This window comes from Medicago sativa, chromosome 4 (assembly GCF_051527215.1).
Source record: "Medicago sativa cultivar Bolivia chromosome 4, Bolivia_mono, whole genome shotgun sequence".
NCBI classification, from domain to species: domain Eukaryota; kingdom Viridiplantae; phylum Streptophyta; class Magnoliopsida; order Fabales; family Fabaceae; genus Medicago; species Medicago sativa.
In genome coordinates this window covers 54,295,320-54,367,408 of record NC_140752.1, presented here as the reverse complement: position 1 = coordinate 54,367,408, position 72,089 = coordinate 54,295,320, and the positions used below count along the sequence as shown (strand labels likewise).

Below are 72,089 nucleotides of genomic sequence, written 5' to 3'. Positions count from 1 at the left end.
TACCAGAAGCATCAGAGAGGATTCACGAAGATTTTCTTCGTCTTCTCACTTGAATCTCCAGGTAAACTCATCAAATCTTCTCGTCTTTTCGTTGTAAATCATCATCGAAGACTTGTGAACGTTAATAAACGGTGAATCGAAGCAAGAATTTTGAAAATATTCCAAAAAAATTCGAAACCGAAACCCTAAAAATGTAATTCATGAAGATTCACCGTTTATTTGCGAAATCTGAGTTCAAATCCATGATCAGTGAAGAAGATAGAGTAGATTAGGGTTTCGTTTCAAGAGATTCGAAAATGTTTTGAAAACCTAAGATCGAATAGTTCAATTGTAGATCTACTCCGATCTAAGCCTCTTTTCAAAAAAATAGTTTCGAAATCTTAAAGAGAAGAGAAAGAGCTTTAAAAACATGTAAGTGGCTTTTGAATCGGAGTAGGTTGAATCTCCGACACGGCGGCGCCACCACTGGCCACCACGTCGGAGAAAGGAAGAAGATGAAGATCATAAGGTGAGAGAAGAGAGCTTCTCTCTCTAAGGTTTAACCTAGAGAGAGAAACGAGTGAGGGAAGTGAAGAAAACCGGTGTGATGTGTTTTTATAGGCTGTGAACCAGACCGGTTCACATGAACCAGTCTGGTTCACCTTGGTTCAGTCTTCCCTGCGTTTTTGACCGTCTGATCTAGGGTTTTAAGATCCTGGATCAATCCAACGTCCCTGATACGTTTGGATAGTCCAGGATCCATATTCCCTTGGGCCTGGATTTCTTCTTTTCGTTTTCTTGTGTTTTTTGCTATGTGCACTGGTTTTCTTGCTATTGGAACCCCTGCCTTGCCTAAAATTCTTATAAAAATTCCATAATTTTTTCCACATGTGTTTGATATTTTTTCTTGACATTTTTGTGATGTTGTTATGTGTTAAATCTTGATTGAAAAATGTGTGTGGTATTTTCTTGTTAATTGCTTACTATTTTTGTTAAAATTTGTGAAGTTTTATATGTTCTTGAGTCTAAAAATCCCTTAAAATTTCTAAAATTTCTCATGTATATTTCTTGATAATTTTGTAGTATTTTTGTGATGATTTTTGCATGATAAAAATTGATAAAAAATAATGTGATGATTTTCTTGCTAATTTGTCATGTTTTGTATTAAAAAAACTTGTGAAAATTTGCTTGATTCTAGTTCCAATTCCTTGATGAATATTTGTGATCTATACCATAGGATTTTGTGAAGCTTTGACTACTGGTTGTATGAACTTTTGCTGCATGTGTGTGAATTTTGCTTAATTGCTTGGTTTGCAAGTTATGTTTGTAAATAAATAATGCAAATATGTCTAAATTCAATCTAAAAATGTCAAGTTCATCATGTTGTCTTGATCCTCATTCTAAAACCTGAATTTATGCCTTTAAAAAGAGTGTTGAATTGTGAGGATTATGAGTCATGTGGACCTTGCATTTTGTGGTATGATCTTGGCCATATTTTGCATCATTTTTGCTATGTTTTTGTGGTCATGTCTTTGCTTTTGTCATAGTAATTTTTACTTGCTTTTATTTCTTGACATTGTCATGTTCCACTAACCATTTCATATCATATTTCATGCATCCCATAAGCTCCTCTCATCTCATATTCATCTCTATTTTTTTTCTTGCAATTTAATTCTTGCCAAGATTTAGCATGTAAAAACTTAGGGACTTTGTAATTTCCTTTTATGCAATTTTTAATTTCTTGCAAGACCATAGAATGTATCTAGGCCAATGATGTAAAGGACAATGGACTCTAATGATGTACACCGACACAAGCACCGACACATGCACACACATCTCCTAGATATCTTTAGATATATGCTTAGGTTATGCATGTTTAGATGTATGTTTAGGATTGAATGTTTAGATGAATGCTTAGGATTTACACTTAGAAAAAATCATTTTCCAAATAAATATGAATAATATCACTCAAATCATTTTCTAAATAAATTTTGGGATCAAAATCCCATTGATTTTCCTTTTATTTTCTTAAACAATTTTTAAATGAACTTCAATCATACTTAGACCCTTTTGCAAAATAACTAATTCCTCCCCACTCTTTCCCAATCTTATGCCCTTGAGGCCTCTCTCTTATTCTTCAAAATCCCATTTTCAAACTTAAAATCAACCAACAAAAACAAAAAACATTTTTTGGAGGAGAACTACGGTGGATTTGATCCCTTAACCGGGTACGTAGGCAAGGAATCAAAATTCCTTCAATTCAAATAAAATAAAAATTCAAACACTTTCTTCTCCCTCCAATTCTTCATTTAGTAAACTCTTAGGTGTAAATATCACTTTTCAAATAGCATTTAAAAATAAAGCGCGCGCGTAGAAAGTAAAGACGGTTCCTATAGGTTACTATAGTCGTTATGGGTGCCTAACACCTTCCCGTAGCGAAAACAACTCCCGGACCTTGATTCTCAAGGGTTTTGCTTATTTTTTCCCTTCCCAAGAAAAAATGAGATATCACCGGTTAAAAAGGTTCAAACGTAATCAATGTTTGACACCCGAAAACCAAGATAAAACAATTGTTGATTGCCCTAATCTTCAGAAGGAGAAGTTAAAGGAGAAGTCAAAGAAATCAAGTTTCAACACAAGGAAATTCAGAAAGCAGATTAAGAAGAGTTTAATGGCAACCTGGGAAGATTTGGTAGCTATGGGTTTAGTGGCTACTGAGACTTCAGAAGCAAATCCTGATTGAGACTCTGAAGATGAAAATGAGGTATATTCTAAAATTACCATAGAAGAACTTATTGAGTCTCTTAAAGAACTCCTTACACATTTTGAACTGAGAACCAATGAGTTGAAAGATTTAAAAGAAAAATATGTTGAGTTAATGAAACAACAAGAATCAACTCTATTGGATCTGAAAGCTTCTGAAGAAGGACTTAGAGGCTTTGACTTCATTTGTAAAACTTATGAAGAGAAGCTCAAGTATCTTTGTCAGAAGCTGCAGGAAAAGTGTAATGGAAAGTCTTTAAGCAAACATGAAATTGCTCTTGAGGATTTTATTATATCTGTTATTGACAGAAGCAAAGTTGCTTCAATGATATACAACATTTACAGAAACAATGGCAAAGGGATAGGATTTTTAGGAGGGAAACCTAATGAAATCAGTCTTAAAGCATGTTGTGAATGCATCAAGGAAGGATTGAAAACCTTCTTTGTACCTGAAGTTGCTAAGATTGAAACTGATGTTCAATCAGAACCTGAAACTTCTAGCTCTAAGGCTAAGATTACCTCAAAGCCAAAGAACTCCAAGCCAAAGGCTATGGTTAACTCTGATTCTAAAACTTCAAAGATCAGGATTCTGAAGAGATCAGAACATGTTCCTCAGAGTCTGTTGAAGCATGAATCTGAGGTCCTGAAGTCTAAGTGTCAGAAGAACAAAGCAATTACTGCTCCTGGAGAATCAAAACCAAAGGTTGTCAAACCTAAGGTAATGATTAACCAAAAGCTACCAAACTTACAGCACAAGGTACAAGAAGTGAAGAGTAAAACTTCTAGTACTAACCTGAAAGGACCCATAAAACAATGGGTACCTAAATCTGAAATTGTCAATACTGCAGATATGTCTAAGAACAAAGGAAAAGCAAAAATCATGGTACCTAGACAGCGGTTGCTCAAGGCTTATGACAGGAGAGAAGTCTATGTTCCTCACCCTCACAATGAAAGAAGGAGGAAGTGTGAAGTTTGGAGGCAACCAGTCTGGCAAGATCATTGGTACAGGAACTATTGGTAACTCCTCTATCTCAATCAATAATGTGTGGTTGGTAAATGGTCTTGAATATAACCTATTGAGTATCAGTCAGTTTTGTGACAATGGTTATGATGTGATGTTTGAAAAGACCAACTGCACAATAATCAACAAAGAAAACAAATCCGTAGTATTCAAGGGAAAGAGGATGGAGAATGTCTATAAAATAAACTTCTCTGAACTGGTTGACCAGAAGGTGATTTGTCTTCTGTCAGTGAATGATAAGAAATTGATGTGTCATAGAAAGTTGGGACATGCTAACTGGAGATTAATCTCCAAGCTTAGTAAGTTACAACTTGTCAAAGGCCTACCAGACATTGACTATCATTCAGATGCACTTTGTGGTGCATGCCAGAAGGGGAAGATTGTGAAATCATCTTTTAAAACAAAAACATTGTCTCAACCTCCAGACCCTTAGAATTACTCCATATTGATTTGTTTGGACCAGTTAGCACTGCATCCTTATATGGAAGTAAATATGGATTAGTTATTGTTGATGATTGCAGCAGATGGACTTGGGTAAAATTCCTGAAAAGTAAGGACAATGTTTATGATGTATTCAGCAACTTCTGCACTCAAATACAATCTGAAAAAGAAATGAAGATTTTAAAAGTAAGAAGTGATCATGGTGCAGAATTTGAAAATGAGCTATTTGAAAACTTTTGTGAAAAACTTGGAATTATCCATGAAATCTCTTCTCCTAGAACTCCACAACAAAATGGGGTTGTAGAGAGAAAGAATAGAACTTTACAAGAAATGGCTAGAACCATGATTCATGAAAACAATTTGGCTAAACATTTCTGGGCAGAAATACAACATGTTATGTCCAAAATAGAATCTATATCGGACCTATCTTGGAGAAAACAACATATGAACTCTTTAAGGGAAGAGGACCCAATATCTCTTACTTTCATCAATTTGGATGCACATGTTACATTCTAAATAACAAGCTCTACCTAAAGAAATTTGATGCCAAGGCCCAAAGAAGAATCTTTTTAGGTTACCCTGAAAGGTCAAAGGCATACAGATGGTATAATTCAGAAACACTTTGTGTAGAAGAATCAATGCAGGTTAAATTTGATGACAAAGAGCTTGGAAGTAAAACTCCATAGCAAGATGAAAGTGTTGCAGAGATACAGGTTCTTGAAGATACTATAGAACCTGATCAGATAGCTGAATCTGAAGACAGTCCAGAAGCTGAACCTACCTCAGAAGCACAAGATGAAGTTGCTTCTGATGAAGCTCAAGATGGCTCTCAGCAAGCTACTCAATCCAAGAACTCATTCAAGTACAAGTCTTCACATCCTGAGGATCAAATCATTGGAAACAAAGAGAGTCCTAGAAGAACAAGATCATACTTCAGACAAGAAGAGTCAATGATAGGACTGTTATCAGTGATTGAACCTGCTACAGTTAATGAAGCACTTTCAGATGATGGATACTAGCTATGCAAGAAGAGCTTAATCAGTTTCAAAGAAATGATGTGTGGGATCTGGTACCCAAACCTCAGCATAAGAACATTATTCGAACAAAATGGGTATTCAGAAACAAGTTGAATGAACAAGGTGAAGTAGTCAGAAACAAAGCAAGACTTGTTGCACAAGGTTACAGTCAACAAGAAGGCATTGATTATATTGAAACATTTGCTCCAGTTGCAAGATTGGAAGCAATCAGGTTACTTCTTTCCTATGCAGTTAATCATGGCATAATATTATATCAAATGGATGTCAAGAGTGCATTTCTTAATGGAGTCATTAAAGAAGAAGTGTTTGTCAAGCAACCTCCTGGTTTTGAGGATCTTAAGCATCCTGATTATGTTTATAAACTTAAGAAATCACTATATGGCTTGAAACAAGCTCCCAGAGCTTGGTATGATAGACTAAGTAATTTCTTGATCAAAAATGATTTTAAAAGAGGCCAAGTTGACACAACACTCTTCAGAAGGACTCTTGAGAAAGACATTCTGGTCGTGCAGATATATGATGATGATATAATATTTGGTTCTACTAATGTATCTCTTTGCAAGGAATTTTCTAATTTAATGCAGGATGAATTTGAGATGAGCATGATGGGGGAGCTTAAATTCTTCCTTGGAATTCAAATCAATCAAAGCAAAGATGGAGTATATGTTCATCAAACAAAATACACTAAGGAGCTTCTGAAGAAGTTCAAGCTTGAAGATTGTAAAGTGATGAACACTCCAATGCATCCAACCTGCACCTTAAGCAAAGAAGATACTGGAACAAAAGTAGACCAGAAGCTGTACAGAGGTATGATTGGTTCTCTGTTATACCTCACTGCATCTAGGCCATATATTTTATTCAGTATGCTTGTGTGCAAGATTCCAATCAGATCCTAGAGAATCTCATTTAATTGCCATTAAGAGAATCTTCAGGTATCTGAAAGGAACAACTAATCTTGGACTTCTCTATAGGAAATCCTTAGATTATCAGTTGGTTGGATTTTGTGATGTTGATTACGCTGGTGATAGGATTGAAAGAAAGTCAACCAGTGGCAATTGTCAATTTCTGGGTGATAATCTGATATCCTGGGCTAGCAAAAGACAAGCAACTATTGCTATTGCTATTCTCATTTATTGTGATAATACTGCTGCTATTTGTTTGTCAAAGAATCCAATTCTACATTCAAGAGCCATGCATACTGAAATCAAACACCACTTTATCAGAGACTATGTTCAAAAAGGAATTTTAGATATACAATTCATTGATACTGAGCAATAATGGACTGATATATTTACCAAGCCTTTAACTGTGGAAAGATTTGATTTTATAAAGAAAAATTTGAACTTGCACTTTATGTCTGATTGAAATTTGCTTGCTCCTGAATAAGGAATTTAGGTCCTAAAGTCTATCCAGATGCTATGGTCCATCAGAAGCTTTTATTGAGGTTCTGAGGAAAACGTGCTTCTGAAGATGACGTCAGCATCTGAAGTCCAGAAGCTGGGTTTTGTGCTTCTGAATAGCAGAGTTAGTGGAAACGCTGGAAGTTACTTTTTAGTGATACCTGGCCCATTAACTTGGCAGTTACTCTTAGAACTTCTGACGTGGCTTATGTGTACGGTTGTATAACGTAAGAGGGCAATGATGATTTATAGCTTTGAAAATACTATCATGCGCCCCCTATGTCATTAATGCTTTGTTTGTTTGTCCCGTTTACTGAATTCCAAACGTTTTACTAAAAACACTTATACAAATTCACACACTACTTACTTCACAACAAACACTTTCCTTTCTCAATCTCTCTTTGCGAAGTAAACACACTCTCTGCAACTCAAAACCTAGAACCCTAAAATCTTCATCATCATTAATGGCATCATCAAGCTCTGTTCCTGAATCAAGCATGCAACAAGAAAATCCAGAATCAACTTCACAATATGCTCCTGCTTACGAAATTAAAGGAAGGACTATGTCCTTAGAAGAATGGGAGTTAAGGATTCAAACAGAGAATCGAGTTGACTTCAAATCTCTCGCTTATCATAGATGTGATGTCAGAGGTTACTACGAAGCACAAGGGCTAATGCCATATTTTGATATGTTGAATGGACCAACATACAAAACATTAGTAAGGCACTTCTGCTTTAGAGATTGAAGAAAAAAGAAGATTCTGCTTGACCCTACCTTGAAAGGGAAGACAAGAGAGGAAATGGGGCTGGAACTGTTCAGATGCACAGAGATTAGATCAAGCATAATAGGAATTCCAGTATTTATCTCAGAATGGGTTGTAACATCTGTTCTCAGAAGAGATGCATCTGGTAAATACTCAGGATTAGAGATACCTAATCCCAAGACAAGTCCTTAGAATGTCATTGTCAATATGTCCTTATTCAACTCCAAGATGCCAGGAAAGTATGCAGATTTGAGCATGGAAAAGAAATTGCTTCTGAAGATACAGAATGAGAATCTGCTACCAAAAGGTGGTGGCAGTGATCAAACTTCATTGGGACATAGAGTTTTCCTTCACCACTTCATCAACCAGGAAAAAGTCAATGTACCCAAGTACATATTCAAGCATATGATCAAGGAACTAAGGGAAAGTCAACTGAAAAGCAGGCGCTGGGTTCATTATGGGAGACTGATATCAGAAATCCTTCATCAGGGAGGGATTCTGAAAGCTCTCAGTGCTGTCAACTTCTTCACTGACAAGCAACTTGAAACTGAGACAAGGAAGGTAATCAATGGCAAGACTCTCAGGAACATGTCTTTGATTCCTAGGGATGCCTTCAAGAAGCTCAGTACTGACATCAGTGAATCTAGAGCTAAGTCAAATCTGATGGAAGATTTTCCTCCCATCTGCAAGAAGGACCCTATTGATGTTCAGATGCACTTCATCACAGACCATTTCAAAACATATGGTCAAGTCATCAGGCTGGAAGATGTGCCTAAAGAGATGTATGGTGGTGCTCTGCCTGTGGCTAAGAGCAGAAAGTCCAAGAGGAAGGAGACCTGCAAAGATGAGTCCCTGGAAGGTGAACAACCTTCAAAGAAGGCTAAGAAGGAGAAAGCCTCTGGTAAACTGAAGATTGGTGGTCCTAGCTTGCCAACTATTGAAGAAGAGGTTCAGGACTTGAACACTGATGTGGTCCTGAACAAAAGAACCAGAAGTGGCAAGGCTGCTGCTGCTTCAACTCAAGCTGCTCCTGAACAGCCTCTAGTTCAGAAAAAGAAAAGAAAGCAACCAATCAGTAAGTTGAAGGAGTCAACTGATGTGACTGAAGAGGAAGAATGTGTTGAAGCTGCTACTGGGTTGGTTACAAGAGAAATCAAGAAGAAGAAGGCTGAAGATGATGAAACTCTAGCCAAGATAAGGGAACTTGCTAAGGGTATTGAAGTTCCTGCTTCAAGCTTAGAAAGAGAAGATGCTGATGTTGTGGCACAACAAGTAATTGAAGCTACTGAAGATGTTCAAGCTTTAGTAACTTCAGAAGCTGGAAACTTGCTTATGATAGTGAAAGCTGGAGAAGGTGTCCAGGAGGACAGTACTGCTGGGCCAGATGCTGCTATTTTAGAAGCTAATACAGGTATTTCTGAGTCTTCACAATCTCATACTGTAATAGAAGTAGAATCTGACTCAACCCAATCATCATTCTCCCAATCCACCTCCTCATCATCATCTTCTGACATAGACAATGTACCTTTAGGCAAAATTTACCCATCCACTTTAAAAGGCCTTTCATCATCAACCAAAACCCACAAAAAGCCTGCTGACAACACACCTCATGAACCTGTTAGATCAGATATTGATGAAAGAATCATTGGCATGTCTCAAAGGAAAGCAGACTTCTATAATAGATTTCCTGTTAATAATCCATTAAAACCACCAATGATTCAACCTTTAAATGTTGTTCCTGCTGATGCATAGTTCACAGATGAACACATAGGTTCTGAGTCATCCAATCATCCTGCCTCATCATCATTTCACCCACAAATAATCAAACCACTCCATATAGTTGATCCTACTGTAACTATTGAGTCATCATCATCATCTCAATCTCCTTCAACCAACCAAACCCAAGAAACATCTGTCCTAGACAATCTGGTTAGTCACTACTCTGGTGAACTACCAGAAGTTAGGCAAAACTCAGAGAAAGCCTCTGAAGTAGTTTCTGTGGAAATTGCTCCAGAAAGCCCCCAACATCAAGCACCTAACCAAGATATGATCACAACAACTAGCCCTGAACAGGTATCTACAACTGTTCTTGAACAAATCATACCTGAATATATTGTTCCTGAACAAGTTGCTCCTGAACATACTGGTTCTGAGCAGATTGTTCCTGAACAAACAATTCCTGATCACACTTCATCATCTGCTATCCCATTACCTGAAACCATCAGTGAACCTGACTTCAAGATCACTGTAACACCCCGTTTTCCCAACATGTAAAATAATACATAATAATAATCAGAGTATTCAACTTAAAACAGGATGTCACATTTCTTTAAATCATAAATCAAATATAATTAGAGTCAAAATCTGCACTTTATTTAAAACAACTTCTGTCAATAACTTCAAATATGTCGTAGCGGAAAAATTCTTAAATGTTAAACAAATACTCGGCACTAAAGGCCTCAACATCTTAAACAACTTATTAAACATTCCATTTCAATGGTTCATCAACATAATTCATAAAGACACGTAATAAAAGGAAATAAAGCAAAAATCCCCATCCCGTTACGTATCAGAGCACCTAAAGACACAGTGAGAGATAGCCACTCACGACAGCAATCAACAGCTACTTATTCTCGATCACCTGCAAGTTACTCATACGAAGAGCAACATTTCTAAGCAGAAGGGGTGAGATTCACAAACAATAATGTTAAGCATATAATTCAACAATTATATTTAACAACATAAACATTATCAACATATCATAACAATGGTCATGTAGCATCATTATCATCATCATAATCAACTTCATAAATCAACTTAACAACTTGACTCGACAATGCAACTTAGCTCAACTATGAAACTCTATCATTTTACTCATGCATGTGGTACCATTCTAGGGCATAATCCCTCGTCGCTTTTGAGCATAAATATACTCCTAGGGCATGAGCCTTCGTCGCTATTGAGCAAAAGCTCCTAGGGCATGAGCCCTCGTCTTTAAATGAGTATGCATGGACTCAACAACAATACTTTGACGACCAACAACTTCAACGACATCGACAGACAACTTACAACGTAAACGTCATTGACAAACTACTTACAACTTTGAAGACATTGACGACAACTGTGGTAACGACAACGACATCGACTTCACATCATAATTTCATATTCATTAATCATAAAAAACGTCATATGACAACGTATTTAAGCATCAATAATTCATCATAAAACATCGTATTTAAACATCAACAATTCATCATATAGCATCGTATTCAAACATCAACAATTCATCATATAACATCTTTGTAAAAACATAATAAATTATACACAACAAATTTTCATGTCAAACCAAGGCTACTGGAAAGATATCACAATTATCAAGCAACTTTCATGTTTATACCAAAGTCCAATTCAAAACAGAAAACGTGTGAAACAGACGCAAAAACATGAAACAAAGAATGTTGTCACCGTACAATGTCGTTAAGACCTCCTTGGAGTATTTTCATCATAACTCAAAAACTAAAAATCATATTCAAGTCAAACCAAAGCCACTAGAAAGCTAACAAAATTATCTAAAACTTTCATGTTTACACCCAAGGCCAATTCTGTACCGATCAATACCAGTTTTCATTTCAATTTCGAAAAAGTTGTGCAGAAAGTCCATAAAAATTCACTGTGACCTACGTGCATTAATTTGACCATAACTCAAGTTCTATAAATCATTTTGACATCAGACCAACGACATTAGAAAACTAACATCCATTCCTACAACTTTCGTGTTTACACCTAAGACCAATTCTGTACCGATCAATACCATTTTCTATTTTAAAATTCGGGACAGAGATAAGAAAAATCAGGAAAAGCAACTTATATTATTCAAACTTCACATTTCAAAATCATCACAATCAACAACAACAACTCAACATAATTCATACCCAATTCATAATATGACATTAACAACAACAATCATCAACAACCACATATCAACAACAACATAACATAAATCATCAATTATTACTCTTAACCCTAATTCTCCAATTCTCAAAAACTAAACATACAACATGTCAGAATCATAGACTCAAGATTATTGAATGATAGTCCCACCCTTACCTTAGATTGATTGACAGCAAGGTTCTACAGACTTCTCCTTCTCTGACTCTTCTCTTCTCTAGGTTTCTCCTCTTTCTCCAAAACAGTTTTGCACGTAATATAATTTTCTAACTCTAGCTTTCCTTTTTATATAAACCTTAACCTATTTATTTTCTCTTAATTCCAATTCTGCCCCAAAACCTCATTAATCTAAATAATTATATTTCTCCACTAAATATATTTTTCCACTAAATATATTCTTCCACTAAATATATTCTTCCACTAAATATATTTCTCCCACTAAATATATTTCTCCACTAAATAATAAAATAGGGGCTACTAATAAATATCAACACACAACAAAAATATCACTTATCAAATATATTAATTAAATTATAAAAGAAAAGACTCTAAACTCAAACAAATAAATAAATAACGTTACAATCACATCAGATGCTCCCGATGTTGAGATTGATCAATCATCCTCAACTATGATTGAAAAGTCAGTTCCTGATCAACCCTTAACCAACAACACTCAAACACCAAACTCTACAAACAACCGACCTTCATCCTCTCATCTAGCCATTGTACCTGCTGCCCCTCCAAAACCTACAAAAATACCCTCACCACCAACCATTTTCCTAGATTCTACTCTGTTAACAGATGTGTGTGAGAAGATATTTCAGGAGTTGAACAAGCTTATTCAAGCTAGGAGTGACTTGGTTCATAAAGATAGCTATGAGAAGCAATGGTGCAGACTCAAGGAAAGAGTTGACTACATCTTGATAGCACTCCAAAGAACTTGCTCTGATGCTCAAGATCTAGCTCAACAAAAGCTTCAAGACTGGCTAAAGGGAGTAAATAGCAGTCTGCAGGAAGTAAAGATTTTGAAAACTTGGGTGTAGAATCCTCCAAGATTAAGAGGAAGAGAAGTCACTGACTTCATCCCTCCAAGGGAATTAGATCTGACCTTCTTGAACAATGTAGATCTGGGTCTGATACAGAGAAATGCAGTCTTGGAAAAGGAAGTTAAGAAGCTTCAGAAGGAACTATTAGAGCAGAAGCTACTCATGCTGGAATATAAGTCTTCTACTGAAGCTAAGCTTGAGGAAGCTAGAGTCAGAGAAGAGAATCTGATTAAGAGCAATGAGGAATTCAAGGCTGAAATGAAGCTACAACAAGAAACTATATAGAAGCAACAAGAGAAGACCAACTTGATGCTGCAACAGATGATGGAAATGCTAAACAAACAAGCCAACCCTTAGTTGCACACACCATTTAGCTTGTTTAGTCTTACTTAAAATTTTCTTGCTTAGCATCTTCTGGATTTTATTATGCTTCTGACTTAAGTTTTTGCTTCTAAACCAATTTCTTGCTTCTGATCAATATTTAGCTTCTGAGTTCAATTGTTTTACTCTGATTTACTCCTCGTATTTATGCTCTGATATATATATATATATATATATATATATATATATATATATATATATATATATATATGTATATATGTATTTGCATGTGTGCTATGATATAGTTATGTGTTTTATGCTCTGATTATAGAATATTTTCTCACAATCTTTTTATTACTTCTTTCTTTTTGTCTTTTGTTTTTAAACTTTTTGTTGATGACAAAAGGGGGAGTAGTATGTATAGTATTTATAGGCTCTGAGCCCCATTAATTTAATTTTTAATCATTTCAAATTAATAGGACCAACTTCTTATCTCTTAGTCTATTTAATGTGAGAATATTCTGATTGTTATTACGTTTTTAAATGATGAATTTAACTAACTTGGATAGAACTCAGGGGGAGCTTAAAAAACTCACCTTAAGTACTATTAGACTCAGGGGGAGCTTGCAAACCTCAAACCCTTAAAGTCAACTTGTTAATTGGATTAACAACAATTGCACATTTTAAATACTATTGTTTGTCATCATCAAAAAGGGGGAGATTGTTGGAACAAAATGTGTTTAACAATGAACCTTTGAGAGTTTTGATGATAACAAGGTATTAAAAATTGTCAATTGGACTAGCTAATATTTGTTCAAGTGTACAGGACCATAGACAAAAATTCTACATCTTAAATAGGTTCTGAATGGACAAAAGAGAGCTAAGAAATCAACAAAAAGGAAGCTTAAAGCATCTGAAGAGAAGTGCTCCTGAAGACAAAGTGCTCCTGAAGTGATGATATCAGAAGCAAGTTCATCAGAAGCATCTCATCAGAAGCTGAAGATCACCAGAAGCTGAAGTTCATCAGGAGATGCAAAATTTAAAGCTTCAAGGGCTGTTCAATGGATCTAAACTCGCCTAAGCATTGCAGAAGACTGGAAATGTAAAGCAACGATCATTTTGAGAGGATTTGATGGCATTGGATGCTTATCTTCAACAAGCGTTGACAAAGTACAATTGTACGAAGTGTACAACCACTACCTCCACTACCCTGTGTTTGTCTCTGCTACAAGACAAGAAAAACAGCTCTGCCTGCAACGATGTTCCTTCACAATGGGAATGGATTTGAAATTGATCCTTCATAAAACAACTACCATATCAGGCAAAAGATCATTGGTGATTGATCAAAGCTTCAAACTACTCTTTTTGATGTGCTGGAAATTTCACAACGTCTCTTTCACACCTCTATATAAAGGAGTGAAGACTTAGAGATTGGTATCAGACTCAACAACAATTTACAAGTGCCAAAACTCTGCTGAAATTGTTCTGCATTCAAAGTTCACTTAGAATTTCTGTTTCAAAGTTCATATCTTAGAAATTTTAGAGTCTTAAGAGTCTGTATCTGATTTGTATTGTGAACACCACTAATTGTATATCAAGTGTTCAACCTCAAACATTTTTCTTTGTAATTATGTTTGATTAGAAGTCTCTTACAGTTGTGCTTGAGCATTAGAAGTCTCTTGATTGGGTTCAGGAGCATAGGAAGTCTCTTGCAATTGTGCTTGAGCAATTTGAAGTCTCTTGCTAGTTGTAGCAGTGAACAGTTGTAATCAGATATTACATTATGGTGAACTCTCCTTGGAAGTGCAAGGGAGACAGGACTACTTCCGGTTTGTGGAAGGAACCTGTATAATTGCTTTGTGTCTTTCTTCTCTCTCTCTCTCTCTCTCTCTCTCTCTCTCTGTCTGTTTTTATCCGCTGCAAGTTAGTTCTTAACATCACTTCAGAAGCAGTACTCTATCTGCTTCTGACCAAGTGTTTTCAGCTTAGGAGAAAACGAAGAAAAAGTTAACACAATTCAACCCCCCTTCTTGTGTTTTTCTCACCTTTAGAAAAGAGTGTGTTAAAATATGTGTTGCTAGCAGTTTTCAAAATTTAAACTACTTATTGGTGAGAACCTCATTTATCTATCCAAAAATAGGGGAAAACTAGTTTCGAAATATAAAATCTGAAAATCCCGAAGGCCTATTTTGAAGAAAAAAACAGGGCGCACGAGGGGTGGGAATAGGCCAGGCCAGGCTTTTATAGGCCTGAGTCTGGCCTACGAAAAATTTGCCAAGCCTGAGCCTGGCATATGACCTTTCATAGGCCTATTTTTTTGGCATGGCCTAACCTATTTAAAAGTCTGGCCTAGCCTGAAAGCCTATTTACAGATCTACTTCAAATTAAAGTCATTAAATAATCCATTTTATATACTTCTAAATAGGCCAAATTGGCCTTAAAGCCTATTTCACGGTAAGGCTTGCCTATCACTATAAGGCCTCAAAAGCCTATTTCGCTATTAGGCTTTATAGCCTATTTAAAAAGTCTATTATTTGAGTTTTTTCTTGATTTTTATGTTTAATATAAATTATATTTAATATACATAAAAAATAAGTTTTAATAATATGCATAAATAGACCAGACTATCAGGTTTCGTAGGCTTCTTTGATATCCTAAACCTTACCTATTTACTTAAATAGGCAATTTTAAAAGCCTAACCTAGCCTTTTACATAAACAGGTCGTAGACCCCTATAGGCCGACCTGACCTATTTCCAACCCTACGTGCAAGAAATGAACAGGGTAAAAAAAAAAAAGACTATTTATTTTCTACTATTTCTCTGGGTTTCTTGTCAAATTTACAAAGAGCTTTCTCATGGCACTGCGTTTTTCTAGGTTAGGCTCAATGACATTGTCATACTCGATTAAAAACTTTGTTGCATTTAAAAAAAATAAAAATTCACTTATTAAAAAAGCCTCGCTATTAAAAGTATTGTTACAGTTTAAAAAAAAAACTTGAATCTAGAAGGAAAATAGTTTTAAATGAGAAACAACTAAGAGTAGTTTCTTGAAAAATAGATTCTATTTATAAGAGAGAAAAAAAATATGTGCAAAATCTAAAAATAATTTTATAATAAAAAAATTACTTTTATATAGTTGTATCAAACAAGTCAACAGTCCTCGTGAGCTTAGCTCAGCTAATATGGACAATGCATAATCATAATATATGCAAGGTTCAGGGTTCGAACCCCGACCACAAAAAAAACAAGCCAACAATGATTTATGTAGATTCTTCCTAAAAAAATCATTTATATAGATTCTTTCATACATATTAAAAGTATTGTTACAGTTTAAAAAAAAAATCTTGAATCTAGAAGAAAAATAGTTTTAAATGAGAAACAACTAAGAGTAGTTTCTTGAAAAATAGATTCTATTTATAAGAGAGAAAAAAAATATGTGCAAAATCTAAAAATAATTTTATAATAAAAAACTTACTTTTATATAGTTGTATCAAACAAGTCAACAGTCCTCGTGAGCTTAGCTCAGCTAATATGGACAATGCATAATCATAATATATGCAAGGTCCAGGGTTCGAACCCTGACCACAAAAAAAACAAGCCAACAATGATTTATGTAGATTCTTCCTAAAAAAAATCATTTATATAGATTCTTTCATACATATAAAAGAATACAATCACAAAACATATGTCCTACATCACTCAAATATGAACTCTAGTATCCACCATTGTTTGAAGTCATAACAAATGCTCTTAGATTATATTTGATTCAAAATACATCACTCAAATATGAACTCTAGTATCCACCATTGTTTGAAGTCATAACAAATGCTCTTAGATTATATTTGATTCAAAACTATGATAATAACTTAAGATTTTCAGCCAATCGATTAGAGTTAAATCCAATCGATTAGAGTTAAATTCTTGCTGTAATAAAATTTAGGTCAAATACGTCTTGTAGTCCTTTGAGTTATAAGTTTATAACGAGTTAGTCCCCTTTTTGCAATAAATTGGTCCTTTAAATTATAAAATATTTTCACTATTACCCTCTTTGTATCAAACTCGGTTAAAAAATGTTTATGTGGACATTTAATGCTATGTTAGTGGGTCCAAATTCACTGCTCTCAATACTAGAGTTCATAGTTGTATTATTCAGTCTTGGTTTGAAATGAATTCACTCGATTACTTGATTTATAATTTTGTTCATGAAACATTTATCTATAAAATTAGGTTTCAATTCATAAATAATAAAGAGAAAAATGTGTGTGAGTAATCACATTTGGTGTCGTAAACACTTTTTTGACTTGTTACCTCAATGTATTAGTAACTTAAGCACTTTTAACGAAGTTGGATTAAAAAAATGGTAACATTGTAAATATTGTATGACTTAAAGGACCAATTTATTGCAAACAAGAAAATTAATGACAAATTTGTTATAAAATAAAATTGTATGACTAATTTATTACAAACATCTAACTTAAAGGACAACGAGAGGTGGGAAGTATTTTGCCTAAAATATAGTACCTTAACTTCTATAAAAGTGAGCCCGATATTGTATTAATAAAAATAACCTATTAGCCATAGCATCACAACAACACATAACAATGTAAGCGGTTTGGAGAAACCGACGAAATCGAAAAATCCAAACCAAATCAAAAAAGTATTTGATCTTGTCTGGTTCAATTCAAAACCAAATTGAACTTGCCTAGTTTGGTTTGGTTCTCGATGTTTTTATTTTGAGATCCAAAAAACCAACAAACCAAACTGATACTGACCCCTCCTCTCATTTTCTAATATCATCCGTCCTCACACACACTCACTTAAGATTAGACGATAAATTAAAGCCCAACATAAAGTATTCTTAATCCATTCACTTTCCCCTCATCATCATCATAATCATCTCATATCATCACTCACACTCACTTCAAGTATTTCATCTCCCCCTAGGAAGACACCCTATCAACCAACCAAACTCAGCTTTATCTCCTCCGCTAAGATCAGTCCCAGTCGCCATCCTCACCTTCATTCCATCTTTATGGCTCAATTGTGGGGGTTAATGACGATGGATTGGCAGCATGATGTGATAAAAACCAGTCTAAGTTAAATTTAAATTGATATATTCAAATTGAAAATAAATTCAATCGTATACATTCTAACTATGTGTTAATTTAAATTTATTATAGGAGGTGAATTGGCTATCCAAGTTGGAAACGAATTGATATTTTAGTTTGGATGCTTTTCATAATTTGATGGTGAACTTAATTTCAGGATGGTTGTATTTGTATTTGATAGTGAACTCTCATTTTAAATATGTTGTATGAATTTGTTTAATTTCAGAATGGATGACTTTATATTTTGAGTGTGTTTTAATTTTAGTTTTTTTATGGATGTATTGATGAAGTTGTGTTTGATGAATGTACTTCAGGGTGGAGGTATATTTGAATTTTAGTTTGTTTGATAAAGTTGTTTTAATTTGAGCATGAAATACAAAGTTGTTTGAAAAATAAAATATGCAATACAAAGTTGTTTGAATTTGGCTCTGAGGAAGTTGTTTGAAAAATAGAGAGCATAAAAAATAGAATATGTAATGCAAAATTTTATAAAATATTTGAGTACGCATGAGATATAAAGTTGTCAGGATATGTTTTTTTAATTGTATTTTCAAACAAACTGATCAACCAAATCGAACCAATGCGATTAGTTTTGTTTTGTTCCATTTTTAAAAATAATTATAATTGAACCAAACCGAATTGGGGGAGACTTTGTCGGTTCAATTTTTTTTTTGACTAAAACCAATCCAAACAACGTATTTCACTCTTTCTTCAATTTTGTACTGTTCCATTTTCTTTCTTCAACAATAAAAAAAAATGGTAATTTTAATTTCATGAGTTTGCGAGGAAATAGAATCCTACATTTTAAATTCCTCAAAAAAAGAATCCTACATTTTAATGACGAGGGTAATGACTAGTGACACTAAGATATGACTTTTTTTTTCTTTCTTTCGCATCTCTTTTTTTCCCTCCAAACCCAACATATCAAACGATTCAACCCTATTTTTAGGATAGTCGGTTTTTATTACTTCACCGAATTGAATTAGATCCAAGCTGAACGGACCGATCCAGTTCAATTTTTTAAACATTGCAGTGAAGAATTGTGGGTAATTAATCAATCAAAATTAGCCACTTAAGTAAATTTGCATGTGGTACTCACAAACTAACTTCCACTTCACTTGCAAAATTCCTTATGTGGTTAATTCTGATTGGTTGAAGGATAAATTATCCACAATTTTTCAAAGGTAACCTAGAAAAGAAAACCTTAAAAAATCATTTAGAGCATGACATATAGGATTGTTAGGCTTAGAGCTGAGTGAGAGATTTGATATTAACTATGCTGCTTTAAGAAAACTACCAACAACATCCAAAATGAAGTTTTCCGTTTTGACTGTTTAAATAGATCCTACATGTGAATGTTCTTATTTAGTTTGGTGCTAAATAAATGAAGTATCTATCATTGTGAATGCTCTACTAAAATGTGTATAGATTAAAGTTGATAATTTCCGTAAGAATTGATGCTTTAGACTTGTTGTTATTAGCTTACATTTGAAACCGAAAGACAATATTTCGGTAATGTTGTGTGTTATGTGTTTTTTTTTTTTTAGAATTGTGTTTTATGTTTTAGATACTTTAAATAATCATACCACATGAACTTTAGTAAAAATAACAATATTTTGTATTTTCCTCTCAAAAAATAATATTTCTATTTTTGCTACTAAACACTCTTCAGTAAGGATATAACTAAAATCCCTTTAAAAAAAAACATACCATGTACCATCATGTAATGAGAAATTTCTTTGAAAATATAAGTAAAAACTTAACACAAAAAACACAATACTATAAACATCACCTTCAAACATTTTTTAAATGAATCATGCTAGCACGTTAATGTTCTAGTTTAAAATTAATTTAAATAATATAACGCTCTTCAAGAGGACCAAAAACTTGTGTTCTACCCCACTTGCTATGAATTCGGGTTGATTCCGGGCCATCTACCGGGTAGGATACGACCCGTTACAGCAAAACGGGTGAGGGAGATAACAATCTCCTAAAGCCACACGCACATAAAACTGTTGTCAAAGCCTACAGGCGCGTGGGAGTCCGTATGACAAAAATATTCATATATATATATATATATATATATATATATATATATATATATATGTGTTTTTTATGTGCCTGATAATTATAATGTAATTTTCTAATAATTTTGGCATAATTTTGACAATTATAAATATTTTCAGTCTTTCAAATTTGAGATTAATGTGTCATGAGGAATTTTAAATCCCCAATTAATTAGTAACTATTAAATTATTTTGGGATAAAAATATAATTTATCTTGTACCCAAAATATTCGAAAAATTTGATTTATTTTATACCCTTAAAATTTGGGATTTAAATTACTTTTGAGATCTCTAAATATTTGATGTATACTAATATGAGAATCTTATGTTCTTTTGAATCATGAATTCTTTAGATTTGAGTCTAAAATATAACACTTATGTATATTTATTCTTTTTAAAGTGTTATAATTGTGAAAAATTCTTATACTCAGACTTATATTTTTGCATCAAATATTCTATATTAATATATAGTTTGAGATTTGTTGATACCCTCAAAATTATTTGTCGTGTCAAGAATATCTTGACTATTATACTATTCTTGATTTATGGGTTTCAAAATTTTGTCAAATCTTAAAAGGATCGTTGAGAATAATTTCTCTTCAAATCATATATTCTCAATATTTGAGCCTAAACTATTTTGAAAATTCACTCTTACATTAGTAACACTAACTATTTAATCAATTGAAATGTTACTATTGTGAATTTCTAGAAGGTTCAATTTATTAATTCTAATGTCAAATATATTGAATATAATATATTCTTTAATTCATATTGTTTTAGCATAAAGATCCAAAATTTACTAATTGATAATTTTTTGGCGACATATTTAAACTAAGACACTTGTCTTTGATTCTTGTCACAAATTGTTTTGAAGGGTCCTCATAATATTTTGTTTTCAAAATGAGTATAGTGAGTTGTATATATATGTCATTTATATTAATTGAATATGATATTGACATATTTCCCTTTAATATACATTATGCTTTCTGCTATACTCTCTAATCTAGACCCGTAATTTATTACTCTAAATTTTGTGATAAATACTATTAGTGTGTCTTGTCGCAATTAAATATTTGGATCACAATTATGTTAAACTATTTATTTTTGTATATAGTAAATAATGCATTATTGCATTTTTTATGCTAAAATTATAATGATGAATTAAAATTTGTAAGCCTCTTTGTTGTTTATCTGTTAACTATTATCAAAACAACTTATTAAGAATGGAGGCAATTTTTGAAATATGTATCATCCTTACATCTGAATTCTTATATAAATCATATTGATTTATAATTAGAGTCTCACATATGCTTATTTATAATTGCTTATTCTCTATTGATGAATATTTTTGAGATGACTATATTATAAGATATTCTCGTTAAGTCATCAAAATTTAGTGACTCTAAGTATAAGGATGAATGTCACACTCTGCGAGGTAAGTTGTTATTTAATTATTTTATACTCTTGTGACTTATTGCTTATTATTGCACATATGAAGAAATTTAGTTCTTCTTCTCTTTTGTTGTGCAATTATGATATCCTATATAAAAGTGAAATCCTTTTTCGGAATATTCTAAACAGAACTCTGTTGTTATAATACTATTTTCTTACTATAATGCTCCATTTTGTATTTGTGTTTTTTCTAATTTATAGTGGGAGTATTGAAAAATTTTATTCTAAGAGTTCTTTTCTGGATAAATTAGAAAACTGTTTGACACACTTCTATTCCAAATAACAATTTTTGTTATTATACTACTTCATATAAAAGAAATTCTAAAGTCATATTTATGATGTGCTAATTTAAAATATTGTTAAGCACATTTTTCTATCATTTGAATATGACCGAAGTTGAGTAAATTTAAGTATAATTGTTTATGCATGATATTATTGTATCATATTCTCTTAAGCATAAACATTATTTATTTGTATAATTGTAATCTCACCCATCGTGGGTACAATTATGCAAATTTTGTTAAATAGATTAGCATTATATTGGTAACAGTCATACCCTATCGGTGTGTTGTTATTAATATAATTGTTATTATTCAATGTACCTAAAATGTTTATACTTATGTCAATTATAATTAGAATACTCTATCAATGTTTAAATTTTGTAAGACATAAGAATTGTACATTGTGATGATATAGTTCTTACTTATTATCGTTAAGATCCTTGAATGAGATTAATATAAGTAAGTTACTTTGTTAAAAGACATGTAGAAAATTGTATAAATTTTGCAATCCAATATTATTACATTTTGAATTAAATTTCTACCTAAATGTGTTTTTTATATATATATATATATAATATATCGGATTGCTACTATCCCTTTGTTATGTGAGTGACGGACATACCCTATCGGTGTGACGTTACTTAACATATCATTTTGTGATAGAGAAATAGTTGAATATTTTATTTAAAATATCTTTCAAACCTTTTTAATTCAACTATCATTGTCTATTCTCTATCAATTGGGAGAATCATTGTTATGTATTCTGTAACGTGATGGACATACCCTATCGGTATGACATTACTTAACATAATCATCCTTTTGTGGGTAAGATAGTTTAACTATCATTCTTCAACAAGTGAGAAAAATTCTACATGTCAACTAACTATATCTCATAAACAAATATATTTATTTGTTTTCATATTTTAGATATGAAATAGAGACTTATATTGAGGATATTAATTATGTTATTGCTATTCTTTAATACTTATGGAAGTTTATGACTATTTTCTCTTATATCCTCAATAATAATAAAATATAAGTCTTGTGTATTTCCGCTGCTTGTAACCTAATTGTTTCTCAAATTTGTGTAAGTATAATTGTAGCGTTTGAGTTTTGAGTGAGTTATTAAAATTGTGAACAGAGTCTTATATCCTATTTTTAGAGACTCATCTCACTCATATGATGATAAATTTTTTATATAATCATCATACTCTGTCATATAACGGTTACTATGTTTATAAAATTCTGTGGAATTTTAATTGTGAAAAAGAGATCTTGTGTTATAAAATTCTTATATGAAAATTTACGATCTCCTTAATTGTAAATGCAGAATATGTGGTTAACTACGAAACCCAATTCATGATAATATCTGCCATTGATAAAATATGTATTTATGGGGTTTCATATTATCTTTGAGTTACCACTTGTGTTAATAATTCTGCTATGCTCATGTGCAAAATATGTGGTTGAGTTCATGAAACTCTATTGGCTAAAATTATATAACCACTTATGTTGATGATCTTGCACTAGTAATTGAGTATCCCACTGTTGAATATTACATTATTATAATATTTTGTATCAGTGATCACTAATGAGAATTCCACTTACTCTTGTTTATATATATGTGGGATCAGTGGGAGTGTGTACACAATATTATATATTATGAGCTCAAATGAGAAATCTCACTCTTGTTTATATATATATGTGAGATCAAGAGAAATGTGTACACAATATTATTGTCGTTATCGCCATATACTCTTGTGCACAATATAAAATATGGCATAGCTTAAGAGACTTTAAACTTTAGTCTCCTTCTATTATATTGAGATATATGTTAAAATTCTATCGATCTCAATGAGCATCATAATTGGATGCTTAAGTCAATTTTGTTGGAATATGCACAATAACTTCTTGGCATGCAAATATACATTGTGTTTCTGTTTTACCAACATTCCACATTTTTGAGGTCATAAATAGTAAGTACAATGTATAATATCAATACTCCTATCGAGTATGATATTGTGTTCTTGTGGTACTTATAATTTGAGATAATCATAAATGTTCTTTTGTTATTGACATTCTAGTGGCCACATTAATCCACATATTTTTTCTTTAAACTACGTGTCTATGTTAATCCAATTTGGGGATTATTGAATTTCCTATTTTGCTTTTATGGATTTTCATAGTCACATTTTTTTTTTATAAAACTTGGATTAATTGAATGTCATAGAACATTTATCGACTTTGACTAAATGTAATTACTATCTCTTTATAGGCTATCCCTATAAGTAATTACTACTCTTATACCTATGTGGATATATGACTTTTATGGAATTGAAAACTCATTGGCAGAACCACTAACCACATACTTATATATGAGTATTGTAACTCATTATGATATGATTAAGTCTATGTTATTTTGGGTTAGTGGGAGTTTGTTGTAGCATTTTTTAAAATGCTTGGGCTATTCTTTAGTGACATATTCTTTTTAATTTAAACGTGTCACTATAGATTCATCATTTGTTAGAAAAGTGAGTCTTTGATCTGTATGATTTGTTTTCCCTATCGGATTCAATTTCTGCAGCATTAAAGCTTACTTCTCTTTTGGATGATTAGTGCTTTGACCATACATGTAATTTTAAATTTTTTAAATTCTTTATGGCAAGTGAATTTTTTTTTTAGTAATTGAGTATTGTCATCCAAGTGGGAGATTGTTGGATTAATTATTTAATTAATCAATTATGGATTGACAATAATCAATTATTATAAGTTGATGTCATAATATAAATTATGGTCTATTGTGTTAAGCACTAATTATATGATGAATTTGAGTGATTGGGCTTTTGTTACTAAATGGACCGTGATGGGTTGGACCATTTAGATAAGCCCAATGAGAGGTCCTTGCCCTCAGCCGTTTAGCTATTTAAACGTCATCCCATTAGACGGTTAATTATTCTGAAGATTGGTGAGAAAACCTAGAGCTAGACGGAATGAGGGTAGTTACCCCTTTCATAGTTGTCGGCGTTGTCTACGGTTATCCTTCATCAACCTAATTCAAAGGTACACAATCTCTTGTTCCTTCTTTGTTGTTGATGATATGCTATAATTTGTATCTAGTGATTCATGGCTAAACCCTAAAACTTTCATCATTATATGTATAAGTACTATGGATCACCTTATAAATTTATAAGCTAGTTGTAAGAATAAGGCACACATATATATTGTAACACCCAAAAGTTTAACATGCAACGGATATATACATACGTCCACTCATTTATCTTATACTACAACTTGCTACATATGAAGCAAATGGTGTAATATATAATTTGTAAATTGGATATTGACTAATCACACTTACGTACGGCAATTTTTGCATTTCCCAATCTTTATCCAAAAAGAAGGTCGACATTAGGAATGAATACTCTCACAAACCTTTTTATTAATGTCTTTTCTTATTGGGGTAAAAAACATATGCTTCATTATCCTTCAAAAAACATATGCTTCATTTAGGTATCAGAACCTTGTAATTGAATTAAAAGGAACAAAATTAGTGGCTATAGCAAAATGTTATCCATATGTGCTGCGTGTGTTATCCATCGAATAAGGTACGAAAATTCTTATATAGATATATGGTACGTACATTTCTAACAATAAGGATTGAACCAAAGTGTAGCTCTATTGGTTGAACCAAGAATCAAAAGAGTTGGGACTTAGATAATTCAACTGAGCTAAAAATTATAGATTTTGGAGGACCAAAGTCGGTAAAGAAGAAAAATTTAACATAGCTAATGTAGCAACATTTGTCTATTCGAAAAGAAAGAAAAAAAATGAAGGAGATAAAGGTTGATCAAAGAGAGAAATACTAGCATGTAGCAACATAACTAGTCTTGGGCTTAGGTTTATGCTTAGCTTATGCTCTTTACCCAACTGTTTTTACTCGTTCCCAACTGAAATTCCAAAAATATCCCCGCGTGAGTTCATTCACGCTAGTGTAAAATTTGTGTGACTTAACTCACGCAGGATTATACACCTGTGTGAGGACTCAACCCAGTTTATCTTTAATGCAGTTTTTGTTATTGCATTAATTAGTTTATCTCACACTTCATTTTATTATTGTAAAAGTTTAGTCTAGACAATGTCATCATTACCTAAAAGAATGAGTTATTTTGTCACGTGACAAGTGTAAGTTATCACATACTCCCTCCGGTCACTTTTATAAGCAAAATTTTACTTTTTAGATACATTAAATAATTAATGTATCTAGTTTTTATTGTAGACTAGATACATTAATTATTTAATATATCTAAAAAGTAGAATTATGCTTATAATAGTGACCGAAGAGATTAAAGAACAACAAGCAAACTAGTTTCTCTTGTGTTTCCACAGTGCCATACATAGGGCAATACAAATCAGTATGGTAATGATGACATGTTCAACTTCAATTGGTGTTGGCACACACCATGTTACTTTAAGTGTTTAAATATAATATATGTAACATTTTTGGAGAGGTTTGACTTACATGTGCATTTTATTGGCTATGTTCAGAATCAATCTGCAATTTGGGAAGAATTGGTTAACGTGAGTTAACTCACGCAGGGGCACTTCGGGCATTTCAGTTGGGAATGAACATTTTTTGTTCAGAGAAGAGCAGAATTCTTAGGCTTAGGGTGCAACTGTCTCAGGCCCTCGTTTGTAGGGGGTTGATTTTTTTTTTTTTTTTTTGTACTCAGCTTTTTTAGAATTATGTTATAACAAAAATAATTATACTCCTTGAGTCATTAAAACCAACGCATGTTGTACCAAACAATTGAACTCTATTGATTAACGAACTCCATCAAATAAAGAACTGTTTAAGAGAATACGAGTTCGATTTCTGGGGGAAACAATTTCTTGTTAGACTTTACTTACCTCGCAACTGAACTTTGGATTGCTAGAGTCATTTTCTGAAGTCGGAAAATGAACCGTCATTATATTCCCAAGAACTCCAGTGTCCTTGGGGAAGGCTTAGAAACCTCTCAGAAGGACCTAGACGCCCTCTGATGGGCTCCAAGGGCCAGGGCGCGCCCTTTATCAAGGACACCGCATTCTTAAACTTCCAGAAGCTTCCAAGACGCGTATGATACGCTTAAACCGCCTGTGAACAGCTAAAAAGACCAAAAACCCATGTTATTTGAAGCTCAAGTAACCACGGAGAAAAGCCCATAGCAGGCTATAAATACAACCCTTGAGAGCACTCTCAACGCATCCAATAATCTGTTACAAACCCTAGAATACGATTCCTAACCCTAGAATCCCTTATTGTGCTTTTTTTAAGTACAGTTGGCGCCATCTGTGGGATGAGGTAAAACTAACCTTGACCACGTTTTTTGGATCGCAAATCGTGATTTGAAAGACCTTTTTCCATATCGTAGTCCCTCTTTACGATTCAGAATACAAACCAACAATTCCCAAGGCTACTCCAGAAGAGTTCGAGACTTTACGAACTCAACTCGCTCAACTCAGAGAACAGAACGAAGCCCTGCAGGATTCAATGGAAACCATTCAACAGAAGCAACAAGAAGAGAAAGTTGAATCCCATCATGGCGAGATGAACGATCCTGAATCGCAGCCCCTTTCCGCCGAAATTTGGGGAGCTCCCATCCCGGAGAACTTCAAACCGCCTCATCTCTCGTCTTTTGATTGAAAGAGCGACCCTATGGAGCGCATCACCGCTTTCAACACTCGCATGGCTGTCGCTGGAGCACCTGATTCACTCAAGTGCAAGTTACTAGCCGGTACTCTCTCCGAAGCCGCGCTGCATTGGTATATGAACCTCCCGCGATTCTCGATCGTGAGTTATCAGGACATGACCAGAAAGCTCATACAACAGTTGTTGGTCTATATGCTAGATAGATACCAAGCTAGAGGGGGGGTGAATAGCGCTTTTGAAAAACTTTTATGGAGATTTGATAAAAACGGTTTTATTGAAATTGACTATTTGAAAGTTGCTTGAACAATCACAAACAATGAATTAACAAATATCAAATATATGTGGAATAAGATTTTATCTTAGAATTAAGAGATTCACGATAAAAATCTTTTGACACAATCAGTTATTAACAATCCTTAAACAAGATACAAAATGATATACAATTTCAAACCAAACCTATATGACAATAAACCTAATTATCAATTAGAAATACAAAACTCATGAATTTGAATAATTGAATTGGTATTGCAATTAATTGATCCAAGCGAAATTGTTTTAACATAAATCAAACGAATTTAGATTAATCTATTTGAGAAAACACTACTTAGATCAAAGCTAGCAATTCATTAATCAATTATTTAAATACTCAAGTGCTATAATGAAAGTAGAGAGAGAGAGAGAGAGAGAGAGAGAGAGAGAGAGAGAGTGTGAGAGACCACCGAGATTGATAGTAGTTCGCCCTTGTTTTTCCTCGCTAAGGGTTACGTCTACTCTTCTTGATGAAGTACGCCTTCACCAAGGTCATCCACTATGTATGAAAAGTTGATTACAATGTTTACAAGAGTTCCTTCAAATTAAAGCCCTAATTCTTCAACTCCTATGTAAAACAAAGCTCCCCTAAACTTCAAGAACCCCTTGAATTTGGTGCTCCTTGAATCTTCAGATCCTTGAATTGCCCGTGCACTCCTTCGAACTCTTCACTCGAGTCTTCAATGCTATGTCCGGCAAATGAACCCCCTTCGACTTCAAGAACGGTTAGAAAGACCCCCAAGCCCTTTGGAGGTGGAATGAGATTATTCACTTCCTTTAGAGCCTTGATGAAGCCCAATCAATCTCCTTGAAATAACCAACTTACAATCCCTAATAGCACCTTAGAGAATCTACATACTCAAAGACAAAGTGATTATAAGAAAAAGTGTTTAATCTTGAAGAATGTATGAGCAATGAGTTTTTGAGACCTAGAGAGAATAGATGCAAATGATTCAATGATTTTGGAGTTATGAGGAGAAGACTATTTATAGATGGAGGTGACAAGACTAAATTTTCGCACAAAAACAACAGGTTGAATCGATTCACTAAATATGTGAATCAATTGAGACAGCAAAAAGACACATCAGATAAGTATGAAGGATGATATGACTCAAGGTGCCTATGACTCAATTCAATCTTACCCAGATGAAGATTGAATCGATTCAACCATCATGTGAATCGATTCAGAGCAAGTCAGAAACTTTTGTGAGACGATTCAAACAAAAAAGAAACGATGCATGGATGAATCGATTCAAATATATGTGAATCGATTCATATGAAGTCAGAAACTTATTGATTCGATTCACAAGTAATTTGATACGATTCATAGGAAGTCAGAGAGTACCATTTTTGATCCCATAGATTATTGAATCGATTCAACCCATGTTTGATACAATTCATGCAAAATCAGAAGGAAAGACAACATGACTTGGACGCAAGACATAGAGACACATTGATCTAGAGCATGTAAATTTATTAGGGTGCATTGTACAAACTAAAAGCTACTTAATAATGAACTAGAAAACACCTAATAAACTACAAAGCCAAGGATAAAGAACATCATCAAAACCTAAAGACTACAACAGTTCTCAGTAAGTCGCCATCGGAAGGTTCCCGCCACAAGCCTTTTTAACGTCCTCTAAAAACCAAATAAGTCACTTCACGATTATTTGGCCAGATTTAACGACAACACCATTAAAGTGATCAATCCCAATCAAGAAGTGTTCGTAGGCGCGTTCTAAAACGGTCTTAGAGATGGCCAATTCAACGAGTCCCTGGCACACAAACCAGCAGATTCTATGGATGAAATCGTAGCAAGGGCCGAATGTTACATCAAGGGAGAGGAAATTAACGCGGAAAAGAAAGCCAGAGATTCAAAGGAGCGAAACACGAGCATTACTGAGCGAAAGAACTATTACCCAACAACCGCCAAAGATAGAACGACGTTCAAAAGGTCAGACAGGCGAGAACATGTCCCTTATGATGCCAGAACCAACTTCGAAAACTTCACCCCCTAAACACCCGTCCGGAACGAATTCTCAAAGAAGTCTACAATACTAGGTTGATTCTTAATGCTCCTACACCCAAAGGTTTCAGCATGGGACCTGACAAAGAAAGCTGGTGCAAATATCACAGGATCAGTGGACATGGCACAGATTCTTGTGTACACCTCAGACAGGAAATAGAAAAATTATTGCAAAACGGAAAGCTCCGAGGTTACGCAAAAGAGGTCAGGGGTGAAGATAAAAAGAGGACAGAACAAGCAAACAAAAGGGACGAGGAACAAAGAGACATGCATACTCTCCACACCATATCAGGAGGTTTCTCAGGAGGAGGAGAATCTAGCACCGCCCGGAAAAAGTATGTGCGACAAGTGATGCTCTATGAAGAAAACAACAAACAAGCGTCAGCTCAAGAGCCAGAGATTTTCTTTAACCAGAAAGATTTCCAAGGCATGATCCCACACGATGACGACCCAATGGTGGTAACTTTATAAATCCTCAAGTGGGATGTGAAAAGAGTATTGATCGATCCTGGAAGCTCAGCCGACATTCTGTACTCTGAAGCCTTTGAAAAAATGGGTCTTGACGAGGAACAGCTACAACCTTTCAAGGGGTCCTTGGCGGGCTTCACAGGCGAAAGGGTTCATGTACGTGGCTACATAACTTTGAAAACAACCTTCGGTGATGATCTTCAGGCGAAAACGGTCCGAGTTCGATATCACGTGGTAAGCTCCCCTCATTCTTACAACATAATCATAGGGCGACCAACTTTCAATCTCCTAGGTGCCTTATTATCTATCAAATACTTGGTAATGAAATATCTCCTGGACAATGGAACCATCGGGACGATTAGGGGAGACCAAAAGGCCGCCCGAGAATGTTACCACAATAGTCTCCGCCTTCGGAAAGAGAAGAAGGCATCAATCGGTGAAGATCATACAGTCAATGTAATATCCCGCCTGACAGTATCGGTAAATTACCCGTTGACCGTGTCAGATGAATTTAATTCATGGAAAGTGAGTTAATGGGAAATATTTTATGAGATGTCAGCTTTTAACGGAAAAGTATTATAGTCGTATTTAATACGTTTTAGACCAAGGGTATTTTGGTAATAGCACACGAAGGGAGTACTTAATTGGTTTGGCCCCAAAAATATCTCATTCCCTATTCTCTTTCTCTCTCTAAGTTACAAGATTTCTCCTCCTTCTCTCTTATCTTCTCTCACGCCAATCTCTCTTCTTCTTCACCAATCATTCCTTAAATCTCACTCTATCATGGTAAGTCCTTAAACTATGTTTCTTTGTGGTCTCTTGTACTTGAGGAAGCTTGGGTTAAGATTGGTTTCTCTACTTCTCCTCTCAAGATTGGATTTGAGAAGTTAGGGTTTGGTTTGGGAGTGAATCAATTGAAGATTTATGCAAAAAGTTTCATCAATAAGGGATTAGTTTCAACCTTTATCAAGATTGGGTACTTTTGAAAGGAGTTACATGCTCTAGGGTTGATAATTTGTAAGCTCAATGATGGACCAAGTGATGATTTCTTCTTGGATATGAATCAAAGTATGGTTTCTTCATGGTCAAGGATCATGATGCTTAGATGACAAGAAAGGACAACAAGTTTGAATGGTTTGAGCCAAAGGAGCAAGTGGAGCAAGCTAGGGTTTTGGCATGATTGGGCTTGGCACATAGGGATGCTTCAAGAACTTGTTCTAGGTGAGTTCCATACATAGCATACCCACCTATGGGATCATGTGTTGTAGCTTGTAATGTAAGAATGAATATTAGGTTTTTATTTAGTGTTATGGTATCCATTTTTCCATTGTTATGCATTCTATACTTGAAATTGCTTGCTTAAAGATTGTTTTCAGGTTCCCTATGAGTACTAGAGATGCCATATGCCTTGGACACTTTGTAATGAGGATTTTTGGGCTTAAAAACAATGATTATGCAGGTGCTGTCTGCACCAACTCGCCACTGCGAGTATGGAACTCGCCAATGCTAGGAAGAAGGGCAGGGAAGGGCGTTCACTCGCCCCCTAGCTCGCCACTGCGAGTGCAAGGCGAGTGAATGTGGGCTGCTGCCCTGTTCGCTCGTCTCGGCTCTTCCGTCGTGGTCGGCTCGGTTTTTGCTTTGGCAACTTTATTTAAATGTAAAACCTTCATGACTAGTTCCCAAGGCATAAGTTTTTAACATAATCTCTAGTATGGTGAAGCATGGCTTGAAAGAAACATGTTATGAATGGGGGTAGCAAGATATACTTTAAGCAAGGGAAACTAGAGCCTCGACATAGTCGTCGAGAACCAGATAGTTAGCAAGAATCCCTAGATGATAAGACGCGAAGCATGTTATCTTTGCACATGTTTAAGAATAGGATTGCAAGCATGATAAGTTGTGGTTTGATTAGTTTATCACTCCACCATGTTTAGGAATTTACGAGCATGAACAAGTATAAGATTACCGCTAATCGGATCGACTCAAGGGTCCAAGGTATTAAGCAAGCAAGTATGAATATGTTTATGTATACGTACGACAAGACTATGACTTAATAAGTAGGTGGCATGTCTCTTGCTATCCACATCAGGGGGATACAAGAGGTTCTCGATCTAAGGGGAACGATTCAAGCCGTAAGGGACCCGCATGTCACTGAAATTAACAAGACGTAGGTGCTCGTGTCTCTTGTTATCCACGCCAGGGGGATACAAGAGGTTCTCGATCTAAGGGGAACGGTTTAAGCCACAAGGGACCCACACGACACCATGGGAGTCCGATGTACGTACATCGGTCATGTATGGGATTGATCTCGGGGTTACTCCACCTGGGACTATCCGTAAAATGAATCAAGATAATAATTGTTTGTTCAACGCTAACATAATTGAATGAACTTAGATACGTTTATGTATGATATGATTATGATTATGATTATGTTCACGAATGAAAGCACGTATGATTAAGTTAAGTATAAGAGAATGTGATGCTATAAGACAAGTTCAAGTTATGTATAGAACAAGTAAAGAATATGATACCGATGACGATCTTAGGTTTCCCCTAATCGTTCGGTTTAGAATCGTGCCATGATTATGATATGTTTAGGCCTTGATACGTAGATCGTATTTTTGGCAATGCGGTTCTAGGTTCCCTTTCGACCGCCATGACACGTATAGGATGAGAAGCCTATAATAAGTGAGATAAGCCTATGATGGGTCTAGCATGCACTACCGTCTAGGAAATATGACCACACACGTATAATCAACCGTCAGGTTGAAATGTAGACACGTGGTGACCGTAGGTTTCCCCTTGAGGTTGCCTATAGCCTAGGATTTAGGGGAACTCACTGAGACATTATGTCTCATCCCAATTCTTATTTGTTTCAGATAAGCAAGATGGATGGCGAGCTTGAAGTCGGATGGATGTTACAACAAGTGCGGGCTCGTATCACTACAAGATGCCTAGGATATCAAGGATGTAATTTTTCTATGTATGGATGAGATGTTTATGTTATTGTATGTACGAACGCAATTTGTTGTATAAATATTCATTCGAAACTTTTATTGTTGTATATTTTAATGTATCCAGTACTAAATTTAACGCACGTGCTAGACTTTCTAGATACGTCTGGTATGGGTGTTACAGTCAACATGGTGGATTTAGACCCCATGGAAGATTTTCAAAGCGAGCACATCGAGCCAACCGAAGACTTAAAAGAGATTTCCATAGGACCCGAAGCTCATAAAACCACGAAGATTGGGACAACTCTAGATCCGCAAGAGGAAGCAGCCATCATCGCCCTTCTAAAGAGAAATGTCGACCTGTTCGCCTGGCAACCATCTGATATGCCAAGGATTGATCTAAGCATAGTTTGCCACCACCTATCAGTTAACCCAAACGTCAAACCGGTAGTACAACGTAAAAAAAGATCAGGGAAGAAAGAAGAAAGGTCGTAGAAGAGGAAGTAAAGAAGTTACTGGACGCCCGTTTCATCAGCGAAATCAAGTACCCCACTTCGCTAGCCAATACCGTGCTAGTTAAGAAAGCAAACGAAAAATGGAAAATGTGTGTAGATTACACAGATCTGAACATGGCGTGCCCTAAGGATCCGTACCCCCTACCTAACATCGATCACCTTATCGATAACTCTTCAGGTTTCAAAACTCTAAGTTTCATGGACGCCTACTCTGGATACAATCAAATAAAGATGGACCCATTGGACGCCCCGAAAACGACATTCATGACGAACAACAAAAATTACCACTACGAATTCAGGTCTTTCGGTCTTCGAAACGCCGGAGCTACCTTTCAAAGATGCATGTACACTATCTTCTCCAAACAGATTGGGAGGAACCTCGAGGTTTATATCGATGATCTGGTTGCCAAAACAAAAGATGATGGCAGCCATGTTGACGACTTGGAAGAAATAATGGGGCAAGTGAGAAAGTACAACATGCGTTTAAACCCCACCAAATGTTCTTTCGGAATACAAGAAGGGAAGTTTTTAGGTTTCCTACTAACAAAGAGAGGCATCGAAGCAAATCCTGAGAAATGCCAAGCAATTATCAACATGAGGAGTCCTTCAAGCGTGAAGGAAGTTCAACAATTGACAAGAAGATTGGCAGCTCTGTCACAGTTCTTATCCTGTACGGGCGACAAAGTCTTCTCCTTCTTTTCTTCAATCAAGAAAAAAGAGAAATTTGAATGGACGCCAGAATGTGAAGAAGCTTTCCAGAAGATAAAAATTTTCTTATCCAGCCCACCAATATTACAACGCCCTAGTAAGGACGCCATTCTTGTCCTTTACTTAGCAATCTCTGATAATGCCAAGAGTTCGGTCTTAGTAGAGGACTCAAAATCAGGAGAAAAACTCGTTTACTTTGTAAGTCGAGTTTTTAAAGGAGTCGAATTGAGATATCAGAAGGTAGAACGACTGGCTTTAGCAATGGTGATAACAACAAGAAAGCTGAGGCCGTACTTTCAGGGGCACAAGATCGTAGTAAAATCCAACTTCCCCATCAAATAAGTTTTGGGTAAGTCGGACCTCGCAGGAATAATGGTAGTTTGGTCCATCGAATTATCAGAATACAACATCAAATTCGTACCAAGAGGATGAATCAAATCCTAGGTGTTGGCAGATTTTTTATTAGAACTTTCGTCGCCGGTCCAAGAAGTTCCTCAAGTCTGGCTCCTTTCAGTGGACGGATCTTCTAACCTAAAAGGAAGTGGAGCAGGAGTCGTACTTGAAGGACCAAACGATTTCTTAATTGATAATCCCTCTAGTTTAAGTTCAAGGCGAGTAACAATCAGGCTAAATACGAAGCCCTCATAGCTGGAATGAGTTTAGCAACAGAAATGGGAGCAGAGAATTTGAGACCACACAGTGATTCACAACTAGTGACCAGCCAAATCTCAGGAGAATTCCCAACTAAAGTGACTCATCTCGTCAAGTATCTAACCAAGGTTCAGGAGCTGGCAAAGAAGTTCAAATTTTTTGAAGCCTTAAATGTACCCAGAGAACAAAATTCAAGGGCAGATTTACTCGCTAAGCTCGCCAGCACAAAAAAGCCAGGGAATTACAGGACCGTAATTCAAGAAATAGTCACTTCTCCTAGCACGAACATCATTGAAGTACACTCTGTTACAGAAGAAAAAGAAGGGTGGATGACTCCCTCGCTAAAGTTCTTAACAGGATCTTTCGCTCCCAAAACGATGAGGAAGAACGGATGGTCAGAAAAAGTGCATCTAAATTTACCATCATAACTGGAAAACTATACAAGATGGGAAGGGCGTCGCCAATGCTAAGATGTTTGGGCGAAGAAGAAACAAGTCTAGTGCTGTTAGAAGTTCATGAATGCGTCTGTGGAAGTCACATTGGCGGGCGAGCATTAGCGGCCAAACTTCTTCGAGCAGGTTACTACTGGCCCACGATGATCCAAGACAGTGTTGAATTTGTGAAAAAGTGCGACAAATGCCTGAAATTCTCAGATAGAAAGCATGCTCCAGCTCATGAATTAACCTCGGTATATGCTCCATGGCCGTTTCACTAATGGGCGGTAGACATCGTCGGACCTTTTCCTTTGGCCCCTGGTCAGTTTAAATTCCTTATAGAGGGTATAGATTACTTTACGAAGTGGATTGAGGCTGAAGCTGTAGCAAAGATAACAGCCGAAAGAGTGAGGAGGTTTTATTGGAAGAAAATAATTTGTCGTTTTGGGATACCAAGATCCATCGTATCTGACAACGACACTCAGTTCGCCAGCTCTAGAGTTGTTAACTTATGCAAAAACTTGGGAATACAGACAAAGTTTGTATCGGTAATCCACCCACAGGAAAATGGACTGGCAGAAGCGACTAACAAAGTAATACTTAATGGTATCAAGAAAAAGCTCGAGGAGGCAAAGGGACTTTGGGCAGAACAACTTCACGAGGTAAAACGCCATAAATTTTCTTTTTCCCTTCCTCTAAATATTAAAGTACTTGGAAAAAAATTATATAAACGTCGATGCAAAAATTGAGTAAAACAGGTTTTATGGTCTTACCATACAACCCTTCACTCCACCACGAAAGAGACTCCATTCACCATGGTTTATGGTACCGACGCCATGCTACCAGTTGAAATTGACACTCCAACCTGGCAGAGAGATAATTTTTCCGAAGAAGCAAACGAAATAGGAATCAGGTGCAGCATGAACATGATTGACGAGATTAGAGAGCAAGCTTACATCAGGGAGTTCGCCGCCAAACAACGTGGTGCCCGATGGTATAATTCTAGAATGATTCCAAGGGAGATGAAAGAGGGCGACCTCGTTTTGAAACAGGTAGTAGCACAAACAAGAATTGGAAAACTACTCCCGAATTGGGAAGGCCCATACAGAATCAAAGAGAAGTTTCCGCATGGAGGATACAAGCTCGAAGAGATGAATGGTGACGCAGTACCACGCACCTGGAACGTCGCCAACCTGCGTCACTATTATAGTTAATCTAGCTTTTATTGTTTATCTTTTCTGTGCTATTATAGTTTAGTTCGTTGTCAGATATTTGAAACTTTATCAATTTAATAAAAAGAACTAGGGGCACTCTTTTCCCCTGCAAGGGCAAGGGTTTTTAACGAGGCACCCTATTTTATTCATCATTTTCATCATCTCTGGTTTATTATGCTTTTGTTAGAATGTCCCCCAAATAAAAGAAGGCGCCATCGTATAGAAGATCGAGCCTGAGTAAATTCCAAGACTAAAATAAATGCCCAGGGCGCCATCGTATAAAAGTTCGAGCCTAAGTAAATTCTGAGGCTAAAATAAATGCCCGGGGCTCCATCGTATAAAAGATCGAGCCTGAGTAAATTCTGAGGCTAAAATAAATGCCCGGGGTGCCATCGTATAGATGATCGCGCCTGAGTAAATTTCGAGGCTAAAAAAAATGCTCGGGGCGCCATAGAATCTCGCGACAACACAAATCACCAAATTGTTATTTCGCCAAAAAGAACTCCCAAAAAAGAACTGTCAAAACATCGAAGTAAAACACATATCAATAACACCAAGGGTTTTGCAAAAGTATAAAAGCACGCACGACAAATAAAAGATCACAGAACTACGCCGAGAAAACTTCTACCAAAGCACAAACGCTCAAAGGCATGTAGAAAACACAGATAAATTAGAAAAGTAATAATACAAAATGTTCAGAAGGACGCCCACAGAAGGAGTCACCCCTAAATAGAGTTCAAACAGATGCCATGCAAGGCAACCAAATTAAATTACACCAAAAAAGGAGAGCTTACGTAAGACCTATTCATTCCTCATCCACTAACTTCCCATCTTTGACAATATTGAAAGCATCAAGGCCGCTAAAATCTGCCTCAGGATAGAAATGTTGAGCCTGTTCACGAGCACGCTCGAAGCCGTCGTCAAAATACTCTGCAAGAGCTCGCTTACACTATTTGACTTCCCCCTCCAGCTGAGTGTTTTTCTTTTTTAAGGAATCCCTCTGCAACTCCACGGCTTCTTTCTCAGCGTTGGAATACGCCAATTTTGCTTCCCAACTCTTTGAAGCCTTCTCGTCCGCTCCTTTTGCCTCGAGCGCTTCACTTAACCTGGTCTGCAAACCATCGGCTTTGTGTTTCCATTTAGTGATATCCTCGATTGCATCCTTACACTTCTTTTCATCATCAATAAATTTCCTCTCCATCACGTGATTCATCAGAAGAATCCTGAGTGCAGATTCACCAGCGTCCATCACCATGTCGCCAAACTTGCTATTCATACCGGCATCAACGTCAACTTCTACCAAAGGAACATTCTCTTCCATGTACCTACCAAACAGAGACAAATTAGCATCACTAGATAAAATAAGCGACGACGACAAGGTTTACCAAAACAATAAAATCCATACCTCCGGAAATCGAAGTCCTTATGCCAGAAGAACTCTACCACTTTTTCATTAAGTGATGACGTCGCCTCAGTAGTTTTTTCTTTGACAAACACACCCGTCGAACGTACACAAGTATATTTGGCTCTCCTAGTCCTTGCTTTCTTTTTCTTGGGAAACTTCGCCGTCTCAACAGCTTTCCCGTCTTCAGCCACCCCAACTTGATCCATGACCACTTTTGTGTTAATAACCGCATTTTCTCCCTTTGAGGAAGCATCTTTTCTTCTTCCCGTTCGATGCATCATGCCAGCAGGATCGCTGGTCACGTATCCGTCAACAGCTTTCTTAGCTTTCAGCTCAGCAAGGTACAAATTCCTCTCGGCAGGAGTAAGAGGCTTCATAGGATCTACAACAAAAAGAACAACATCAGAAAATAAAAACATATCAAGTATAAAAACTGGCCAGACCAGTACAACAAAGCACTCACGCAAGTAGGCGTCCAAGTCGTCAGCATCCCCTTCTTTATCCAACAGCTTGTGGATATCAGAAAGTAACATCTTCTCCAGGAAACGCACAACGCCTTGCTCATACTTTGTCATTTTATCAATCTCGTAACCCATTACAGCAAAGGGAGCATAAATCCAGCTCAAAGGAAATTTTGGTTCTCCGTTAGCAATGGGTGAGGCAACTACATAATTAGGTGCCCCCTTCACCTTAAAGAAAGTACCTTTCCAATCCTTCTTAAAGTTTCAGGCATAAGGAGGAAAAAGCCTCTTACCAGGATGGGCACTGATAGACACCCAGGTTCCTTTGCAAACATCTTTAGTCCCATAGAAGTACAGAAACGGACCAAGCAAAGGCTCGATTTCAAAAGCCTTACAAAGGATTTCGAAACCCAGTATAAATGCCCAACTATTAGAGTGAATTTGCGAAGGCACAACGTTCAGAGCCTTTAGCACATCCATCTCAAAAGCATTACGTGGAATTTGCACTCCAAATTCCTCCAGAACCGCCGCATACATATAATATCCCTCTCCACCCTCTGGATGTTGTGTACACATGTTCTCGTCCTCGCCACAGGGCAATAATTCCACATCCTCCTCATGCCCGGTAGACGAGACATCCCTCTCACTCCTAAAAAAGTTTATGCTCCCGACATCAGTATATAGCGAAGTCGCCTCGAGAACCTCATCAGAGAACGTTTCCATGTCGCCCACAGATTTAATCGCCCACAATAAAGAATGTCCTCGGAGCAGTCTTTAAAAAATTTTAAATAAAAAATTACTTTATGAAAAAGTAGAATATTTTAAATTTTAATATATTAATTATAATTTTCATATAAAATTATAATTTAAAAAGCTTAAAGAGTCACTTCGAAACATTCGTTAGTCTTTTTCATTTATATTTATATGAAATGCTAGTATGCATATATGACCAGTAAAATCATAGGAAAATTTTGCTCTAAGTTTTTAACACCCTTTATGACCTTTATAGAAATGTTCCTTCATTTATGCTTACTTTATATAATCTCTTTTAAGACCTTAAGATTTATCAAAGCCGCATTCTCTTACCAAAACAAAGCATAATTCATTTTCTTCTTCTCTTCTTCTATTTCATTCTCTTCATCAAACACTGCCTCATTTGTAGAAAAACTATAACATTTATTTTAGGCTTAATTACATAAATTGTCCCTTAACTTATTTGTTTTTTCCGATTTGGTCCCATAATTTTAACTTTTTTCATTTTGGTCCTTTAAATATGCTCCGTCAGTCAATTTGATCCATGTCAGTTAAATTTAACCCCAAATGTATTAGGTGGGCCAACATTGTAGGGGTCCACCATAAACTTTATTAATTTTTTAATTTCAGCCATTTGATCTTTTTCTTTAAAAAGGGACAACTAGATTATGGAGGTCTATTGTATCTAACGGTGCGTCACCAACATTTAATTTTTTTAACATTTCTTCATCTTCTTCCCTCCTATCTTCATCATCATCTACATATATTCATCAAAAAATTCAAAGAAACCCAGATTTTTTTTCAAAATAAAAAATAAAAAATCCCTAAATTCATTTCTGTTTCTGTTAACACTGTAAAATGTTTTACAAGGCTTATGCATTAAAAAAAGTATTTTTATTTTATTTATCTAAAACAAATTAAGATTGCGTAAAGAAAAAAAAAACAAATTAGGACCAAACCTCACTAAAAAAAAACAGACATTGAGAATTTGAAACTGGTTCGCATTCTTCTCCTTCGTTCTTATAGCGGTGTTAGAATTTGAATACAAAATTCAAAAATGTCAATGACAAACGAATCGAGTTGGGTTGGTGGAAAAGATGTCCGACGCTCTTTCAATCGCCGCCAATCTCGGTTTCTCCGTTTCCTCACCTTCATCTTCAGCCCACGAATCACTTCACAACCCATCCACAACAACAACTGGTGAAAAAGGTGAAGACTTAATAAGGGTTTTGAGAGAATTAACCTCTGTTCAAAGAAAAATTGCTGATTTGCAAGTTGAACGGAGCAAGGTAAGCCTTTTTATTTGTATGGGTTGGATTGGATCTGAATTAACACGACAACATTCAAAATGAAGGCACTTTGATGTTGTTCATGATGGCGGCGCTTCTCCAATTTTCTTCTTTCCTTTTTCTGATTTTGTTCATAGGGAAAATGTTGCAAATATGATTTCTAGGTTTTTGCTAATAGTGGTAAAGATAGATTCCGTTTGTTTGTGTTTTGGGTGATTGAGATTGATGTTTTTGTTGACAGTGATGAAGATTGAATATGAATATCATTAGTTTGTCTTTTGAAGATAAAACAAAATCCTAATCACCAGATTGAAGGATTGTTTGTGGTGATGATGATTTTGTTGTTGATTGTTGTTGATGAATTTCTGGATTTGTTGTTGGTTGTTATTGATGAAGATGAAGAAGAACATGAGGGGGGAAGATCAAGAAGAACAAAAAATTTGGTGCTGATGGTGAAGTGATTTTTGAGAGAAGAACATGAAGTTTATGTGTTTTTGAGAGAAAAAAGATGAAGATTGAGGGGGAGAAGATGAAGTTTATTGTTGTTGTTGTTGTGTTTTTTAGGTTTTTGGAATTTTTTTAGAGGAAGAAGAAGAAGGAAGATCATAAAGACGTGAGGAGAAAGAAGAAGATGGAAAGATGATGAAAAGAAAAAATTATGTGGTGATAGTGTACTCTTAGATACAATGGACCTCCAATCAAGTGGTTAAAATCACATCATACATATTAGACATTAAAAAAACTAACGGTGAGGACTAACTTCATTAACGGAGTGTACATGAGGGACTGAAAAGGAAAAAGTTAAAATTATGGGACCAAATCGGAAAAAACAAATAAGTTAAGGGACAATTTATGTAATTAAGCCTTTATTTTATACAATATTATGGCTGAAAATGAAATTATGATGAGTCATAGATAGTATTAATTATTGCCTTATTTAGTTTAGTTTTATTTTAGATTTGATTTTATTTTATTGCATTTTATTTTAGTTTAGAATATTTTACTTCAAATTATGTTTTATTTTATTTTAGGAATAAATATATGGTGGAAGGTGCCTTGGAGCAAAAGAAAGAGGACTGGAGCAAAATACAGCGCAAGAATACGAAGATACGGGGCAAAAATACAATTCCCCTTACCAGAAGCATGGCACGGCCCGTGCCAACATGTGGCACGGCCGTGCCCGTCCCCAGAGTCTCTTTTGCTGCTTTTTCTTCGGGCCCAAGTTACCCTGTTGCAGCTTTACTGTTTTACCCTTTTAGTTGCTTAGTTTCTAAGTCAATTGTAAAGCTATAAATAGAGTAGCTCTCCACCATAAACAATCATGCTTTTACTTTGTTTATTTCAATTGCTATTTTAATAAAAGTCTTTATTTTCCCTTTTACTTTCTTTGCAATTTATTTTTACCGTATTTCTCTCTTCTTCCTCCATGTCTACGATGAACATGAGTGAGTAGACTTCTTAGTCTTAGGATTATTGGGGAGTCTAATGACTCAATCCTAAACAAAACATGTCTAAACCCTAATTTCTATGTAACCCTAATTTCTAATCTAGATTCACCGTCTTAACGTGGATTAACAATTATCAAACTGTGGAAGCGAAAGCAGAGGGTTTGATAATCTTTAATCCATCATCCCAAACATCAATTCATAAAGCGAGAGCGGAGTCTTGATGTTGGAACAAGTGAATCTAGACAATAATTGCAAAACAGTGAAATAGTCTTTGCAATTATTGAGACAAAGAGTAGTTTCAATCCTCTATGCATCTTCTAGTAATCATGTCAGCGAAATAGGCTTGGTTGCTAGAAGTAAACTCTCACCGGACTTTCATCGGAAAGGTGAGGGGCTAAGGGAAACCTGTCTTTAGAAATTAGTGTGTAAATCATGAAATTAGATGTTTAGGTTTTGTCTAGTGAAGGATTAGTTATTAAGATGAACCAATGATCCTAAGGCCCTTTATTATTATTGTTTTTACCTTCAGCAATCAAACTCTTTCTTATCAACTTTCTCTCCTCTAATCATTCATTAAAAGTTAATTAAGTTGAACAACTCCCTAGCGGAACGATACTCTACTTACTACTATTACTTCGATAGGCCGTGCACTTGCGGTTTGGCCCTATCAAGTTTTTGGCGCCGTTGCCGGGGAGTTAACTAATTTAATTAGCTTTTTCTTAGTGATTAGAATTCTCTCTTCTTTCCCTTCTTCTTTTCTTTTTAACTTTTTTTTTTTTCATCATTAACTTCTTGGAAAGCATAAAAATAATACCAACATGGCTGAAAGACGTGCTCTTAAAGAATACGTGACTCCTTCAATGGAAGAGCCATATGCTATTATTGTGTATCCAACGGTTGAAGATTTTGAAATTAAGCCTGCCCAACTTAAGATGGTGCAGCAAAATTATTTTTCGGGATCCCCCGATGAGGATCCCAATCTCCATATCTCAACTTTTTGGCGGCTCACCGTAACATATAAGAAAAACCAAGAAACCTTGAGACTACATCTCTTCCCTTTTTCTCTAAAAGATAAAGCTCTCAATTGGTTCCATTCCCTAAGAGTTGGTTCCATCACCTCATGGGACCAATTGAAGCGTGAATTTCTCATCCGTTTCCTTCCCCCATCAAAAATTGGCCAACTAAGGGCAAAGCTTTTTCAATTTACTCAAAAAGAGGGGGAATCTCTTCATGATTCATGGGGACGTTTTAAGGATATGCTTAAACTTTGCCCCCTACATGGACTAGAGGAATGGTTGATCATTCACACTTTTTACAATGGTTTATCTCATGCTACTAAAATCTTTGTTGATACAGCTGCAGGTGGTGCTCTAATGAACAAAGACTTCGGAACAGCCTATGCGTTTATTGAAGACATGGCTCGAAATCTCTTTCTATGGACTGATGAAGAACTCGCTACAAAGTCTTCACTCTCCAAAAAGAGGGCAGGTATGTACGAAGTCTCTAATTATGACCACCTTGCTTCTAGGATTGATGCACTAACCCACAAATTTGAAAAACTTAATGTTAGTGATACTACTCCTACATCCCCTTGTAAAACATGTAGTGAATGCAAACTAGGTAGTGTTGAACAAATAAACTTTATTCAAAACAACCAAGGGGTAAGTTTTGACCAAAGCCCTAATGAAAATCCCTTGGTTCAAAGAACAACACCACCAAGTTATGCTAATGACCAAAAGGTTATTCAAAAGTCTAATCTTGAACTTTTAATGGAAAATTATCTTCTTAACCAATCCGAGCAGCTCAAAGAGCTTGCAAATCAAACTAGACTTTTGAATGACTCTTTTGTTTCACTTACATCAAAGGTAGACTCTATCTCCTCTCACAATAAGGTCTTAGAGGCTCAGCTCTCTCTAGTTGTTCAATTTTGCCAACCTAGAATGAACGCCGTTACACTTAGGAGTGGTAAGCAATTAGAAGACCCCTTAAGAGTCAAGCCTAGTGAGGAAGAGACTAGTGAACCGCAAGGTGAGATGGCTAGGGAAGAGAGTGAGAAACCACAAAGTGAGGAAGTTACACCACCTCCCTTCAAACCAAAGATTCCTTTCCCTCAAAGATTTGCCAAGTCTAAGCTTGATGAGCAATTTAAAAAGTTCATTGAAATGATGAATAAAATCTACATTGATGTTCCCTTCACCGATGTCCTAACTCAAATGCCCACATATGCTAAATTTTTAAAAGAAATTCTTTCAAAAAAGAGAAAAATTGAGGAAAGTGAAACGGTGAACCTTACGGAGGAATGTAGTGCCATCATCCAAAATAAGTTGCCACCCAAGCTTAAGGATCCAGGAAGTTTCTCAATACCTTGTGTCATAGGGTCTGAAATAGTAAAGAGGGCAATGTGTGATTTAGGAGCCAATGTCAGCTTGATGCCTTTATCTCTTTATGAGAGATTGGGATTGGGGGAGCTTAAGTCAACTAGGATGACCCTACAATTAGCAGACCGTTCCCTTAAGTATCCAGCTGGAATCATAGAGGATGTCCCTGTCAAGGTAGGAGAAATCTACGTCCCTACGGACTTTGTTGTGATGGAAATAGAGGAGGATAACCAAGTACCCATACTTTTGGGAAGGCCCTTCCTTGCTACCGCTGGGGCTATAATTGATGTTAAACATGGTAAATTTGAATTCAATGTTGGTGAAGATACTGTTGAATTTGAACTTGCTAAACTTATGAAAAATCCCTCCATTAAGGATTCTTGTTGCATGTTAGACATAATTGACCGTTGTGTGAAAGAATGCTCCTTAGCATCAACTACACATGATGGTTTGGAGGTATGCTTGGTTAGTGATGCAGGTACAAAGCTAGAAGGAGATGCCAAAGCCTACGAGGAGTTATTGAATGAAAACCCTCCCATGGAAGGTTTGCGCATGGAAGAATTAATGAAAGAAGAAGCAGCCTCTCTACCAAAAGAGGCACCAAAGGTGGAGCTCAAGCCACTTCCACCAAGCTTGAGGTATGAATTCCTAGGCCCTAACTCAACCTACCCTGTTATAGTAAATGCAAGCTTGAATGAGGTAGAAACTGAAAAATTGCTTTATGTTCTCAAGAAATACCCTAAAGCCATAGGTTATACCATTGATGACATTAAAGGAATAAATCCCTCATTGTGTACACATAGGATATTGCTTGAAGAGGACTATAAGCCCTCCGTTGAACACCAAAGAAGACTAAATCCTAACATGAAAGAAGTTGTGAAAAAAGAAGTCTTAAAGCTCCTAGATGCAGGTGTTATCTATCCAATTTCTGATTCTAAATGGGTTAGCCCGGTTCAAGTAGTACCTAAAAAGGGTGGTCTTACAGTTATTAAGAATGATAAAAATGAATCCATTGCAACTAGAACCGTCACCGGTTGGAGGATGTGCATTGACTATAGGAAGCTTAACAAAGCAACCCGTAAAGATCACTTCCCACTCCCCTTTATAGACCAAATGTTAGAAAGGTTAGCTAAGCATTCACACTTTTGTTACTTAGATGGCTATTCTGGATTCTTCCAAATACCCATTCACCCCAATGACCAAGAGAAAACCACTTTCACATGTCCCTTTGGTACCTTTGCCTATAGGAGAATGCCCTTCGGTCTTTGCAATGCCCCCGCTACCTTTCAAAGATGCATGATGTCTATTTTTTCTGATTTTGTTGAAGATATAATGGAAGTTTTTATGGATGATTTTTCTGTGCATGGATCTAGTTTTGATAATTGTTTGACTAACCTGGAAAAAGTTTTGGAAAGATGTGAACAGGTGAACTTAGTGTTGAATTGGGAAAAATGTCACTTCATGGTAAGAGAAGGAATTGTCCTAGGACACTTAGTCTCTGAACGAGGTATAGAGGTAGATAAAGCAAAAATTGAAATTATTGAAAAAATGTCTCCTCCTACCTCGGTCAAAGAAGTTAGAAGCTTCCTAGGACATGCGGGATTCTACCGCCGTTTCATTAAAGATTTTTCTTCAATCACTAAGCCACTAACAAGCTTGCTCCTTAAAGATGCAAATTTTGTGTTCGATGAAGCATGCTTAAAAGCATTTTGCAGGTTAAAAGAAGCCCCGATCACTGCCCCAATCATACAACCACCAGATTGGAATTTACCTTTTGAAATAATGTGTGATGCAAGTGACTATGCAGTTGGGGCTGTGTTAGGGCAAAGAAAAGACAAGAAGATGCACGCCATTTATTATGCAAGTAAGACCCTTGATGAGGCACAGGTAAATTACGCTACAACTGAGAAGGAACTATTAGCAGTAGTCTATGCTATTGACAAATTCAGGCCATACTTGGTAGGATCAAAAATCATTATTTACACAGATCACTCGGCAATAAAATATTTGTTAAACAAGAAAGATGCCAAACCAAGATTGATCCGATGGATTTTGCTCCTCCAAGAATTTGACATTGAAATAAAGGATAAAAAAGGCACTAAAAATGTTGTAGCTGATCACCTGTCCCGCCTTAGGGAACCCAATGAGGATGAGTTGCCTTTGGATGATTCCTTCCCGGATGACCAACTCTTCTTATTGGCACAAGCTAACACTCCTTGGTATGCAGATTTTGTTAATTTTCTTGCAGCAGGAGTATTACCACCTAACTTGAACTACCAGCAAAAGAAAAAATTCTTCCATGATCTCAAACACTATTATTGGGATGAGCCTTACCTCTTCAAAAGAGGCTCGGATGGAGTTTTTAGAAGATGCATCCCTGAAAGCGAGGTAAGTAGTATTCTTCACCATTGTCACTCCTCCTCCTATGGTGGCCACGCCAGTAGTCAAAAAACTTCTTTTAAAATACTTCAATCTGGTTTCTGGTGGCCATCACTTTTTAAGGATGTGCATCTCTTTGTTTCTAAATGTGACAATTGTCAACGCACCGGTAATATTACTAAAAGGAATGAAATGCCCTTAAACAACATCCTTGAAGTTGAAATTTTCGATGTATGGGGTATTGATTTCATGGGGCCATTTCCTTCTTCTTTTGGTAATCAATACATATTGGTGGCTGTTGATTATGTGTCCAAATGGGTTGAGGCCATTGCTTCCCCCACCAATGATGCACATGTAGTTATGAAATTGTTCAAGAAAATTATATTTCCAAGGTTTGGGGTGCCAAGGGTTGTCATAAGTGATGGAGGGTCTCACTTCATTTCTAAACATTTTGAAAAACTTTTACAAAAGTATGGAGTGAAACATAAAGTTGCAACACCCTATCACCCACAAACTAGTGGACAAGTCGAGGTATCAAATAGACAAATAAAGGCCATCCTTGAAAAAACAGTTTCCATCTCTAGGAAAGATTGGTCAAGTAAGCTTGATGATGCTCTTTGGGCCTATCGAACGGCTTACAAAACTCCCATTGGAATGACTCCTTTTAAGCTAATTTATGGGAAATCTTGTCACCTCCCGGTTGAACTCGAGCACAAGGCTTACTGGGCAATTAGGAATCTCAACTTGGACCCAAAACTAGCCGGTCAGAAAAGGAAACTTCAACTGAGTGAGTTAGAAGAACTTTGGTTAGATGCCTATGAGAATGCTCGCATTTACAAAGAAAGAACAAAAAAATGGCATGATAAACATATCCTTAAAAAGGACTTCAAAATTGGTGACCTTGTACTACTCTTTAATTCTAGGATGAAGCTCTTTCCAGGAAAACTAAGGTCTAGGTGGTCTGGTCCGTTTCAAGTCCGTAAGGTCTATCCCTATGGAGCTATTGAAATCTTTTCTGAAAAAACCGGACCATTCAAAGTTAACGGACATAGGCTAAAGGTTTACAATGTAGGGGAAGGGACTGAAGTAGTGGCTGCTTGGAGACTTATTGACCCGCCTTAAAGTTGTTTTTCTTTTTGTCAAGCTAATGACGGTAAAAGAGCGCTTCGTGGGAGGCAACCCACGCTTTTAACTGCTTTTGTTTTGTTTTCCTTTGTTCTAAGTTGTTTTGTAGGTAATTGTCCAAGTATGATTCGACAAGAATTCAAGAAATTGAAAATTTTTGAAGCCTCCTTATCAGAAGGTTGGCACGGCCCGTGCTAAGGTTGGCACGGCCGTGCCATGTTTTTCAAGTAAAATGGGGGAAAAGAAACAGAATGTTGGCACGGCCCGTGCTGAGGTTGGCACGGCCGTGCCAGCTTACAGATCCCAAAATTCATCAATTTTTGCTATTTATAGCACACTGTGAGCTTTCTGCACCCCTTTCTTCCATTCTATTTCTTCTTCTTCTTTTTAATTTCTTTTTCTTTGAATCATTGAGGACAATGCTTCCCCTAAGTGTGGGGGGGGGGGGGCCTAATAAAGTGTCTAGAGTCGTAGTGTTCCCAAACTCCCTTGAACTTTATTCTTTTGTTTTGTTTTTATAGCAAGAGGCATAACTAAGTAGCTTGTTTTTAATGTAAATATGGCATGAAAATTTTTGTTTTGTCTCTTCTTTAGGTCGCCTCTTGTACATGAAAATAGTTTCTTGTGTTTCTTATGTTCTTGCTATACCCATATCATGTTTTATTGTGAAATTCTCCAATGAGAAAAGCACTCGGTTGCAATCCTTGAGCAAATGTATGAATAGGTATTTTAAGGAACACGTTCTATCTTTAGTGTTAACTTAGACCCTTTAAAGTCTTAAGAGTAAAAGTAGTATAAGTTTGTGTCGGAAAATTAATCAAATTGTTCTTAATTGTTATATTCTTCTTAATTTGTTAATGTTAAATGGGGCGGGAGAATGGCACCAACATGTGGGGGAAAGGACAATCCCTAAATTCCTAATTGTGGTGGTGACTCCCTAATTTGAACCTAAAGTGAAACAAATCCATCAATGCTAGGGGGAAAGGACAATTACATCCAAAAAGACTTCCTACGCGGAGATGAAACAAAAAATTTTGCAGCACTGCTTAGGGTGATTTTGAATCTAGGGGGAAAGGACAATTACATTCGAGAAGACTTCCTATGAGGATAGATAGCCCCTAAGCATCTGCAGCCTCTTGTGCTTAATTGTTATATCTAATTTAAATTTTAACTCAAATTACCATCACTCTTATATGAAATGAAGAAAGGACTTTTCTCGGTTACTTTAGCACTAAGGATAGAACCTACTCCTCATAATATCTGTCTTATACAGGAGCAAGAAAAGGGTTGGACTGCACACACACACTCACTTGAGACTTGATGTTGGGTAGAATAGGTTCATGAGAAGTATTTGAAATTGTAATTAGTGTACTTGAGGCAAAGCCTTTCTCTTGAGACATTTGTTCTTAAATTGCCATAACCAAATCTTTTGTTGCTGCTATGTTTGCTGCCTTTTGCTTGAGGACAAGCAAAGATTCAAGTGTGGGGGAGTTTGATGAGTCATAGATAGTATTAATTATTGCCTTATTTAGTTTAGTTTTATTTTAGATTTGATTTTATTTTATTGCATTTTATTTTAGTTTAGAATATTTTACTTCAAATTATGTTTTATTTTATTTTAGGAATAAATATATGGTGGAAGGTGCCTTGGAGCAAAAGAAAGAGGACTGAAGCAAAATACAGCGCAAGAATACGAAGATACGGGGCAAAAATACAATTCCCCTTACCAGAAGCTTGGCACGGCCCGTGCCAACTTGTGGCACGGCCGTGCCCGTCCCCAGAGTCTCTTTTGCTGCTTTTTCTTCGGGCCCAAGTTACCCTGTTGCAGCTTTACTGTTTTACCCTTTTAGTTGCTTAGTTTCTAAGTCAATTGTAAAGCTATAAATAGAGTAGCTCTCCACCATAAACAATCATGCTTTTACTTTGTTTATTTCAATTGCTATTTTAATAAAAGTCTTTATTTTCCCTTTTACTTTCTTTGCAATTTATTTTTACCGTATTTCTCTCTTCTTCCTCCATGTCTACGATGAACATGAGTGAGTAGACTTCTTAGTCTTAGGATTATTGGGGAGTCTAATGACTCAATCCTAAACAAAACATGTCTAAACCCTAATTTCTATGTAACCCTAATTTCTAATCTAGATTCACCGTCTTAACGTGGATTAACAATTATCAAACTGTGGAAGCGAAAGCGGAGGGTTTGATAATCGTTAATCCATCATCCCAAACATCAATTCATAAAGCGAGAGCGGAGTCTTGATGTTGGAACAAGTGAATCTAGACAATAATTGCAAAACAGTGAAATAGTCTTTGCAATTATTGAGACAAAGAGTAGTTTCAATCCTCTATGCATCTTCTAGTAATCATGTCAGCGAAATAGGCTTGGTTGCTAGAAGTAAACTCTCACCGGACTTTCATCGGAAAGGTGAGGGGCTAAGGGAAACCGGTCTTTAGAAATTAGTGTGTAAATCATGAAATTAGATGTTTAGGTTTTGTCTAGTGAAGGATTAGTTATTAAGATGAACCAATGATCCTAAGGCCCTTTATTATTATTGTTTTTACCTTCAGCAATCAAACTCTTTCTTATCAACTTTCTCTCCTCTAATCATTCATTAAAAGTTAATTAAGTTGAACAACTCCCTAGCGGAACGATACTCTACTTACTACTATTACTTCGATAGGCCGTGCACTTGCGGTTTGGCCCTATCAAATTCCTCCATATTTTGTATGTCCAATTTCATTTCAAATCATGGAAGAACCTGTGACAACAGTGACAGGCATAACATACGACAGAAAAAGCATTGAAAAATGGTTAATGAAAGCCAAAATTTGTGTTTGTCCGGTAACGAATCAATCACTACCAAGAAGTTCAGAGTATTTGACTCCAAATCACACACTTCAAAGGCTAATCAAAGCATGGATTTCATCAAATGAAGCCACAGTGGTTGATAGTCAAATTCAATCTCCAAAATCTCCTCTCAATAGAATCCATCTTCAAAAACTTGTCAAGAATCTTGAGCTTCCTAATTGCTTTCATGCATCAATGGAGAAGATTCTTGAACTTGCTAAACAAAGTGAGAGAAATAGAATATGCATGGTTGAAGTAGGTGTAACAAAGGCTATGGTAATGGTGATTAAAAAGAAATTCAAAGAAGGAAACACCAATGGTTTAGAAGAAGCTTTGAAAATTATTCGTCTTTTGTGGAATGAAGCAATGATCAACAACATGATGAAGCCTTTGGTTGGAAAAAACATGGATTTCGTCAATTCGTTGACTTGGATTTTGAAAATTTACATTGATACCAACAACTTTGAGATGGTAAATGAAGTTATGCCATTATTAAAGTTGACAATTGATGTTGTAGACTCAAACCTTTTAGGAAATTTAAGCATTGAATTCTTCGTAACAATGGTGAGAGTACTTAGAAAGAGAGGATTATTCTCTAAACAAGCTATTAAATCAGCGTTATATGTGCTTATAGAGACGTGCCCGTTGGGTAGAAATCGAACGAAGATCGTGGAAGCGGGTGGAATAACCGAACTCATTGAACTTGAGCTTGAAAAACCGGAGAAGAATGTGACTGAGCTTGTGTTCAATCTTTTGGCACATTTGTGTTCGTGCGCGGATGGAAGACAACAGTTCATGAGGCATGGAGCGGGCATAGCGATGATTTCGAAGAGGATTTTGAGGGTTTCAGCCGCAACCGATGACCTAGCGATTCAAGTACTTTCAGTGATTGCGAAGAATTCAACGTTGAAAGAATTTGTTTTAGAGATGCTGCAAGTTGGAGCGGTTTCCAAGCTTTGCATGGTAATGCAAGCGGATTGTGCTTCGTATTTGAAAGAGAAAGCAAGAGACATACTTAGGTTACACTCCACTACTTGGAATAATTCTCCATGCATACAATTGTACTTGTTAACAAGGCACCAAAGGTGATCAAATATAGGTTATATAACTAACTAACGGGTCATGTTAACTTGTGCCCTTAGGGCACATGTTAAGCAATCTAAATAGAGCAATTTTGCATTGGAAAACACAATATAACAACTTTTAAGAAGTTGAATATATTGTGCAATGACGTATCTACCATTTAATGTGTAAATTCTATATCGATAGAAAACAAAAAAGCCTTCAATTAATGTTAGTACTTGATCATTTTTAATTTGAATTGATAAATCAAATTCTATTTTGAAGAAAGGAAAGCTCTTTATGTACCTATATATCTTTCAAAGTAGAAGGTCAAATTTGGTACTTAGGATATGTTCGTATTGTCTTATTTGAACTTATCTTACGACATAAGTTTTGTGACACTTTGTGAGAACTTTTGAAAAAAAGCTTATGACATTTTTCATAAGCTTTTTCCAACTTATTTTCATAAGTTCTCCAAGATAGCTTTTGAAAACATTTTATAGCACATACAAAAACATTTAACTTTATTTTACCATTTGCCGTAAAATAGCTTATCTAATCTTATACATAATAACTTATCATGGTAAGTGCTTGTGTTATAAGTTGTTTATCCAAACAGGCCTTCAATTATAATGCCAAAGGTCAAGAGCATCATATTGAGTCAATGGGAGTATGTTAATACTTAATATGATACTTAATAGAAATATAAAAGTTAGTTAGTTGGTAGTTAGTTTGTTGATTATCTACTAGCACTATATAGTCATTTATTAATCTTGTTGGAATATTTTATTATTTATTACATTCCAATATCATTATGTGGGCAAATATCGTAACAATAATTATATTAGCTATTTATCAATTGTGAGCCTTAGTTGATTAGTGATCAAATTAAGTAATAAGGCTATTAGATTTCTAAATAGATAATTAATTATTATTTAATTAGTTGATATGGACTCAATGAGTGGATGTCCGGATGACCCATTAACGGAATAATGGGAAACCCTAATGGTCATCCAATATAAAAGAGGCTATGGTCCCCAATATACCGTACACGACAAACTCTCTTTTCTCCTCATCTGAAGAGAACTTGAGGCATAAAGGTACCGGTTGAGGAAGAACCAAATCAACAAACTCTATTTCAGGTATTCCTAATATAAAAGAGCTTTATTCAAGTATAAAAGAGCTTTATTTAGGTATTCCTAATACCCTATTTCTTAATATCCTTAATAAATCAAACATGTCGTAGATCCAATCATAATTATGTTCAATATTTTGTTTGCTTCCGCTATTGATTCATAGTTGTTGAACATGTTTTATGAATTTTGTTTTTATTTAGACCTAAATTTCCAACAAGTGGTATCAGAGCGGTCTTCTTGTTTGATTTATTGGGATAATATGTTATGTGCCTAAATTTTGTGTTTAGGATCGGGTTTTCATAATTTATTTGAACCCTTAATTTAACTGTAAGCGTTTGTGAAGTTTGAATTTGAATTATGTTTGCGATGCAATTTTGGTCCAAATCCAATAAATTGATTGATTACTAGACATACGATTTGAACCTAATTTCTTTTTATTTGATTCGATCCAAAACAATGGTGTGATTTCTTCTTGTTTTACTCCATCTTTGTGGTATAATGTTCTCGCCGATGTATTCACACAATATGAACCATATTTTTTGTTATGATCATGTTAACTTGTGCCCTTAACCCAAAAATGGAAACATTTTCTTAAATTTTGTGCATTCAATTATTGAAAAGTAAAAAAGTTAAAGTCAAATGCATTAATTACAATAAAATATTTCTATTTTGAATCATTAACTTGTGCCTTGAGGGCACAAGTTAACATTTCCCTTTTTTTATCGTTTGAAATTTGAAAGCTTCATACAGTATAGAATAGTGTTATTTTAAAATTGAAGCATTTGATATGAAATCATAACAGTTTCATGTGTAATACAATAGAAACTCTTTAATTTAATACTCGGTAAATTAATAAACTCTCTAAAATAATAAATTTGTCTGGTCCCGACTTGGGTCAATGTAAAAAATTGAAAAACTCGATAAAATAATAAGATAATAATTTTTCGGGAGATCCCTTTATAATTTTTAGTTCCGAGAGAATCATAAATTAATAATTCATATAAACTGAAAAAAATATATTAAGAATACATTGAACACATTTTTTTTTTTTTTAACAAATCAAAATGGAATATATTGCTCAAAAGAAGAGTGACTCACCCCGCACAAGGTGTGCTATAGTGATGAGACACCCAAAGTCTGTTACAAACCAGAGGCACCTAACAAGAATGCCACCACCAGAAATAGAAATAGAAAAAAAATAGACTAATTACATGACACCCATACAAAGGAGTGGGTATCTCCACCAATCATGAAAACCAAACGCAATAGGGACTGAATGCGAAGAAAGCCACAAAAAGGAAGTTTGCTTCACTTTGTCAACAATACTGAAAGGATCAAGAACCGCATTTTTGAAGACGCAGTTGTTTCTTTCCTTCCAAATTGCCCAGCTACAAGCCAACCAAATGACCTTAAGATAATAATGAGTACAATGCGGTAAGCCTGCCAAATGAATAAAGTGAACATAATGATCTGTGACTGATCCAGGCAAAACATAATGGACACCAAGCCATTGATAAACCATCACCCAAACACTACCAAAAAAGTCACAACCCCTGAAAAGATGATCTGTCGATTCAGCAGATCCACAACCACTAGAACAAACATTGTCAATAGATTGAAGGACTTGTCGACGCACTAAATTCATCCGAGTTGGGATTCTATCTTGAAGTAAACGCCAAGCAAACAACGAGACTTTAACAGGGACTTGTTTATGCCAAACATCATAAACAACTCCAGCAGGAAGATGTTCCTCTGAAGTGGTTAGGAACCGATACGCTCCACTAACTGAATAGCCATGGTTCGGCTCAAGCTGCCACCTCCATCGATCCTGAATATTATCCTGCAAAACCACATTAGATAACAAAGCAGCACACTCCCTCACACTATCTTCCTCCCAAGCCAATAAACGACGCCTCCACGCCCACCCTCCACCATCCCCCACCCGCCCCTCTCTCACCATCTCCTCCACCGAACACTCTTTATGAACTGCCAAATCAAACAGCCTGCTAAACTGAAGTTTTAAAGGAACTCCTCCCAGCCAATTGTCCGTCCAAAAAAGAGTATCTCGCCTATTCCCTACCACACGCCTTATGTTGTTATCAAACCAACCAACACCACCCGCCCCACTCCCTTCCCTCACTTTACAAATCGACCTCCACCACCTAGAATCAAACCGGCCTCCTTCGTTAATACGACCCCCCACTTCCCCATACCTAGCCTTTAGAACCCGATACCACAACCCATCCTTCTCAACCAACAACCTCCAGCACCACTTTCCTAATAAAGACAAGTTAAAATCACCTATCCTCCGAACCCCCAAACCACCTTTATTCATAGGCAAACAAATAGAATTCCAATTTACCCAAGCAATTTTATTAGAGACCTCACCCCACCCCAAAAAAAATTTCTAAACAAAGATTCGATAGAGGAGATAATACCTGTAGGAGCCTTGAAAAAGGAAAGAAAGTAAACCGGAAGAGAGGACAGGACAGATTTCAGAAGAACCAGTCGACCACCGAAAGACAAAAACTTATTGTTCCAAGCCGCCAATCTAGAAGCTATACTGTCAAGTACCGGTTTCCAAAAACTCAATTTCGAAGCATCTCCACCAATAGGCAATCCCAAGTAAACAAAAGGAATAGTGCCAGTCTTACAACTCAAAACAGAAGCAGCCTCTGATAACCAAGATGAAGGAATGTTAACTCCCGTCAACAAGCTTTTATTATAATTCACTTTCAGCCCAGACACCTCCTCAAAAAGAAACAAAACAGCCCGGATGGTACGCACATTCGACCAACTTTTTTCACCAAGAATGAGTGTATCATCAGCAAATTGTAAATGAGACAAACTAACCTCCCTGTGGGGTCCCACACCATACGCATCATAAATATTATTTGACATCGAAGCCTTCATCAAAACATCCAAGCCTTCAGCCGCCAATAAGAATAAAAAAGGTGAAAGTGGATCCCCTTGCCGAAGACCCCTTAGAATAGGGAACTCTTCAGTCGGGCACCCATTTACAAGGACCGCCGCTTTAGCCGTTCCAACACACTCCATTATCCATTTCCTCCAAAGTGTTGGAAAATTCATTTGAATCATCACCGAATTTAAATAATTATGATCAATGGAGTCGTAGGCCTTTTCGAAATCCACCTTAAACAATAAAAGCTCCTTGTTTAACCGTTTTGCCTCATCAACTACCTCATTCGCAATAAGAATACCATCGAGAATCTGTTTCCCACGAACAAAGGCAGACTGTGCATCTGACACCACAAAGTCCAAGACAGAACGAAGCCTGTTAGCAAGAACCTTTGCCAACACCTTATACATGCAACCTACCAGAGAAATAGGCCGAAAATCTGCTAGCCGTTGGGGACTAACAACCTTCGGAATCAAAGCAATAAACGTCGAGTTAACACCCTTCGTTAATTTCCCATTCCTATGGAACTCCACCAAGAATCTCATGAAGTCATCTTTCAGCTCACTCCAAAAATCCTTAATAAAACCAACATTAATACCATCAGGTCCGGGACTTTTAAAACTGTCACAGTCCCAAACCGTCTGTTTAACCTCTTCTAGAGTGAAAGGTCGAACCAAAATACCTGCCTGAGCATGAGTCAATTTGCGAAAATTCAGCCCCTGGATTCCTGGCCGCACAATATCAGAGACTCTATAATGATTTGCAAAGTGATTAAACACAGCTGATCGAATATTTTGAACACCCTCCACAAGAGCACCATCCACTTGAATCAAATGTAAAGAATTCATACGTTGCCTTCTCGACATCATAGAATGGAAAAATTTTGAATTAGCATCTCCTTCCTTCAAAAGTCATTGAACACATTTGTTTCTCTTGTTTACATTTACTATACTTCAAAAGTCATTATTGATTTCCAATGCATATGAACACAGTAGTTACTAATTTACGTTGAGTCCCAAGGTTTGCTGCAACGTAATTCTAAGAAACATAGACTAATTTGCCTTTTTGTTTGGTATGTACAATATAATTACTTAAAAACTCTTTAAATTAATAATTATTAATTTATCGATAAATTAATAACTCTCTAAATTAATAAATTTCTCCGGTCCTGACATTATTAATTTATGGAAAATGCTAACAAGTGCCCTAAGGGCATTGTTTAAGCATCTAAAAGTGGCAATTTTTGCATTGAAAATTGTACGGTTATGACTTTTAAAAGTGTTTGACTTGTATTTTCAAGACATAGTTTCTTTTTTTGGGTTCCTTAAACAATGCCCTTAAAGCACTTGTTAGCAAGACCCTTAATTTATAGAGTTTTAACTGTACTTGCTAATTGAATACAATGTTGATCGTTTTATGTGCTGTGTACGAGATCAATTATAAAAGTTTTTTGGTTTTGACTTTAATAATATTATTATGATGTCGATAGATGAGCTTGTTTTCTTTTATATATGGGAGCCATAAATTTTCCATCGGTAACATTGATACATTTATTTGAAATTGATTTTAGGTTCCTATCAATTTTATTAATTAAAGGTAGATGTTTTTTTTGGAATTCTGTTCGATTATTTTATGGCGAGAGAATGCATTCGATTGTTAGTTTGACTGTTCAAGCTTATCTAGCATTCATTAAGATCTCATACATGAATTAACTTTTATGAAATTTGCATATGTATATGATAAAGTTTTATTTTGATTTTGAGTAATTTTCATATTTTCAAATCAAGTATTTAAGCTTTGACTTATTTATAAAGTTTTTCTTTTTGTTATATCTTTTCTGTAATAGGTATAACAAATATAGATGTGACTAGAACCATGACCCGTGCTGACGCACGGGTCTTATTTTCAAGTAGAAACTCACAATGTTACCTAAGCCAATATTATACCATAGCAGAATAATAATTATAACAATAAGTCGTAAAACATAGAGAGTACAAATTTTATGATACATTCCAAGGCATGAATCATAGGAATAGAAGAACTTTAATTCTGTTAAATAATAGAAAGTACACAACCTAGGGAAAATTGTCAGGCATAAATAATTAACAATGAAGAAGTTTAATTTCGGTCAATCCTTCCAAGTACACAATTGTGTTAGACCCTAATTCTATTTAATTTGTGTTCCATTCGAAAAAACGAAAATTGTGTTATAAATGGAGGTATAATTAATTTTAACTTTAAACATTACGAAAAAATACTTGCATATCATAATATCTCGGAATTCATGTCAATTAGTAGTTGGTCCATTAAATTTAATGCCACAATTAAAATAGAATTAATTTTTGATTAATTGGAACTTCCAATTTTAGCTACTGCAAATCAATATGAATAATTTCAAATGAAAAAGTGTTAGAGTACAACTCAAAATATTTTTTGTGGTTGGAGAATTACGTGCTCCTAAAATCATGGTGTGTTGGTATGGAGTAGATCCAAAAATCAACACGTAATCCCAGCCATTTCCGCAATCATCCACTAACTTGATAGAAGTAGTTCCGATATCCATCATCTGCGCAACTTCTCCTTCATAAATCAGCACCTAATACGGAAAATAAATCAACATGTCAACAACCTAACAAAAAAAAAACAGGCGTTGGTAAATATAAATATTCTCACAACAAACATTTTACATACCAAAAAACCCTTGGATACATCAAATTCAGTTAACTTCTTTACACACTCTATCTGAAAGTTGTTGACATCGTGATGATAAGAAATCAAAGGAGTGAAAGGGGGGAGATTAGGATCAAAAGTTGTCTGGACATTTGTTTTGTCAATCATAAAATGCATAGGAGGATCAAATACGGAAGGCTTAATCACTTTGCCAAACCTATCTTTCAGTTTAATCACGAACTTCATTTGGTCCACAAATATAAGAGAAACCCAAGCACCCAAGCTGATCCCATAAAAATCACGCAAGGATTTCTATCCCTTGGAGAAAAACACAGACTCATCAATTCTTTCAACCAACACCTCGAACTGATTGCTCTTTGCATCAATCAAAGTCGCAAATCATTGAACTTGGTCCCCAAAGTCGTTCGTGAACATGTTCAGTAGCACAACAGCCCCCTGATGCAACAAAAAAAAAAACGACTAAAACCATTACAGATAACAAAAAAAAAATGAAACATGTCAGACAAAATCATCTTCACCTCTTCAACATCATACTCGACTATGTACGTCCTAAACTTCACACAATTCTTGATGACAGCACTTTCAAAGGATGAAGCTAGATTTTTGAGCAAAGGACCTGCAACATCATAAAGGTTTAAAAAATAGGAAAAGATATTAAAACACGTCGTAATTGTGAGAAAAAATAACCGTAGCACCTGTCAAGTAGTGATAGGACAGCAGAGTTTCAATACCACGACCCTCCATTGGAATCAATGATAGAATAATGGAAGGACAAAGGAGGCTGATTTTATAGACTGATTTTAATATGCAAACCGTGTGGTTTTTTTTAACTTGCAAACGTTGCTTATTTTTTTTAATATGCAACCGTGTGGCCTTTTTTATTTTAAAGAAAATTTCAACCGTGTGTTTTAATGCTAATGTACAATTGATTGGGTGTTATTTTATTTCCATTATGCAAACCGTGTGGTTTTCTTTTAATATGCAAAAGGTTATGTTTTTTTTATATGCAACCGAGTGGCCTCCTTTTTTTTAAGAAATTTTCAACCATGTGGTTTTAATGCTAGTTAATATAAAATTGATTGTGTGTTATTTTATTTCGATTATACAATAATGCTAATTAATATACAATTGATTGGGTGTTATTTTATTTCCATTATGCAAACCGTGTGGTTTTCTTTTAATAGGCAAAAGGTGCTGTTTTTTTTATATGCAACCGTGTGGCCTCCCTTTTTTTTTAAAGAAATTTTCAACCATGTGGTTTTAATGCTAGTTAATATACAATTGATTGTGTGTTATTTTATTTCCATTATGCAAACTGTGTGGTTTTCTTTTAATATGCAAAAGTTGCTGTTTTTTTTATATGCAACCGTGTGGCCTCTTTTGTTTTTAAAAGAAATTTTCAACCGTGTGGTTTTAATGCTAATCAATATACAATTGATTGTGTCTTATTTTATTTCAATTATACAATCTCCATTATGCAAATCGTGTGGTTTTCTTTTAATATGCAAAAGGTGCTGTTTTTTTTAATATGCAACCGTGTGGCCTCTTTTGTTTTTAAAAGAAATTTTCAACCGTGTGGTTTTAATGCTAATCAATATACAATCGATTGTGTCTTATTTTATTTCCATTATACAATTTTGTACGTAATTCACGGGTCTAATTTGGGATGGCAATTAATACAGCAATCATGCGTTATTCTATTTCAAAAATTAAAATAATACCCTATCGGGTTATAAATGGCAGTTACTACAACCTGTAATAAAATGACTTTATGGCGCATATTAAAGGTGAGGAGGTCAAGTGTCGGCATAAATGCTTTAAAATGAGTGGGAAAATGCTAGCTTTAGGGTTAGGGTTAGGGTTAGCTTAACCTGACAAGCTTTAGTAAGTAAGATGTTAACAAATAAGTATTTTGGTTTGATTTGACATGATTTTTACATATCATTATCATATCTTGGAGCTTAATATGAAATTAGTTTTGATTCACATAGATTTTGTACATAAAGTTTATTTTGAGAAGTAGGCAAAATAAAGAGTTAAAATATATTTGAGATATATTTGTTGCCTTTTAATAATGTCTCAAAATATTATGAACATTTTTTTTTTGGGTACATAAGCTAAGAATTTGGTTCTTTAAAGTTTGAGAAATAATAATTTTAGTTTTGTTTGTTTATTTATAAACATAAAGTATATTTCCTTATTTAGGAAATAATTGAGTCTAGAGTTGTTCATTATTTTATTTAAAGAATCAATTGGTATATGTAACACCCCGTTCTCCTAACAACGTAATATTAATTATAATAATCAGAGTAAATCATACAACGGAGTGTCACACTGCTTTTCAAAATTTCATAAATAGAAAATAACTATTTATTTTAACCAACATTTAAAATATCTTAAAACTGCAGCGGAATAATTCTTTTAGAAAATATAATTCAACCTCAATGTAATTCTTGGCACAAAGGCCTCAAGATAATAAACATTATTTTCAACAACGATAAACTCCAACAACCAAGTCTTTTCAAAACATGATACATAAAAGAAATGAAGAAAACATTCGCGACGATCCCCATCCTAATATGTATCAGAGCCCTAGACACTTGAGCCAACCAACCTACAAGCCATCATTACCTGCAAGTTACCCATACGAAGGGCAACAATTTTCAAGCAGAAGGGGTGAGAAACACATCCAATAATAATAATATATAATTCATCAAATTAATGAAACAACAACATATCACAGCCGGCATCATTAATAATGTATATAAACGTATACATATAGCAACAACATAATCCTCTTCAACAACGCTGAACAACAACAACAACAACAAATTCGTTATCAATAACGACACCGACAACCCGACAATGCGACAACGACAACAACAACTCGACAATACAACAACGACAACAACTAATCCATCATGCATGTGGTACCAATCTACGCGCGTTGAATGCTAAGCATTCCAGGGCATAAGCCCCCAACAGTTTGGATGGTTAAAGCATCCCAGGGCATAAGCCCCCAACGGTTTGAATGATGAACATTCCAGGGCATAAGCCCCCAACAGAACATGAGTATGCATATGGACTCGACTTGTGTATATCAACATACAACTTCAACAACGACTACAACAACAACATATGTGCCTACAACAATTATGAGACACTCCCCAACTTCGACATTAGATGATACAACAACGTCAACAACGGAAATCAACAACATAGCATATATATAAAATCAATTACATTCGTCTCAAAGTTCAAAACCTCTTTCAAAAGCAATTAAGTTTTGATCAATAGAACATAAGCCAAATATCCATAAAACACCTCAACTAAATCCCTAACACTTAAGTTTGAAGTTGGGAAACCAACCGTAAGTTTTTTGACTAACTAGAGATTAGTTATGCTAAGTTTTCTTAAAATTTTCTGAAGACCCACTTGGACTATTTTCATCATAACTCAAAATCTACAAATAATTTTCTAGTCACTCCAAAGCCATTAGAAAGCTAACTCAATTATCTACAACTTTTATGTTTACACCTAAAGCTAATTCAAAACAGAAAGGGGTGAAAAAGACGCAAGAACGCGAAACAGAAAATGCTGTCACTGGACAATTTTGCTAATAGCGAAAATTGAGCTAATAGCGAAAATGTTCCAGAGAGTTTCGCTAATAGCAAACTTCTGGCGAGTTTTTCATCTACTGTTACGATTTTAACACCATTTTCACCCCAAAAACCCAATTTCTGATCCCCTAATCACCCAAAATGAATTAGAACAATGTTTACAGGTTCTATATACAACATAGCAACCAAAACAACATAGAAACATGCATCAAACAACACAATTCATCATATTTTCCTCAATTAACATAAAACTTCTAACCCTAAAACCAAGAACAACAATTCATCAAATTTCAGAATTATATACCATGATTATTGAAAGGAATCCCACCCTTACCTTATCTCAGCAAATTCTACAGCAAAAATTGGTTGGATCCTTTCTTCCTAGCTCTTCTCCTAGCTTTCTCTTCCTTCTCTCCAAAACCAGTTTTTCTAGAGTTTTCACGTGAAAATGTTTTTGTTTCTGACTTTCTGTTTTTACTGTAAACTAAAACCTCTCTTTTTTTTTAACTCCCTTAATTTCTATTAATTCCTCATTATTCCCCTTAAACCAAAATAAACATTATTGCTATATTATTTCTATTTCTCTTACTATCTTATCAAATAATAAAACAATATTCATTCAAATAAAACACAACTCCATAAATCATATAATAAAATTGCATCACAACATATATCACATAAAAATCATATAAAATATATATTTCACATAAAATCAAATATATAACAAATAAATTCATATAAAAATATTCACACATCTACTAAAAATAATGGAATTAAAATGGGGCGTTACAACTCTCCCCAACTTAGAGAATTTCGTCCTCGAAATATTACCTCAAGCAAACAACTCAGGATATGACTCCTGCATCTTATTCTCCAACTCCCAAGTAAGACTTTCACCAGTTGCTCCTCCCCAAACAACCCTCACTAGAGGTATCTCTTTGCCTCTCAACGTCTTCACCTTGCGATCATCAATCCTCAAAGGTAAAGTCTCCACTGTAAGGTTGTCTCTAACTTGCACATCATCTCTAGGAATAACATGTGAAGGATCCGCTACATACTTCCGAAGTTGCGACACATGAAACACATCATGAAAGTTCGAAAGATGTGGTGGCAAACCAACTCTATAAGCCACCGTGCCAATTCTCTCAGATATCTGATAAGGACCAATAAATTTTGGAGTCAACTTCTTGGACTTCAATGCACGACCCACACCGGTCATAGGAGTGACTCTCAAGAACACATGGTCACCCTCTTGAAACTCAAGGTCTTTCCTACGCTTGTCATGATAACTCTTCTGTCGACTTTGCGACACTTTCATATGCTCTCTTATCATCTTGACCTTCTCCGTAGTCTGCTGAACTATTTCAGGTCCCAACACAACACTTTCACCCGACTCAAACCAACATAAAGGAGTTCTACACCTTCGACCATATAAAGCTTCGAAAGGTGCCATACCAATACTCGAATGGTAACTATTGTTGTATGTGAACTCTATCAACGGTAGGTGACTATCCCAAGCTCCACCTTGCTCAAGCACACACACCCTCAACAAATCTTCTAATGACTGAATCGTTCTTTCTGACTGACCATCTGTTTGCGGATGATAAGCTGAACTCAACCTCAACTGAGAGCCCAAAGCTTCTTGCAAGCTCTTCCAGAATCTCGAAGTGAACCTCGGATCTCTATCCGACACAATACTCGACGGGACACCGTGCAACTTCACAATATTATGAATATAAATCTCTGCCAACTGAGCTACTGAATAAGTGATATTGATTGGAATAAAATGTGCCGACTTCGTCAATCTATCGACAACAACCCAAATGGCATCATGCCCTCTTTGAGTGTTTGGTAAACTAGTCACAAAGTCCATGGAGATGCTATCCCATTTCCATTCAGACACATCTAAAGGCGTCAACAAACCAGCAGGTTTCTGATGTTCAACTTTCGATTTCTGACAAGTCACACACGCATATACAAACCGCGCGACATCTCGCTTCAACCCGGAGCACCAAAACAACTTCTTCAAGTCATGATACATCTTTGTAGCTCCCGGATGGATACTCAAGCTACTTTTGTGACTTTCTTCTAAAATCAACTTTTTCAATTCATCATTATCAGGGATACAAATCCTGCCTCGGAATCTCAACACTCCTTGATCATCAACCTGAAAATCACCATCTGTAGCCTGATTACTAGCAACCTTCAAGTCTACAATTTTCACATCCACTTCTTGTGCTTCTTTGATACTCTTCAACAAATCATTATTAATCTTCAACATACCCCACTGCACACTCTGAGGTGCCAATTCACAAACAAGACCCAAGTCTCTAAACTGTTCCAGCAATTCAAATTCTTTTACCATCATAGCAGACATATGCAACGTCTTCCTGCTCAAGGCATCTGCAACCACATTGGCTTTACCTGGATGATAATTCAAACTGAAATCATAATCCTTCAGCAATTCTAGCCACCTTCTCTGCCTCATATTCAACTCCTTTTGATCAAATAAATATTTCAGACTTTTATGATCACTAAACACTTCAAATCTGGAACCGTACAAATAGTGTCTCCAAATTTTCAACACAAAAATCACATCAGCTAACTCCAGATCATGTGTAGGATATTTCTTCTCATGTATTCTCAACTGTCTTGAAGCATAAGCCACTACCTTGCCATCTTGCATAAGCACACCACCTAAGCCCAACTTGGACGCATCACAATATACAACCAAAGGTTTATCTGGCTCTGGTAAAATCAAAATTGGAGCCGTCGTCAATCTTCGCTTCAACTCATTGAAATTACTCTCACACTGAGCATCCCACACAAACGCTTTACCTTTACAGGTCAACTGAGTCAATGGAAGTGCCAACTTCGAAAATCCTTCAATAAATCTTCTGTAATAACCAGCCAAACCAAGAAAACTTCTAGTCTCTGTAACTGACTTAGGAGTCTCCCATTGTGATACCGCTTCAACCTTCGACGGGTCAACTGCAATACCACTACCAGAAATAATATGGCCAAGGAAACTTACTTCATTTAACCAGAACTCGCACTTTGACAACTTTGCATACAACTTCTTTTCTTTCAGCACCTGCAAAACAATCTTCAAATGCTCTGCATGCTCCTCTTCAGTCTTAGAATAAATCAAGATATCATCAATAAATACAACAACAAACTTATCCAGAAAAGCATGAAAAATTCTGTTCATATACTCCATGAACACACCAGGTGCATTAGTAACACCGAAAGGCATCACCTTATACTCATAGTGTCCATACCGTGTCCTAAAGGCCGTCTTCTGCATATCTTCATCCTTCACCTTAATTTGATGGTAACCTGACCTCAAGTCAATTTTGCTAAACACGCGAGCACCCACTAACTGATCCATCAAGTCATCAATTCTCGGAAGTGGATACCTATTCTTTATCGTCACTTTATTCAACTGACGGTAATCTATGCACAATCTCATGCTACCATCCTTCTTCTTAACTAGCAACACAGGCGCTCCCCAAGGTGAAACACTCGGTCCTACAAACTTCTTATCAAGTAAGTCTTCCAACTGTTTCTTCAACTCTCCAACTCAACTGCTGACATACGGTAAGGAGCCATCGACACAAGATTCATACCCGGAACAAGATCAATTGAAAATTCGATCTCTCTTTCTGGTGGCACATCAGGAATCTTATTAGGAAAAACTTCTGGAAATCCGCATACAATTTGCAACTTATCACTCACTGCTTGATTCTCAATAGACAGTGATGCCATCAACGAAAACATCAGAATTCCATCACATGCTAACTGCTTCAGCTGCTTAGTAGTCAAAAACTCTGCTCCACTTTCTTCTTCAGCAGAAGAAAAATACACCGACTTACTAAAACAATTAATATGAACATGGTTGTACTCCAACCAGTTCATAATAATGGTTACACAACAAACAACAAATAGGACAACGATGACAATACAAAATTGTCACACAACACTACTAGGCTCGACACGACTCTACTAATTGGCCGGACGGACCGACTTGCTCTGATACCAATTGTAACACCCCGTTCTCCCAACAACGTAATATTAATTATAATAATCAGAGTAAATCATACAACGGAGTGTCACACTGCTTTTCAAAATTTCATAAATAGAAAATAACTATTTATTTTAACCAACATTTAAAATATCTTAAAACTGCAGCGGAATAATTCTTTTAGAAAATATAATTCAACCTCAATGTAATTCTTGGCACAAAGGCCTCAAGATAATAAACATTATTTCCAACAACGATAAACTCCAACAACCAAGTCTTTTCAAAATATGATACATAAAAGAAATGAAGAAAACATTCGCGACGATCCCCATCCTAATATGTATCAGAGCCCTAGACACTTGAGCCAACCAACCTACAAGCCATCATTACCTGCAAGTTACCCATACGAAGGGCAACAATTTTCAAGCAGAAGGGGTGAGAAACACATCCAATAATAATAATATATAATTCATCAAATTAATGAAACAACAACATATCACAGCTGGCATCATTAATAATGTATATAAACGTATACATATAGCAACAACATAATCCTCTTCAACAACGCTGAACAACAACAACAACAACAACAACAAATTCGTTATCAATAACGACACCGACAACCCGACAATGCGACAACGACAACAACAACTCGACAATGCAACAACGACAACAACTAATCCATCATGCATGTGGTACCAATCTACGCGCGTTGAATGCTAAGCATTCCAGGGCATAAGCCCCCAACAGTTTGGATGGTTAAAGCATCCAAGGGCATAAGCCCCCAACAAGTGAATGATAAACATTCCAGGGCATAAGCCCCCAACGGTTTGAATGATGAACATTCCAAGGCATAAGCCCCCAACAGAACATGAGTATGCATATGGACTCGACTTGTGTATATCAACATACAAATTCAACAACGACTACAACAACAACATATGTGCCTACAACAATTATGAGACACTCCCCAACTTCGACATTAGATGATACAACAACGTCAACAACGGAAATCAACAACATAGCATATATATAAAATCAATTACATTCGTCTCAAAGTTCAAAACCTCCTTCAAAAGCAATTAAGTTTTGATCAATAGAACATAAGCCAAATATCCATAAAACACCTCAACTAAATCCCTACCACTTAAGTTTGAAGTTGGGAAACCAACCGTAAGTTTTTGGACTAACTAGAGATTAGTTATGCTAAGTTTTCTTAAAATTTTCTAAAGACCCACTTGGACTATTTTTATCCTAACTCAAAATCTACAAATAATTTTCTAGTCACTCCAAAGCCATTAGAAAGCTAACTCAATTATCTACAACTTTTATGTTTACACCTAAAGCTAATTAAAAACTGAAACGGGTGAAAAAGACGCAAGAACGCGAAACAGAAAATGTTGTCACTGGACAATTTCGCTAATAGCGAAAATTGAGCTAATCGCGAAAATGTTCCAGAGAGTTTCGCTAATAGAGAATTTCTGGCGAGTTTTTCATCTACTGTTACGATTTTAACACCATTTTCACCCCAAAAACCCAATTTCTGATCCCCTAATCACCCAAAATGAATTAGAACAATGTTTACAGGTTCTATATACAACATAGCAACCAAAACAACATAGAAACATGCATCAAACAACACAATTCATCATATTTTCCTCAATTAACATAAAACTTCTAACCCTAAAACCAAGAACAACAATTCATCAAATTTCAGAATTATATACCATGATTATTGAAAGGAATCTCACCCTTACCTTATCTCAGCAAATTCTACAACAAAAATTGGTTGGATCCTCTCTTCCTAGCTCTTCTCCTAGCTTTCTCTTCCTTCTCTCCAAAACCAGTTTTTCTAGAGTTTTCACGTGAAAATGTTTTTGTTTCTGACTTTCTGTTTTTACTGTAAACTAAAACCTCTCTTTTCTCTTAACTCCCTTAATTTCTATTAATTCCTCATTATTCCCCTTAAACCAAAATAAACATTATTTCTATATTATTTCTATTTCTCTTACTATCTTATCAAATAATAAAACAATATTCATTCAAATAAAACACAACTTCATAAATCATATAATAAAATAGCATCACAACATATATCACATAAAAATCATATAAAATATATATTTCACATAAAATCATATATATAACAAATAAAGTCATATAAAAATATTCACACATCTACTAAAAATAATAGAATTAAAATGGGGCGTTACAGTATATGTGAATCAATTGTGGCATGAATATTTTGGTGTATATAAGATTCAATTTTTTTTTGTTTGAAATTGAATATTTTTCTTATAGCATGATTATGATGTTAGAGTTTATTGTTATTAAGTTTTCTACAATAATATTTTGTCTTATCATGCATTTTGGACATATTTCATGCTATGTTTGTTGTGGCTTTTATGTGATATTTGTAAATGCATTGTCATACACACGTGGGTGTTGTTTTTGGGACTTGCATCTTCTTTTCAATTATTATGAATTTGTCTTCACACTTTAGGGTTGTCAAGTGACCTTATGGTTACTTAGCAACATAATGGACTAATTCAGCCTACATTATGTCGGTAGTGCCTTGTAAATTTAAGACATTTCCCATTTGCTTGTGAATTTAAGACCACTCTCATTGAAATTCATTTATTGAATTGTCTAGTAATTTTGGTTGAGTTGGTTGAAACAACAAGTTGCAAAAGTAACCTCTGTTGCGTAGATTTGATTCAGTTGGAATTACAAAAGATGTAGTATGTGATTGTTCACGCGAACTGTTTTAGTCGGCCGAAAGGAAGGCACAGTTTGGCCGAATAATTACATACCTGCGATGGTAAATATGTGGTAGTTATTAAGTTTTCCATGTGGATAATGAGGATGTCAAAAGACATCCATTATCTGACAGGACTTCTTAAGTTTTATCCATGTGGATAACGTGGATGTCAAAAGGCACCCATTGTTTGACAGGACTTATTACCGTATTTGATCATTGCATTGAGATTATCGTTTGCAGTTAATTCTTAGCAGTCAAAAGATTGTGTTTTAACGGTGCGTTTGGTATCTTGTTCTTGGTCTTTTAATTTACAACTTGTGATGTTAAATATGTGGTAATTCTTAAATTTTTCATGTGGGTAATGAGGATGTCAAAAGACACTCATTATCTGACAAGACTTCTTAAGTTTTTCCATGTGGGTAATGAGGATGTCAAAAGACATCCATTATCTGACAGAACTTATTACCAATATTTGATCATTGCATTGAGAGTACCGCTTGCAATTAATTCTTAGCAATCAAAAGATTGTGTTTAAATGGTGCGCTTGGTATCTTGTTTTTGTCTTTTAATTTACAAATAAAGATCAGTTGTGCATGTCTTACAATTGATTAATTTTGACATGTCTACTAATGTTGTGTGAATGTAAACTCATTCAAGTATTTAAGAGTTTACATCTACACTTGTGATGGTAAACACACGACAATTATAAGAATTTATTCTTTGTAAAAGTAAATTGTCATTGTTTGATCATTGCTATAAAATACCACTAGCAATTGATATTATTGTTTAAAGACTTGATATTGATGTTGCACTAGGTATTTTAGTGAGTGCTTTTGCTACTCTTGTTCTCTCTAAACTAATATAGTTTATGTATATGCTAATTTGAGTTAAATTCTTTAACTCTTGAAATTCTAATTTAGGATTTAAAGAAGAACTTTAATATTGTTCTTGGATCTAGACCTTAAATAAGGATGGTGAAACTCACATTCTCTCACAAAATTCAGCACCTAATGTGAGAATCAAGTTTCATAAGTGAGTATACACCAAATCTCATGTCATGTGTGATCATAAAGCCAGAATATCATATGTATTAGAGGTGTTATTTAAGATGACAAAATTTTTGTCATATTTTCTTTGCTTAAACTAAGCAATATAGGGAAAGACAAGCTCTCATTGGAGAGTGGGTATTTCATTAAGATTATTAGGCAAAGAAAATGTTAGGAGCACATTATGTAAATATTTAATCTTGCTAAGACACTATAACTTTGACTATCATATGACTTGTTCGAAAATTCAGTAATTTCGACTATCATATGATTTGTTTGAAAATTCGGTATTTAGTATTTTCTTTGCACAATTAAGTTTATAACTGTTACAGTTAGAAATGATCATTTAAATGATCAATTCATAAAGTGTGCAAATAAGGAAAAGTTGAAGCAAGAGAAAATAAAATAGTGCTAATTCGGAAAATACCTCAAAAAGATAAGGGCAAATTAAGAAAAGTAATCTTGACTGACTTATGTCCAATGATGTTGAAAGATATATCAATTTAGAATGGACAAAGTCGATAAAGATTGCTTTATTCATTTTTTGAACTATTTTTTAGATTGTCATTAATGGATTATTTTTTGTATTTAAAAGACTATTTGGTGAATCATCACTTGAATTTTTTGTTTTTGTTTTAATTTCTCTTTGAATGAATCAAGATATTTTAAGTTTTTTATTTTATGATGATTCAATGTGTCTTTTAAGTTCAATTATTAGAGTCAATTCAGTTATGACTTGTGACATTCTATATTGTTTAAGGGTTTGAACACTATAAGTTTTCATCCCATGAATTAAGAAAATTTGAAACATAAATTTTTAAGTTTTCTTGAGGATATTGAGTTTGGGGGAGAGATATGGTTTTAGAACAAAATTGAATGAGGAAGAATTAGTTCTAAACTAATTCATTTAGTTACTATTATTATAGTATATTTGTATCCTCATGAGGACATTATTGTGATTCCTCTCAATCAAGTTAAGAAATTATTTCATATAGATCAAACTCAACGCCCTCAAGAACTAGGGATTCTAGTGTCATTAAGAATTGATTGAAAAGAGAAATTTTATTTAGTTTAATTGAAAGACTCTATTAGGACAGTCATGATACTAGTTTGCTTATTATAATTTTGGAGCTGCATAAGATGGTTTTCAATATAATGTTTCTTAATGGTGACATTAATGATACAATATGGTGCAGCTGAATAAAACTTTTGTGTCAATTGATACAAAGTAAATGGTTTGTAAAGTCATGAAATCAACTTATAAGTTAAGAAATTTGTCTCTTTAGTGTTACCACAAATTCTTATAAAATAATTGTCTCATTTGGTTTTGAGTTAATATTATGGAGAATTGTGGATTTACCAAGTTCAGTGGGAGTAAGTTTATATTCCTAGTTTAATATGTCAATTTTATTTTATTTAGTCAACGATGATATATGTTTGTTATGTGAAACCAAGGAAATCTCTAACAAAAGTTAGTGGTGAAAGATCCTGGGGACACCTCTTTTGTATTAGGCATTTCAATACTTAGAGATTCTTCTCAAGGTATTATTCGGATATCACAAAAGAGTTATATCATTAAAGTTGAAAATGAAATGACATAATTTTTGGATGACCTCAATCACTGAGAGAGATTTTTCGGTCTCAAATATTGCCCATTAGGAAATTTATGAATTCGGAAATTTAAGTATTTTCCTACACTTTGCCTATAGGAATTTTATGTATGATTTTATTATACACATTTGGAAATAGTGTATATACACATTTGGAGATAGCATATATAATAAGATTGTTTGGCAGATATTTGAGCAATTCAAAGTTTGAATTTTTGAAAAAGTAACCATAAAGATTATTAAAGAGAACAAGAGAGCTTATGCTCACGCAGGGATCTGACAATTTGGAGATCATTTGTGTGTCAGACTCTGGCTTTTGGATGTAAGTAGATAATACATATTCAAACTCAGAAAATGACTGTAAGTATTTATGTCACTTGGTTGCATATTGTTAAAAGTATTGAAAGAGTACCGCTCAAGTTATATAGTGACATAATTCAGTCGTATAGTTATTAAACAACAAAATTTATATGATTCATTACCTTATAAATTATTGTTGTTAAATGATAAAACATGTAGAGACAAACTTCATGCTAGC

At 35.3% G+C, this 72,089-nt stretch overlaps 2 protein-coding genes, 2 long non-coding RNA genes and 1 other non-coding gene across 5 annotated transcripts; 3 read left to right on the top strand and 2 right to left on the bottom strand.

Moving 5' to 3' along the window:
• Positions 1-39,822: 39,822 nt before the first annotated feature.
• LOC146929884 (uncharacterized) lies at positions 39,823-41,884 on the top strand. Its single transcript, XR_015006186.1, has 2 exons — positions 39,823-40,503; positions 41,535-41,884. It is a non-coding gene; the product is annotated as an uncharacterized LOC146929884 (long non-coding RNA).
• An 885-nt stretch (positions 41,885-42,769) lies between these two features.
• Positions 42,770-48,176, top strand: LOC146929882 (uncharacterized). The gene is made up of 3 exons (XM_085707425.1): positions 42,770-43,439; positions 43,572-45,362; positions 45,837-48,176. The coding sequence occupies exons 1-3, from the start codon at positions 42,770-42,772 to the stop codon at positions 47,828-47,830; spliced, it is 4,455 nt and encodes a 1,484-aa protein (XP_085563551.1). The 3' UTR covers positions 47,831-48,176.
• On the bottom strand, positions 43,130-43,236 carry LOC146929883 (small nucleolar RNA R71). The gene has a single exon (XR_015009204.1). It is a non-coding gene; the product is annotated as a small nucleolar RNA R71 (small nucleolar RNA).
• A 2,368-nt stretch (positions 48,177-50,544) lies between the features above and the next one.
• On the top strand, positions 50,545-51,845 carry LOC146929881 (E3 ubiquitin-protein ligase PUB24-like). The gene has a single exon (XM_085708259.1). The coding sequence runs from the start codon at positions 50,583-50,585 to the stop codon at positions 51,768-51,770; it is 1,188 nt and encodes a 395-aa protein (XP_085564385.1). The 5' UTR covers positions 50,545-50,582; the 3' UTR covers positions 51,771-51,845.
• Positions 51,846-60,884: 9,039 nt separating this feature from the next.
• LOC146929880 (uncharacterized) lies at positions 60,885-62,587 on the bottom strand. Its single transcript, XR_015008297.1, has 2 exons — positions 62,445-62,587; positions 60,885-61,121 (listed from the first exon to the last, which is right to left on the bottom strand). It is a non-coding gene; the product is annotated as an uncharacterized LOC146929880 (long non-coding RNA).
• Between the last annotated feature and the right edge of the window lie 9,502 nt (positions 62,588-72,089).

Bases quoted from the DNA above. Each gene is read 5' to 3' on its own strand.
- LOC146929881 (XM_085708259.1), top strand. From the start codon at position 50,583: ATGGAAGAACCTGTGACAACAGTGACAGGCATAACATACGACAGAAAA.
- LOC146929882 (XM_085707425.1), top strand. From the start codon at position 42,770: ATGGCTGAAAGACGTGCTCTTAAAGAATACGTGACTCCTTCAATGGAA. The intron at 43,440-43,571 runs GTATGTACGAAG...AATGCAAACTAG, and splicing joins ACTCTCCAAAAAGAGGGCAG to GTAGTGTTGAACAAATAAAC. The intron at 45,363-45,836 runs GTTGGAGGATGT...TCTCTGAACGAG, and splicing joins TGCAACTAGAACCGTCACCG to GTATAGAGGTAGATAAAGCA.